This window comes from Mugil cephalus, chromosome 4 (genome assembly GCF_022458985.1).
Source record: "Mugil cephalus isolate CIBA_MC_2020 chromosome 4, CIBA_Mcephalus_1.1, whole genome shotgun sequence".
In the NCBI taxonomy this organism is placed as follows: Eukaryota; Metazoa; Chordata; class Actinopteri; order Mugiliformes; family Mugilidae; genus Mugil; species Mugil cephalus.
In genome coordinates this window covers 25,041,881-25,095,675 of record NC_061773.1, presented here as the reverse complement: position 1 = coordinate 25,095,675, position 53,795 = coordinate 25,041,881, and the positions used below count along the sequence as shown (strand labels likewise).

Sequence of the window (53,795 nt, the reverse complement as noted above, 5' to 3'; positions counted from 1 at the left end):
CAGGGGAGGGCACCTCAGAGGGGAGTGGTGGCCAGTCTGAATCAAGGGACTCATCAAAGGAGGACTGCTCACGGACCCATGAGGCGGTGCGGCCATCATCCCAGTTGTCAACACCTGAGAGGGAACCAGCAATGGATGGCTCACCTGTTGCAGCTGCAGTTTCCAATCCAGACATCCCAGCCTTGTCAGATGTAGGAGGGGCATTGGTCACGCTAGAGGCAGGCATGGTCACAGGAGCAGCTTTACCATCCAAGGCTACATCCAGGGGCAGGAAGTTGACCTGGAGCAGCAGGTTCCGGTGAACAACACGTTCATTTCCCTCCTGATCCCTGATCCTGTAGATATGCAGTGCAGGTTTCGAGGCCACCACGGTGTAAACAACAGGCACCCACTTGTCGGAAAGCTTACATTTTCCCCTGACACCTTTGTTTGCCAGCAGCACCTGGTCACCGAGAGACAGCGCCTGACCTTTGACCCGTTTGTTGTACTGGTCACGCTGATGTCTTTGCTCAGCTGTGCAGTTCTTCTGAGCCAGTTCCATGGCACAATGCAGGTCTTCCATAAGAGATTTCACGTAGGCATCGTAGTCACACACAGTCACATCATGTAGCACGTTCTTGAAGAGAAGGTCAACCGGCAGTCTAGGGACCCTCCCAAACATCAGATAGAAAGGTGCGAACCCGGTGGTCTCATGAACAGTGCAGTTGTATACGAAGGTCATAGTCTGGATCATCTGTGGCCATTTCTGTTTGGATCGAAGGGGCAGAGATCTCAACATGTTGCCTAGGGTGTGGTTAAATCTCTCTGTACCTCCATTACCCATAGGACGATATGGCGAGGTGTGGGATTTGTCAACTCCTGAAAGCTTCAAGAGCTCAGCAATCAGCTCACTTTCAAAGTTTGCCCCCTGGTCGGAATGGAGGCGCTGAGGGAAGCCATAAATACAGAAAAAGCTGTCCCACTGCTTCTTGGCTACCCTCTTGGCAGTCTGGTCTTGACAGGGAAAAGCATGTGCCAGCTTTATGAAGTGATCAGTGATCACAAGAACATTCACAGACTTGTTGTTACTGTCTTCAGCTGACCAGAAGTCTACACACACAAGTTCCAGAGGAGCGGAGGTCTTAATGCTCTCCAGTGGGGCTCTTGCAGAAGGCTCAGGAGTCTTGCTGAGGACACATCTGTGGCAGCTCTTTACATGATTGCGGACATCCTTCTCCATATCATACCAGAAGAAACGCTGCGGGGCTGACCTCAATGACCAGCCTGATCATGAACACCAGACAATGCATCTGCCTTTAAGGTCTCAGGTACAACAAACTGAAACCTCTTCTGCTTGGTCAAGGGGTCCTTTGTGACTCTATAGAGGATGTTGTTCAGGAGTGTCAGTTTATCCCATTGCTTAAGGAATCTCAGAGTTGGCTGACTCTCATTGCAGCGTTCACGTCTGGAGGGCCTGCGTTTCCTGTCGACATAGTGAGCAACTCTTGAGATGACTGGGTCCTGTTGCTGGTGTAACTGAAGGTCAGTGAGAGACAGGGAAGGCAACATGTCCTGGCCAGGAGGTTCCAAGGTGGTGAGGTGGTCAGCAAGAGAGGTTGCACGCTGCCTAGGAGGAGAGTCCCACTCATCCAGAGAGGAGAGAAGAGAGGAGACATCATCTTCAGAGAGGGAACAATCAATTGCAGCAGAGGTAGAGGGACCTCCCAGTGACTGTGGCTGGCAGGTGAGGCGGAAGGTGTCCTGCACAGATCCATCATTGACATTAGAGGCCTGGTTCAGCAGCCCAGAGTAAGGTTCACACAGCAACCGCTCCCTCAAAGGCCTCACAAAGGGGTCCCTACTGAGAGCATCCGCCACCACATTCAATCTGCCGGGAATGTGTTTGATCTCGAAGGAATATGGAGCCAGTTTAGAGACCCAACGCTGCTCACAGGCATCAAGCTTCGGCTTGGTCAAGATGTACGTGAGAGGATTGTTGTCTGACCAGACAGTGAATTTGTGGCCCTTGAGCCAGTGGCTGAATTTATCACAAACTGCCCACTTAAGAGCCAAGAACTCTAGCCTGTGAGCGGGATAGTTGGCTTGACTGCGACTGAGAGATTTGCTTGCGAAAGCGATGGGTCTTGCTTTCTCCTCACCAGCCGGCACCTGGGACAGCACAGCACTCAGACCATCAAGGGAAGCATCAGTGGAGAGGATGAAAGGCCTATCAAAGTCTGGATGTGCCAGCACCACACTATTGAGGAGTGCGCTTTTCAGATCTTCAAACGCTTTCTCACAGGCAGGAGTACAATCCTGAGGAGTCAGTTCTCGGAAGGTGCCAGCTCTCCGCCGACCAAAAGAGCCTTTAGCTCTCCTCTTCTGTCCTGCTGTCAAGGTGTAGAGCGGCTTTGAAGAGCAGCCAGGAATGAAATGTTGATAATACAACACCATGCCAAGGAAAGATTTGACCTTCCGCTGAGATGGAGTGCAGTCGTCATTATTCATGAGGTCCCCCTTGCTGAAAGCTGAGATGACCTTCACTTTCTCCTGGTCAACTGCGACACCGCTGCTGACCACCATGTGGCCAAGAAACCTCACAGACTTTCGAAGAAAGTGGCACTTCTTCTGTGCCAACTTCAGGTTGTTGGTTCTGAGACGTGAGAAGACTGTCTCCAGTCGTTTCAGGTGTTCCTCTTCAGATGGAGCAAAGACAAGTAGGTCATCCAGATAACAGAGGAGACTGGAGAAGTTCAAGTCGCCGAAAACACTCATCATCATCCGCATAAAGGATGCGGGACTGTTGCACAGGCCTTGGGGAAGCCTGTTGTACTCGTACAGGCCTAAGGGTGTGGTAAAGGCCGTGTACCGCCTGTCAGACTCATGGAGGGGGATGTTATAGAACCCAGATGTGAGATCCATGGTGCTGAAAAAGGCGTTTCCACCAAGGGCGGCAAGGCAGTCGGCTTGGTGGGGCAGCGGGTGGGCATCCTTGACAGTCTTGGCATTAAGCCAGCGAAAGTCAGTGCAGATCCTCAGGTCTCCTGACTTCTTCCAGACCAGGACCAGCGGCGAAGCATATTCACAGACTGACTTACTGATGATACCTTTCAACTCCATCTCAGACAGCACCTCTCTTAGTTTATGGTAGTGAGCTGGAGGGACACGTCGATAGGGTAACCGGAAGGGGCGATCATCAGTAAGGTGAATACGATGGACAAACTCCTTTGCCTCCCCACAGTCCAGTTTGTCCTTGGAGAAGACATCCTGATAGGTGATCCCAAGATCAGCCAGCCGCTGTTTCCAGTCATCGGACACCTCACAGCCTTCAAGGTTGATATCTGCCAATCCACAGTCCTTAAGCCGTTGAGAGGGGGCAGAGGAGGGATCCGAGTTGGGGATAGGGTCAGCTGCCTGATCAGCTTGTGGCCTGCTCACACCCTGAGAGATGGGAAGATCCTCCACAGCAACACAAGGAAAGACATCTGCCACTATTGCATTGCGGCGCAGTGTCACAGGTCTCTTAGTTGGGTTGAGGATCTTCATAGGGACCCAACGATCTCCCCACATGGGTGCCACAACCCGTCCGACAATGATGTTTTTGGGGGCGGAACGGGAAGAGGTAGGCTCTACGATGATAGCGCTCCCAGGTGACACAGGAGAACTACTTGGCAGCTTCCCCCACACCAGATACTCCTGCTGTGGTGCAAGGGTGACAGCCTGACGTAGCCTAACAGTGCCAACCTTGTCAGGTAGGTCAGGACCAGACCAACGGGTTATGCAACTGAGCAGCTGGAGAAACTGCTCACACTCGGGGTCAGAAGTGTTGGAACAGATGAGTTCCCAATATTTCTCATCAGACTTCATCCTCTGTATCATGGGCCTGATAACATTGCTTCCAATGATAAGCTCATCTCTCTGCCCTGGAACAAGGAAAGTCGGTACAATGAATTTGGATCCATAAACTGAGGTCATAGATACATCTGGGTTGTGTCGTAAGGCCACCACAGCCAACAAGGACTACCCTCTCGGGCACAGGCTGAGGACTCGGGAGAACGCCAGCGGCTTTAAGCTTGGACTCCGCCTCCACACTGAGCATGCATGACATGCTCCCTGAATCAAGCATCCCTTTCAATGTAGACTGGCTCCCAATGGATACTGGAACATAAAACAGGTCATTAGCTCCTGCTACTCTCCGTGAACCAACAACAATCACTGTTTTGTCATCAGGAAGATTATCACAGCAGTTCACATAGGTTGACTGCAAATCCTGTTCTTCACTGAGGGTTTCACCAGTAGTGCCCATGTTACCCCTCTCACTACATGGGCAGGCTAGTTTAAATCAGCATTGGAGGGAGAAGGGGGTGGCATGGCTGAGGAACGGGAGGCCTGCGGACACTCATGTCTTATATGACCAGGACTGAAACAGTTGAGGCACAATCTATAGAGTCTACAGTGTGCATGGGTTGAGTGGTCCCTGGAACCACAAACTCTGCATGTAGTGGGCTCAGAACCCTGCTGGTGGCGGGGCCGGCCAGCTTGACGGTGGACTGGCTGGTGGTTGAATGGCTGACGGTTCCCTGGACTTTGACTGGTCGCAAGGGAAGCGTTGCACAGGGACAGAACTTTGTCAAACATAGCCACGATCTGTTGAACACCAGGGTCTGTAGCTGGTGGGTCAGTGGCAGCAGGAGCTGCATCAGAGACTGCAGGAGGAGGTAGGGACGAGGAAGCAGGCATGTGTGAACCCACCAACACGTTATCTGGCCGAGGGTGACTGCAGGCCAGGGAAGGAGCAGGCAGAGAGGCATGAAAGGACTTTGGCTGGCATGCTACTGAGGCAGCTTGAGACACACCGGAATTGAAAGGTTGAAAGGAATCAGTCACAGGGCTCTGACTGTAAGCTGAAAAACCCACCGTGTGTCGGGACTGGGCTGCTGTCTTTCTCACAGTTCTCATGTGACTATCCAGACGCTATTGAACCTCGGCTGTGGTCCACCGCTCAGGTGCCTTCAACTGGAATGACATGGCAAGACTGGGATCGGGGCAGTGATTAATGAACATCATGACCACCTCAGCACTGGGGTCCTCTACAGACCTGCCTCGCCTCCGGAGGCAGTCATCAGCAGCATCGATGGACTTGTTAAGGCGAATCCAGTAGTCCAACATATGCGCGCACACACACACACACACAACATTTAACACCTCATGTTTTTTATTCTCCATTATAATGAGCTGCAGCCTCATTTGATGGACTGGAAACTAAATAAATTATGTCAGTTCTGGTAAATAAAATAAAATAAAATAAAATAAAATAAAATAAAATAAAATAAAATAAAATAATGTATAGTGACTTCTACTGAAAGAACCCCTGTGTGCTTGATAAACAGCAGCGGAGGGGTATAAAGCTGTTTTACTGTATTAAATAATACGTCCTTTGCGTGTCTGTCTGTTTCCATATTCGTGTTGCATGTCTTGACCTTGACTATCCTATCACTGTGGGACTGCTCCTCTAAAGCATGGAAGGAGAAACATTGTTTCCAAGCCCGGAGGTCTTCACCTGGTTACCAACATGCCTCCACATGTCCGTGAAACTGGCCTCACGTGACGAGCGTCGTTTTGTATATCTTCAGGACAACTTGTGTGCACTTCAGATTTGTTTGTCTTGTGGAAGTGCAGCATTAACCTCGGAGTATGTGTAACCGGCTAGTTTTTACCTCTGCGTTGTGTGAGGATTAATGGCCCAGACCAGGATTTCTTTGGAGGAGGCAGTCTCCGTTTATTCTCTGACGAAGTATAAATGAAAACAAAATCCTCCCATCAGTCACAAACAACATGAGCTCCTCTCCAGAGCACAACAGGAAAAGGGCGGATAATACATTAAAACACAGAAAAGCATACCTGACGAAAGTAGAAATGAAAACAAAATCCTCCCATCAGTCACAAACAACATGAGCTCCTACACACATTAAAGGACAGAAATATGTTAGCTTTAAGCTAGCGAGCGAACTTTAACAGTATAGCTTTAGCACATAGCTAAAACACAAATCTCTGGGACTACTGTGTCGCTTTACCTCTCCAGAGCACAACAGGAAAAGGGGAGAGGTAAAGGTGGGAGACACATTTATAGGGGAGGGGGGGACCCCGAAAATAAACGTAGGGGTACAGTAGCTCAGTTTTAAAGGTTCCACATAACAACTTAGGAGGACAAACATGTCAGGTAAGAACAATTTAAAGTGAAACAGATTTTGTGTAATTATACTACTGTATACTGTACAGTACTGTATATTTGACCCTGTTACATATGCTTCTGCCGACTGAAAAAAAAAAAAAAAAAAAAAACCCACACACACACACACCTTTCCAAAAGTTAAAAGGCCCAGGTGAGTCACTGGCGAATGCCGCAGTTCAACCATATCAAGATTAGTTCTGGAAACCAAAACAAAGACAAAACAATATTCCAAGTTCCCCCGTGTGAGCTCATGTGAGCTCATGTGAGTTCAGGTGAGTTCAGGTGACTCACCCACTAGCCACTACATTAAGGAGCGTTATGCACATGGTGAAGAATAGGTGACTGGTCTTTCACCGGAGACACTCTTGTGGCCTCCACAAAGAGAACCCACATTCTTGAGTCATAATTACCCCAGCAAATCCCCGGCTTCCTGGGCATTTCTTTTAGATGGTGAACCTGAGGACGTATTTGTTATGATATTTGCTTTCTTGCAGATGAGAAGAATCACATCAGTGCATTGACTGCGGCAACTTGACCCCCGGAAGTGTATACGGGAATATATGTAAATGCCGTAAAACAATGGAAAAAGTCACCAGATCCAAATTATCTTCTAATTATTCATCCCATAGCTGAGATGCTCCAACACGCAGAGTGTTTTCATTTCAATTCCTTGAATGTCTTATTAGCTCTCTGTTGATTGACAAATTGTTTTGGTACTGGTTCCAATGTGCTAAATTACATCATAACGCCACAGTTAAGTGCAGCACTAGAGTGTGATCATTGGGAAATTGGCGTGGTGAGGTCTCGTCATGCCCAGGTGAGCGAACTCTAGAAGCTGTCTTTGTTTTGGCTGTCAGGTGAGTGATGGGTTGTGAGGTCAGGGTGGGGAAAGGTATTTCCGCTGGGAGTTGCTCAGATTCCAGGAATAAAATCACATACAATTTCCACGGAAAAATATACATGAGAAAACAAAGGGGTGTCGTTTTTCTTTACTTCACTTTTTTTTCTTTTTTCTTTTCTTTTTTTTTTTCTGGTTGCTGTCACACTGGCAAGTGAGTCAGATCCACTTAACGATTCATTCTGGTAAATGTGCAACCCGAACCCCCCCGTGATTCATTCACTTTGGTTCGCCCTGACAAGTGCCACAAAATGCCTCAAGATTATATAATTTACCTCAAAAACTTGTTTGAAGCTGAAATTACTCAGTAGTCCGTCTCACTGTTTATCGTTTCGTTTAGACTGATATTTGATCCACTGATCAAACAGACGTAACTGCCTGGCATAGCCTACTTAACTGTAAGCACCTTTTAGTGGCCCACATTCAAACACACGCATGCGGTGAGTGTGCACGTAAAAGGGTGGAGCCGGTGCTTTGGAACTTCTTCTTCCTTACCGGAGGGATCAGACCGTTCCAGGGAATTACGCAGCATCAAACCAGCATCCGACTTGCGTTTTGGCCTCATTTTGGTTTTAAAGCTTACCAGACGCTCATTTCCACATTCTGATTTAATTTTTTTGTATCCTCTAGAAAAACGCGTTTATTTTATGTGTAGCCATGGAACGCACCGCTCTGGCACTGCACCGCTTGCAGCCCTTACCTCGAGCAGCGCGTAAAAGCGAGTGGCTCCGCAGTGCTCTAGCCCACCATCACTTCCCAGATCCTGGCGCGGAAAACGAAATCGTCGTCCTGGCCACGGGAATAGACCAATACCTGCAGGAGGTCTTCCACCACCTGGCCTACCCGAACCGGGACGACACTGTATCTGCGCAGGACTTCACCGCGCTCTGCGCCGTCCTGGGGCTCACCGGAGACAAGAAAGGAAAGAGGACGGTGAAGGGAAACGAAGGAGCAGGGGAAGGCGAAAAGGACTTGGAAGATGAAGAGTTTAGAGATGTGTGTTCTGGACTACCCAGTCAGTTGTCTTTCAGAGACTTTCACTCGCGGCTCTGCGGGTATTTCCGTGTGCGCACTGCGCGTAGAAGCGCCGGGGAGTGCGCGTGGCGCCTGCCCGTTACCGAGGATACAGAGCTGGTGGAGAGACAGATCCGGGTCCGGTGGCCGCGGATGAGGCGGAGAAAGGTTGTGAGTTTTGACCTCACGAGAAACCAGAGTGGACCAGCGAGCCGATCCATGAAAGGTCGAACCCCTGAAGGCCGTGAGCCAGGTACTGTAACAGGATACAGTTCTAAAGACCTCGTGTGCACGTTAATTACAGTATACAGTGGATTACTCAGTCACCTTCTAATTAAGTGCACCTATACTGCCTCAGGTACTGATTATTTAGCTACTGGATACAGAAACACAGGGCCTGAGCGAAGAGAGGAGGAGGAGGAAAGTCGATCATAAAGTACCAGCTGCCTGACGTTATTGTCTCACTTACTTCCGTTCTCCACGCTGTTTACTCTCAATCTCGTTCATTTTACTCTTTACCTAAAATGTAAAACTACTTTCATACATTCATCATTATCAGATACGTGCAGCTAAGTGTGTTTTGCAGAGAGCTGCCTCCTGTCAGTGGCATTATTACACTGTTCTTACTGATGGATGCTTTCAACCACTCTCCAAACCTGTTTAATCCCACTGGCAACAAAAGTTGCGGCAAGTGTTAGTTTGACTTTGGGTAGCTAATTAAAGTTTTAAAATGAAAGAATACGGTGTCTCCTATAACTTATATCAATATCATGTAACTAGTGTTAATGGTCACATCACTAGGCCTCTTTACTTGCGACATGCACCTATTTTGCAGGGAAAAAAATGTGATTAAATGTTAACCTGAGATGATAACATACCTTTATAGTTTTGGATGTCCTGTGATCAGTGTCTTTTGTGGGAAATTTGAATAATCTGGACTTCAAAACTCTCAATTGAATTAAAGAGAGGAGGTTACTGCACCTGTTAACACTTCCAAGCACATGAATCATGACAAGTAATCTCAACCAAATACTGGCTTGTGCAAAGGGCCATTGCCTCCTGATTACGTGGTTTAATCAGCACTAAGTACATTATGTCACATATTTGTCAAAAGAATGGGACGATAAAGTAGCACTGTAAGTGAAGCGGGTAACATAGTTGCTGAAACAATATGTCATAGATTGATTGGTTTCCTCTATAATATAATAAGGTATCAGTATAAAGTACACATTCTCTCTCTCTAAGTCTTTTTTAATGTCTTTAAATAAGAAATTGTGGTCCATGCACATTTGAAATGAGCAATAACTCGTTCTGTCCTGTCTCCCAGATGAGGTGGAAGCTCTGAGGGAGCTGGTGGAGGACCTCCGCTCAGCGCTGCAGGGGAGTGACGCTCGCTGCCTGGCCCTGGAGGTGGCGCTCCAACGGGAGAGAAGCAGCGCCCTCCCTTATCCATCGCACCACAACTCCACCGTTTCAACTCCCACGTCTTCCATCACCGTCCGACAGGGGAAACTGGTGCCGACGCTCAGGATTAAAGGGCAGCTGGGCGCCGCCGATGGAGACGGAGGGAGGAGGGCGGCGAGGAAACGGGACATTAGAGACCCCCTTCTAAGGGAGCTTAAGATGATCCGCACGTCACGTGACGGGCAGCTGGAAGAGGCCATCAAATACAACGAGCACCTGGAGGAGGAGTTGCACTGGGCGTACCAGGAGGTGCGCAAGCTGCAGAGGGTGGAGTCTGCGCTGAGGAAGGAGAACGCTCAGATCAGGTTGGAGTCACTGACGTAGTCTTCCTTCTATTTTCATAACTGGCTGGGGGATGGTTATCTGGATGTATGGCAGTGATGGTGCGATGATCATTGCTGATCTCCATCAGGAGGCGGGCAGAGGAGGCCAGGGAGGCTCTGAGCTTGGGGCTGCAGAGGGTCCGGCTGATCCAGGAGCAGGCCCAGTCTGTGCCGCAGCTCCAGTCCAGGATCACCCAGCTGGAGAGTGAACTGCACCAGTACAGGTACACAAACACCAAAGACCAGTGTGTGGTCTTGATTGAGCTAAACGGCTCAGTGCATGGGTGTGTCGCTGCAATCAATTTACACATCATTTGCCTCAGGTTAAGTTGCATGCAAGTTGCAGTCGATCTGAATTTAAGAGTTGCGGTAAAGGAGGTCAGTTTCAACAGAGGCCACTGCAATAATTCTGAAACTGTCTCAAACTACAGACAAAGCGAGTAACTGCCACGAAAAGGGAGTGAATCATTTAGCAGCTGGACGCCACTGACTGTATATAAAGACTGATGATATCTGTGTACTTCCACCCAGCTCAGAAATGATGAAGAGATGGACCTTGAGTGGAGCTGAGGGTGACATATAGTCAGACTAACGTTTTCCATATGTCTGACCTTGATATCATTTAAATGTGTGACAAATGGGGGAATTAGCGCTGGAGTTTTTCTTTCTCCAGACTGTGACTGCAAACCTGAGGATTTTAATCTTGCTAGTTGATTCACTTTTGGAGTCTGTATCAGGTGATTTATCGTAGAATCTCCAGTTCTTTGGAACTGGAGCTGACGTCATTGTTCAGACCCGGGTTTTGGTTCGAGGTTTGGACCAAAGCAGAGCCACAATGATAAAGAATACTGAACATCTATTACTCAGTTATCTGGAAACGTCTCCTCATATGAGGACTCATGTTGCTCCATATGTCCCGAAATTGAACACAAACCACTTTTTAGTGATTACGTAACTAGCTAGAGCCACAGTGCAGAGCATACATAGACCCTAACGCCATCCAAGTGAAGCAAGAAGTAGAAATAAAAATGAAATGGCTCACACTGGAATAGGCTATATATGCTAGCCTAAAAGAGCCTTAAGGCAATCAACTGACCCTAGTGAGGATAAGCGGTAGTAGGAGATGAAATGAGTCTCAAGACATTTACCTCTGGACACCACAGAGTAGAGGAGGCCACTGGCAGCGACAGTCTGGTAGAACATGTCCATCAGCTTCAGATAATAACAGACCATATCCTCCTGAGGAAGCAGAAACAGCTCTGACCTTTTTTGTAGACTGAGTCTATGTTAGCCAACCAGTCCAGTTTGTGATCCAGCTGTAGAACCAGGTACCTATATGTCTGAACCACCTCTACACACTCCTTGTTTATGGTTACAGGCTACAGGTGGGACCTGGACTTCCATAAATCCACTACCATCTCCTTAGTTTTTGCCGTATTGATGAGAGGGTGGTTCCCTCCGCACCATGAGATGAAGTTGTTCACCAGATCCTTCTACTCCTGCTCCTGTCCATCCCATTTATACACCCCACAGCTGTAGTGTCAGAACTTCTGCAGGTGTCATGATCCTGTGTTGTGCTTTAACACCGAGGTGTACACAATTCCTTCTCATCTAGATATAAGAACCAGATTAGCTCATCGTGGTACTAATCTGGATCTGATATTGAGGCAATCCAGAAAGACATAGCAAGTAGCAAGTAGAAAAGCAAGTAGAAAGACAGGTCATTCAGTACATTTGCATTTAAAGTATGTTCTCTACCTGTGCCACCGTCAGAACCCGCTGCACCTGTGTCCCTGACCCTACAAGTCAGCAAAGTCACCCTGAGGACACCTGTAGCAAAACAGGTGAGTCACTGGAAAAGTTTTCTGGGCCTCCTTACATACCTTTCCAATTTTTGGAGTTGAACAAAAATGCCAGAACTTTATTCGTTCAACACTGCTTTGCACACGGGAGCAACTCACGCAGTTGTTCATGTGCACAAGGGTGCATTTGTGCAGTAAAACATGCAGCTTCTCTGTCTGCAGACGCTGAGTGTCTGCAGAGGGCGGTGGAGGGAAGAGCCGCTTCCGATGAAGAGGAGGAGGACAGGAGAGTAAACGAGGAGGGACAGTGCTGCCTGGCGGAGGTGAAGAGGCGCGACGGCCGACTGCATGGCTGCAGCAAAGGGTCAGCTAACATCTAACACTCACAAATGGTGTTTGTTTCGCCTGCTCACGTCAACGTGTACAATGAAGAATGAAAAAGATGGCTCGAAAACCTATATTACCTCAGACCTATATTACCGATATTTGCCTCGGTCATTTCAGTTTTTATTGCATTTTAAAGAAACAAGCACAGATTGAAGAAACAAGTTGCAGGTCCTCTGACAAGTCGCAAAGAGAGAAACAAATGTAACACATATTGGGAATCCACATAATTAGAGGCCCAACCACAACATAAAAGATTCTAAAAGGTGCTGGATTTAGTCCGTGGTCTGCTTTGTTTAACAAAAAAGATCCTAAAACAAGAGCTCGTCCATTCAGCTTCCATCTTGCCTTTCAATCTACAGAGCATAGCTTCAAATTATGGCGTCTCCACTGTTGCATCCAACCACTCCCTCGAGATTAGGAGACACAGCCACTGTCTTAAAGCCACCCTGGAAGCTGTAATCAGGCCCACCACGGTAACACAAAATTTGGTAATTGAGACCCTTGTAGACACATAGCGGGAGTCGGAGTGTTGAGACAGACCATTCACTCAGGAAAAACAGAGCCACTAATGTACGCTCCCATACACAGAGCAAAAAAAGTTCCCAACGCTCACTGTCATTCAGCAGTTTCATTATGTGTAATCTCACAGGCGTTTGGTAATATACGTGAATAATCTTGTATTGCGTCGGATTATCATAGTTATATATTATTATTGTGGGTGATTTTGTTCTCTTTTTTTCCTTTTTTGTGTTCCTTATATTTTAATAAGCTTATATTTATGCAAAGCCATCTCATTTTTGGACTACAATTTATTATAAAATTTAAGCCCAGTCTTGCAGGAAATGATAAATTTAATGAATCTATTAATTCATTTTGAAAATGTCGTATTGAATTGGCAGTATATTTCATGCTTGCACCACCATATTTGAAACTGTACATTTTATTTATTTAGTTAGTTAGAACATATATGAACAAGACATAAGAATAAGAATAAAAATAAAATAAAATAAGAATGAGGTAAAAGTAAAAAATTACAAAAATGCACTGTCCACTTTTTTTGAGATATACAGACATTTTTGCTTAAGTGTTTCAGTCTAAGAACTAATAATGACACAAAATGAAAAAAAAATAAATAAAGTGGTGGAAGCTTAACCTCAGTCTTAACATGGGACTTTACTGATCATCAATCTTTACGTAGTGATTAAGATTATGATGCAAAAAATGTCCTCACTACATTGGAAGTAAACGGATCTTCAGAAAGATAATACAGACCTCATACATGTGGCCTCTTTGGTTTCTTGACTTCACAAAACTTCACAGTGTGTGCAGGCCTTCACTTTTTTTACCTGTCTTCTTCCAGGTGTCAGAACCACGTGGTCCCTCATCTTTTCTCCCAGATTCCTGCGTGTGACAAAAACCTCATGAGTTCATCTCAGGACAGCAGGGGGCGCTGCAGCTGCAAGGAGCCGAACCAAGAGCCTCCAAATGGAAGAAGAAGCTCAGACAAGGAGAAGGTGAGGGGGAAGGTGATAGCTTTTCATCACATCACATGGGATATTTTTATTAATCCCATGTGAAACAGAATGCATGGATTTCATATCAGTTTAGCTGGAGTTTAACATAGAAAAAAAAGCCCCCGGTGCAGAATTGTGTCCAAACAACTGACCTCAACTGATGTTAACTCCTGAGCAAAGAGAATCCTAATGAAGGCTATAATGGCTGTAATGGAAAGGTTCTGCTTAGTATTTCCTGTACGTGGTTAAATGAAGTGAAATTGACTCTCTCTCTCTCTTCCTTCCCCTGGTTCCCAGAGGAATGAGGAAGAGGAGCACAGGCCGAGGCTGCCGGAGGAAGAAAAGAAACATCTTTCTCTGTTGGAAGACAAACTCACAGATTCCCTCACGCTGCTGCTGCAGCTACGAAACAAGGTATTCACACACATGATCACACGCACCAGTTCAGGGCCGTCCGACGCTTGGTCCATTAGGCCACCACCTGCTGTACGTCAACCAACCAATCAACCAACCAATCAATCAATCAATCAATCAATCAATCAATCAATCAACCAGACTTTATTTGTAAAACACAAAAAGTAGCACAAAGAGCTGTATAGAATAAATCCCACCTGTTCAATACAGACACACACCCATATACGACTTAAAAATTCATTATGTAGAACAAATAAAACTGTGGAAGAGTATTAGGGCCACGGATGAGAAAATAACTAGAGGAGGTGGATCTTTTTTTTTCCCATTATGCACTTTGAGAAAAAAGTAGGAATTTCTAGAAAAAGTAGAAAGTAGTAAAAAGTAGTAGAAATACATTGTCAAGAATAACATAGACCTTATATTTCCTCACCTTTTTTTCTCAAAATTTCCACTTTTTTCTTGAAATTTCCACTTTTTTCTTAAAGTGCAAAAACAAAGACAGATTTCCTGTACCCCACTGCTAACTTTTTCCATGCCTTAAATTACCTTACCTATAGGGTAGAGTTCTTCACAGTGCATGCACTTTGAGAAACAAATGGAAATTTCAAGAAAAAAGTTGAAATTTCAAGAAAAAAGACAAATCAAAGGCCTACAATGTTCATTAGAACATGAGCAGGAACTGTTCTAATGTTAGTAGGTGAAGAAACACCAGAGGCTGGATAATAACGATTTGTATTTTAACGAACCCTTAAAATAGTATATAGACCTAAGAGCATAAAATGAGATAAATAAATAAAGAAAAATCAAACTTAAAGTCATAAAAAACACTATAAAATGCTAACTACTGAGGCAGTAAAAGAGATAAAAAAAAAATTAAATAGTAAATGAGTAAATAAATGGATAGTGAAGATTCAATGAAAAGCCAAACTACAAAGGTCTTGGCTTTTAAAATATCAACACTGTCCACAGCCCTCAGGTCTTCAGGCTGGTCCACAGACATGGTCTGGGATGGTAAAGGTGCTGCCTCGCTTTGGGTTTTTGTTCTAACTCTGGACATTATTAAAAGACCTGAGGTCTCTACGAGGTTCATATGATAAAAGGAAATCTGATAAATAACTTGGACTAAGACCATTAAGTGCTTTATAAACCAATAAAAGGATATAAATACTTGTGTATGTATGTCTATAATGATAAACATGTCCATATTTACTCTATATATAAATGATGGGACACTAGTGATGTAACAACGACTCTGTCCTGTCCTCCAGAATGTGTCCCGCAGGGTCTTGGGGAAGATAGTGATGGACTCTCTGGACGTGTGCAGTAAGGCTGGAGAGGGTACGTTTGCTCTCTGCTGCCTTTTCGGCTCCAGTTTTCCGAGTAGGTATCGCTTACCTTTATTTAATTTAATTTTGTTCAACCCAAACAGGTCCACCCCAGATCTTGCAGATGGCCGACGCCCTCTGTGTCCACCTGGAGTCCTCCAGCGACCTCCTCAGAGACCGAGGAGAGGACAAAGAGGGAGGAGGAGGAGGGGGAGAGAGTGGTGAAAAGCTCCTGCTGTCAACCTCAGGTCGTCAAACCAGCAGCACCAACCCTCTGCTCATCTCCTGTTGAACCCCCCCCCCCCCTAGTATTTAAAGATTAATATATTTACTATCATCTGTCTGTTAGTGTTTCACTTCCTGCCTATTTAAGCTGAATTATTTTTGTATTGCACCCAATTGATCTGTAGTTTTCTTTTAATTGAAGCCAATTAAAACATCAATTACCGTGAATGTAAATTCTTTCCTCTAAGTCTGAGGTCTTCAACGTTTTTCAGGCCAAGAACCCCCCAAACTGAGGGAGAGATTAAGTAGGGACCCCCTACCTACTATATGAGTTATATATTAAACTCGGCCTAGTGAAAATTATAAATGAACATTATCATTTAATTAAGTTAAAACGTCTTCAGTCAAAAGCTGAAATCTCCCAAGTTTCCTTCAAGGACGTTTTGGTATCCGGTTGCTGCTGAGAGACGTCTCTGCTGCCACCACATTCACTGATGATGCCTGGTGTGTACAGCTCCATATTTTCAGTTTGAGTCCTTTGAGTGTAGTTTTGCAGATTCTAATGAAGCCACAGATGCCTGCAGATATGAACTGCTGCACCTTTCTGAACCTTAGGACTTCTGAAGCAACCACTCTGACTGCTCTCACCTCCCTCTCCAATCCTTATCTGGCTGTCTCACTCATTCTTTTTCGGTTCTCTGCATTAACTTGTGCATTCGTCCACCCAGTCCTGAGCACACTTGAAGCAATGGGCTGCATGTGGATGCATGAGGCGAGCATGTAGAAATACGTACCAGTGAGTCAGCAAATCTTCTTCTCTTGGCCAACCAGGAGTTCTGTATTCAGGGAATGTTCAGAGCTTCAGAATGAGATGGATTTGTTTCACAGATGTCTACGCAGCATTTTCTCACACATGGTGGGAAACAGCAGTAATGATGGGGAACAGCCCCAGTTCAGGACCAAGGTTGAATTTGGGGTAATACACTATAATGATGAATCTCTGATGAATATCTATATGAAATTGTAGAAATAATTATATAATATGGGACCTTTAAACTGCAATAATTTACCCTGCTGTGACTGTAAAAATAAAGATAACCCGTGTGTCTTTACAAAAACAAAACAACAACACCAAGACAGAGGGATGGTATGAAATAATATAGTCCTTTATTTCCAGCAATGTACAAAGTCCTGCAGGGAGAAAGCCTTCCTCCTGCCTCACAGAAGGAGGGCTTTTACAAGAAGAACACACAGAGGATGCAAAGACCTCAGACCCGGTGAGACATGTGTGGTACACGTGTTTTTACGTCCACTCTTCCTTTAAAGGCGTCAGAGCTGACAAGAGACCGTTGTTGGGGGCGTTTTTAGAGTCCAGGGCTTGATCTTGACGTGGATGTTGTCAGCCTGAGGGTCAGCGTGGTTCCCTGTGAGTTCAGGGGGCTCGAGGATTTGAAGCTCTGAGGTTAACGAGGCCGTGGGCGGGCGACAGGGTTTTCAAAGGCTGGCTATGTTTGTTAGATGCAGAGCGGGAGCATCTGGAATCTTTTTTTATTTCTTTTTTTTTTTTAGGTTTTCTGGTGTATTTGTGGGTTTGCATACTATTTCTAACATGATTCCAGACTCCACAGATGCCCTGTGAAGCAGCCTGAAGTGAAGTTTCCAGCTTTCAAATCCTCATAATTGCAGAATCGTGTGAACCGAAGCTTGTTACTGACGCTGCAAGCCGTCGTCCCCACCGTCATGTCACATAAAGTCACTATCACGTTACACATCGTAATCAACAAACTGCACATTTTTTCTTTTTTTAATTATTAATCAAAGCTAATTAAAGAGAGCTACTCTGTGGCGAGCCCGGCTCCTGATTGGTTACTCTGAGTCGAGCTCGGCTCTGATAGGTTAAGGCCTTTTTCTATGTCTTATACAGTAAGTGTGCTTTGCCTCGCGCGAGACGGCAGCACACTGTATGTGTGAGGTGTGTGAAGACTGGTATTAGGCACTGTGCTAGTCATTAGCCTCGCCACCATTTCATCGTGGAGAGCGCCAAAAAGCTTTACTGGCCTTTTGCAAAAAGAAAAAGGAAAAAACAAAAAAAAAAAAAAAAGGAGAGAGAGAAGAGGAAACTGACAACAACATGGTGACAAAGAAACAGAGCCAAAATGAAATGACAAAATAAACAACCTTATATATAGAATAAATATAGTATGTACAATTTGCTCTGTGTGCTTCTAAAAATAAATAGACAAAGCATTTCTTGCCCCCTTGTAGAAGTATTCACAACTTTCCATTGACGTAGAGGCAGAACGCTGGCACCTGGTCAGTTAGAGAAGAGAGGATACAGAGTGGGAGTGGACGGATGGATGCTTTGTTTTTGTTTTTTAACAATAAACAGCATAGAAAAGCAGCCAAGATGACAATGGACACTTGGCGTTTGAGGGCTTGAATTGTGAGGACACACGCAGAGAGGCTGTCCAGTCAAGATCGTCTCTGCGTCGCCCTCTGGTGGCCGTTTTGAGGATTACAGTACTTTGCTTTTTCTTGACCAGCGGAGATGAACCTCTTTAGAGCTTTACAGTGGTTGTTTCATGACACAAAACAATCATAATGAAGCGTTAAAAACATAAGGGGAAAGGAGGAAAGGAATATTGAAGTAGAATCACAATTTTAAATTAATTAAAAAAAAAAAAAAAAAAAAACAAAGTGAGCAAAACAAAAGATTGAAACAGGCAAGAGAAATCAAGTTTTGCACATTCACACTATGTGCCCCGCACATGCACTTTGGCCCCCTTTTGAAACAGACAAGCGCCCATAAGTCACATGCAGTTTTCTCCCAGGCTAACGTCTGCACTTGGTACAGTCTGTCGGAACGGCTCATGACGTACTTTTTCATTCTCCTCCTCATCTGTAAGCCCTCAAAGACAGAGTCAGCTTCACCTGATGGCCGACGTTGGGGGATGTGTGGGCATTTACAACAACGTAGCACTACAAATTCACCCCTTAATTAATCATCCCGTTATTAACTTTCAAAAAGTCATGTTCCTCACTTATTAGATAGATTATTATTAATGTTATTATTATTATTATTATCATTTTTATGTGTGACGAGAGGAAAACAACACACTTTTACAGAATTTAATAAACTAATAAAAAAAAAATCTGCCACAGAGCCCGGTCACAGCAGGAACTGGGACAGCAACATGAATTTGTGTGTGCGCATTTGAGAGTTAAATCAAAGCAATCATATTTGCAATGCTAATAGGTCATCGACTACCGGTTCAGTGGGCGGTCATCGTTGCCAAGATGGTCTGGTTAGCAGTAAAAATTGACGATGATGTCAAAACTCATTACATTTCTACCCACAAGCTCTGAGTGTATGTTAGCAAACTGGATAAAAAGGCTAGCACTAGACACTCACAATAGATACACTCTTGTTTTTCTCCACGCTGTCCCCTTTTTGTCATCGGGACTGAATAACATTTCAGCTAGATAAGAGGTGCTGAAATGCTCTGCAGCTAAAGAGGCATGCTAACCGATAGCTAGCTTTAGCTTAGGCACCCTGTGGCCGCTAGCAGGACACAGATGGGTGCATTTCTGTCTCCTAAAGGTCTACTAACAGTAAACTGTAGCAGTTTACATTTCAACAGAAGGGTTAATTAAAGAGGGAAGCGCCACACAGCTAATAAAAAACAACTGTTGTCTTTATTTTACGCTATCGCTAATCTGGTGCGTACTGGGCCTCCTTTAGTGCTGGTGTGACTGGGCTCTCCGGACACCGTGAAGAACTCTACTGATCTTTTGTTAAATCCTCCTCTACAGATCAGTCCCAACACCTAAAATACACGAAATATGCCTTTGAGCGTCATTGCTATGTTGCTAACGGGGTCTACGCGACATAAACGAATTCAAATATCCACCAGTAGGTCATCTTTTATCTGGTGTTAAGACTTTGCCAGCTGATCCTGAGTGAGCGCATCCTGGCTGAGGCAACTTTCAGTTGGCTAAGCTCTGTCGCTTTGTTCCAGTGTTGAGCCTCTTTTCACTTACTGTAACCCCAGCTTGGGAAACACAACGAACGACAACAACTCGGCTGCTCCGGTAGAGAGTTCGCAGATGGTTTCAGACAAGGGGACTGGTGCCGGAACAGCCCACAAACAAATAAGCCCTCAGCTAACCTCACCGACTGCCTTTTTCCAAACACATTCCACATTTTCCAGTGTTTTATTTATTTATTTATTTTTTTGATGTGCCAGACTTCATCTCGCTCAGTGAAGACTTCTCATGACTGCCGTATTTAGTAGATTTGGCCCAAAACTCTAGTAGTAATTTTGAGCAGAGGGCTCTGAGGCCTGAGTGAACACACAATCCTTATTAACAGGAACTAACGAGGCAATTCTGGCCCACTTACAGAATCAGAGGTTAAGTCCGTTCTTGTAGTGGATGATGAGATAATAATAGAAAAACAATAGTGGGAATTACAGCGTTGAACTTCCTGCCTCTGTGCAGATTCAAATTAAGCCACCTGCTCATGGAAGTGGCACCAGAAAAGATTTTGTTTGTGATCCAGTCCCCTAGTAAACCCTCGCGACCCTGTTTCCTACAAGGCCAAAGCAATCGCCTACGCATTCGACTAAGTCAGAAATTGGCCTTCATGTGATATTTATTCTGTATATATATATATGACAAAGCACTTGGTGATTAAGCATTCTAGGCTCGACTGGATAGATTTTTTTTGCTGTCTTTTGCCATTGTGGTTTCAAGTGTTAAAGTCTGACTTTAAAAAACAGGAGGGCTATGGTCCCCATTGAAAATAATGAGGACTGGCCGTGCACATAGAACAGATATAGATTCATATCAAATGCATTATTTTCCGACAATCATAATAAAGTAGCAGGATTCGGTTACGAAGCAAAGTATAGGAGGAGGAGTAGTAGAGTCTGTGGTGCTGAAACCATGACAGCTTGGAGGTTTGTTGGGTGGTTGAGGTGGAGATACGTAGGTTTCCATTGCTCCGTAGGTGAAACAAAGATACAGTCTGGATTTCTGGGCTGCTGCTGTGTCATCGGCGCAACAGTGTCCTGATATCCTGCAGACAAAACGCTACGTACTCTAAACCACCAATCGGAACTCTACAGGAGATTAGCCCTTTTTATTCTAGGTGTCCACTTTCAGATAGTGTCCCGGCGTACAGGTGATATTCGTCACTGTCCGTGCGTGCGAGCGTACAGTATGTGGAAGTTTTTTTGTTTTGTTTGTTTTGTTTTGTGCGTGTTGTCTGTGAGTGCGTTTAGTTGCCCAAGTTACTGTCTCTGTCTCCGATGAACCAGCGCATGTGGAAGCAGAGGGCGAGGAAGCCGGTCCCCAGCAGGTCACCCAGGGCAGTCAGGTAGGGGATGGAGAAGTTGTCGGGGTCCATGCCTCGACCCCACATCCAGTGGACCATCCAGTCTGCCAGGTACAGGAGGATGATGACCTGGAGGAAGCAGAAAGAAACTTGGTTTACAACAAGGTTTCTGAACATTTCATACAATTAACCCTGGAGTTCAACACTAATTCAACTATTCTCACATTTGAACGAAAAAACTGTTTTAACAAATGAGAAGTTAAATGCATAAGCAGTAAACAATAAGATAGCTTGACTGATTGAACCATAGCTAATGCAAATTATGTTGTATATTGTGGTACATGCTGTGTCACTACATTTCTTTTATGTCTTTTAACCCTTTGGTTTTAGTTTAGTTTGCATTGAAATACTTGGAAATTCTAAATTCTAAACCTACAATGTTATTGTAGATCACAAGAAGACTTTTTTATTTTTGTGAAATTTTTCTAATTTTATCATTTTCATGGAGAAAATCGAGATGAATTAATTAACCATATATATATATAGTTCCTTGCCTTTGTTTACAGTTGTAAACAAATGTGAACATATATTTAAAGCATTAGAGCTCTAGTTCTGACTCAGGCATTTGCTAACATACACATTACCACATTATCCCATTAGACAACATTAGGCCAGTTCTTCATGGTACAGTAATAGACCACATTAGACACACTGACTGTATATACTATGGACAAACCCATCGTGACATCACCCATTACATTCCTAACCTCAAAAATCAAGCATGAAGTGGCCAATGCGTGAACTCGAAGTAGGTAAGACCTTGTACTCTGATAATCTTGTGTTATCTAGTTGACCTCTGTCCTCCGTTTCCTCTGAAGGCATTAAAAAATTCAGACGAACCCTAAAACTTTTTATTTATTAACTGTGTGTCAACTTTGATTCCTCAAGAACAAAACCACTTCGAGTGATTCTGTTGTGATAGAAACTTCAGAGTCTTAGCTTTCAGAAAATACCAAGAGCATGAATAAGCGCCAAACTGTTCATGGACAGCATTCAATTTACTTTGGTTATGTCCTGAATAGGTGTTTTTCTGAAAAAAGGCTGGAATGTTAAGGTCGTACACGGCTTAGCGAGAAGCACTAGAGTTATAGACTGAGTACAGGGGGAAAAAGCTGAGCTCTACTTAGAGAATTGCTTTATTCTAATATTATACTTATATTACTTGATCATTTTCTTTTCTTTAACTGCACCAAACGTGACAAACGGGATGAGGGTGCATGTACCTGCAGTAGTGCAGCAGCCAGGTAGAAGCTAATGAAGATGGGTGTCAGGGTGGTGTGCCCCCCCCTCAGGGAGTTGATGGTGTAGAGGAAGACGAGGTGACCCGGGGCGACCAGGAGGAAGAGCACACGGGCTGAACGAGAGTTCACAGCTGGAAGAGAAGGAGATGGGGATCAACAAGATGAGATGTGTTGGTTGTAGGTCCTGTTGTGTTTCTGAGATTGTTTTGTGTTTCTTTGTGGTTCTCTGTAGTTGTTTTTGTCTATTCAAAGTTGTTTTTGGACTCGGTAGTTCTTTTGCATGTGTTGGAATCATTTTTTCCTAGTTGTGTTTGTGCCACTTTGTCTGGCTAACGTTGTTGTTGTTGAATCTCTCTGTGGTTGTTTTGTGTCTCTTTGTGGCTTTTTTTTTTTTTTTTTTTGTCTCCAAACCCCCGGACACCTGGACAGAGCTGTTTTTATGGAATAAGGCGTGGACAGAAACAGTGGAAAATTCCACGGCCACCCGGCGACTTACTGGAGCTTAAGAAGGAGGTGCAGGGTGTGGGGCACTTCCTGGGGGTGGGGTTGGGGTCCCCCATGGGTAGACCGTTCATGTGGAGATAGGTGGAGATTCGACTGGCCTGAACTGCCACCAGGTTGCCTCCCACGCCTGGTGTGCACATAGAGGGGTTGAAAACATGGAAAACATGAACACAAGTTTCACCTTCTGGTGTTTTTGAGCCGCATGATCACTTTGCACAGACACTACCACAAATCTAACTAAGTTTGACTAAACACCAGCACAGATTTGTTGTATTAGATTATCAGTAATCAATATACTAATCAATATCCCCATTACCCATGTACATTTTCTTTCTCTAGCTCACACTGTGTCACACATTTCTCCACATTTCTATCAATGTCCTAGCTCTATACCGTTTAGTTTTATGACTCCTCACCGTTGATAACTGGTGTGAAGACGGCCATTCCGGCAAAGTTGGGGTCGGTGACAGTCTTGTCGAGGATCAGACCTCCAACACTGAAAGACAGAGGAGAGAAAAACTTGTAATTCAATAAAACCGGACATAAATGTGAGAAGAGGAGATGCCCATCCCTCCATTCTATCCATCGTCTGTCAAAACACTGTTACCAGGTGGAAAGACATTATTGAATCTGTTAAAAGCAACTGGCCAAAAATACCAATGTGTGATCCATAAATTGCACCTGCACAGGTGCTAACAACATAATCTCAAGTGCAGTATTCCTGATATATGTCTGAAACCACACTCTGTTCTCGGAAGGATGATTGCACCAGCTGGTCAAACCCTAGATACAAATATAGCCTTGATAAATGCTATTACTGTACTTCCTGCATAGTATCGTACATGTTCCTAGTGCTGCACTCTTCTGGCGAGAGATCTCAGATGTTGTTCCTAGAAGCCATTCTGTCGTTTTGGGAGGATGGCTTCTAGGAAGTCTACAAAACTGATCATCAGAAAGCAGCCATTTCAACCGTGGCAGTCTGTATCGGAAAGTCCCACATGATCTAGGCTTCCACCACTTTCAGACTTACCCCCCCATTTTGACTCTGGCATTGGGTTGTTCCATTTATGCCCTGGCTGTTATCATCTGGATTATCCCAGTGTGATCTTAGTTGGGAGTGTTAGACCCAAGAGTTCCTGTGTTCCTAGCTCTCATTATTTGTCATGACCTAGGAAAGCAGGGCAAAGTCGGTGGTCTTAATGACTGACTTGAGAAATCTAAAGTCATCCCATTGAACAGTTTTGTCATGTTCCTGAAAACACGGAAATATCCACTGTCATCAGAGAATACCACTGCCATGAAGGACAATCAGGCAACTGGACAATTACCCCAGACATTCCCAGCTGCAGTAATTATCCGATCTGTTGACTTGCACGCGTCAGTCTGGAACATGGAAATTCCTGCATATTACTATTGTTCCTTCAGGTCTCAACTGCAGAGTTTTGCAGATTTGTAAAAAGTATTTAAGTTTTAAGTCTTTAAGTGCCTTGCTTCTTGGCATCTAATGGTTTTGCTCCATCAGAATTTCATTGTACTTGTACATTGACAATAACAATAGCGAGCTAATGGGGTCTACGTGTTGTGTTTTAAAGTCCACATGAATGCTAGGACCCAAGGTTTTCCAGCAGAATATTGTCCAGAGCATCAAACCCATATTACATTGTGGAAAATGAAGAATGAAAGAAAACCTGAGTCCTTCAGAGCAGGCCGCATTCTTCAATTTGTCAATGGTCCAATTCTGACTCTCATATGTGTTTTCTATTCACTTTCAGATATCCACGGGGGTCAAGTTAGCCGTGTCTGAAAACAGTGGGTTTTTAGCAGTTTGTGCAACACTAGCTCTTACGTGAGATCCGACCACATGGGCTAGTTTTTCGCACCTCACCTCCCTCAGCGAGCCTTGTGCAGACCGGGATGCAGCCTTGTCTGAGCGGATTTAATTAAGATCCCTAACGCTGACGGCCAAAGCAACGATCACAATGACCCCTACCTGCTGATGGCCATAGCAATGATGACTGGCTCCCACCCGGAGTAGAGGACTTCTCTGGTGGATGGGATCTTCCTGGCTATGAGCACCCATAGGGGGCATATCGCCACAAACACTGCGCACACCAGCGGGTTGGCGTAGTCGTTGTAATCTGAATGGGACGAAACACAAGAAGAGAAAAAAAAATTGATTTAATCACCGAGCACATTCAGGCAGATAATGATGCTCTTCTGAGAAATCTATGCATGATTTTCCACACCGGAGTTAAAAAGTCACGTGAGGCTTTCAGACTGGTAAACTCCATGATTCAGCATCGAACTCCATCATATGCTGCCACGCTCTGCAGAAAGTGGTTGCTCTGGTTTTATCTGCTCTGAAATCCACTGCATTACACTATTTATTGATTTACTGAGTATATGGGATTTATTGAGTGTTTTAATTTTGTGTACATTACTTTTATCACTGTTTTTTTATTCTTAGATCTGCTTATATATAAGACTTGAGGACTCGTTTTCATGTGTAAGCAAACACAGTAACGTTATTTTATCTTATTTTATCACTGACTATAATGAGGATTTAACTGCTGTACAGTCACTTTTTTCCTTATAATTTCCTGAATTGGATTTTATGTTGTATGTCATGGTGCCCACAAATTTAAATACACATTAACATGAATCCAACATATTTTAGTAAAGGGATAAGGGATAGCTCAATATTGAATGCAAAACGATAATAATAATGTATATTTATAAATAGCACTAGACTGAGTTTAATATAGAACACATATAGTAGGTGAAAAATGCTCAGGATCCTTGTTTTATGTTATTATTTAAAGCAATTTGCAATGAGTTTATCACAGACAAAACAACAGAATCGTTCTGCGTAGCACTAATCTTCCAAATCTATTACATTTTGAATGTAATAGGAGCTTGCTATAGAGCTAGAGCTGACATTACAGCCACCTTTTTCATACAAAAAAAGAAGTGACTTAAACATGAAGTTACCCAGTAGAACAAAGTATTGTCACAAGTTGGTCAATGTTACTTCTCCTGTCAATGGTTTTAATGTTGTGGCTGATCAGTGAATATGAGCCTAAAGCTTTTGAGGGCTGCCTATGAGTTCCCTTGTTTATCCTGCGGGAGGCAGCGTTACAGCTCATCCGACGCCGCTGGAGACTTCAACCCACCACAAACACAACATATAAGGAGAGTGACCACTTACAAGACCCACACACCAGCTGTGTTTGTGTGCGTCCCAGTCAAAATATCCCAAACGGGTTCGATATAGCGCCCCGACTGCGGCGTTCAAAGTGAGTCAGAGAGTGAAGCTCACAGACTCTGACGGGATTACAACACACACCGAGGAGGGTGACAGTGTTTGTCTGTCTCTCTCAGTCTGTGGTGTGGACGTGATGGAACAGTGGGGAGCCTGGTGGAGCTGGGTGTGTCGCTGGTGAAGATACCATCACAGAACTAACAATAGAGCCAAATAGCTGCGGAGCTTCTCGCCCTAAAACGCAGCGAGGTCAGGCGTGGGAGGCTTTCATCCTTATTTACTGCGCACAGGCGGACGCTGAGCTGCATTTTACACATGCTGCTCCCTTTTATAACTTCAAAGGTAATAAAGGCCTCGGGAGCCTCGATGATGGCTCTATTATGAATTATCGCTCCACAAATAATGTTGGAAAGACATCTGGGAGTTAACTGAAGTTACTATTTAGAGGAATACTTTAAGATTGTTGTGGAGGACTGCTCAGTCCTCCATCAGGGACGACTTGCAGCAAACCAGTCAGCAAAATGGTCATTTTAGGAGTAATTTAAGTTCCTGGTCAGACCTGACGTTCAGATCTGATCTGGGCTATTAAAACACGTAAATGCCGGGAACACTCCCATTGTGTTCACATTTGAGTAAGGATGTAACCAGGGCTTGACATTAACACCTGCCAACAGGCCAAATACGGGTGAATCAAGGAAGTGAAGACTCGGACGCTACAACTCCGATGAGAACTGGTCCATTCGTGACCGACGTCAACCATGTTCTCTGGGGAGAACATGGTTGTGAAGCGGTGGAGTGACAATGTGGCGGCATGTTGAAGGTGTCCGAAAACCCGAGGAGGAGACAAAGAAAAAGAAAAGCCTGTGTAACAAAAATTAGAACGTAGCTCTCTTGAATACTCGATTCTGATTGGTCAATTACCAATGGCAACGAGATAGACACCTGTGACCTGTAGTGTTAAATGTGATATGTGTGTACAAGAGTCTTCTTACTGTTTTTCTTTTTTTTAACGATATTTTTTGGGGGGATTTTGCATCTGTATTAGATAGGGACAGCTGAAGACAGACAGGAATCAAGTCCGGAGTTAGCCTGACTGAGCGATACGGCAGCCCAAATCTAGCTCTAGTAAACGCCGCAGTCAGCTTTAATCACATTAAACATAATTTCCCAACAACAAAATTGCAGCTAGTGAAAATACTGAGTGGCTTTGGAAAAAAATTAGCCACAGTGGCTGGTGACCAAAAAAGTTAATGTCAAGCCCTGGATGTAACGAAACACTCAACTCACGATTCAATTTCTGATACTGGCTTAACTGTAAAAGATTCCTTTAATTATTCTTAGTAGTGTGTTTTGCAATCAATGCATATTTAAAAAAACATGTATATTTAGATATATAAAAACTATTATATTTTCTCTTTAACAACTTAAGAGAATCCCTTTTTTTATGTAGTGACAAATGACGTCGATCAAGTGAACTCAAACCTAGATGTCGCCCTCTGCAATTCATTTTTCATCTCAGCTGATTTTTAACCGTCTCACGATGCATTGTAACATCCCTACATCTGAGAGATCCGATCTCTGACCACAAAAGACCAGAGGTTACCAAAGACATGACAACTGGCACATGTGTGGCCACTACTAAGCCGACGATGAAATGAATCTGTTGCGTGACTCGTGGTACCTAGCTCCTTGTAGAGTCCTGTTGAGATGCCTGCCAGCAGGGAGAGGGTAATCAGGTCTCCCAGGCTAGCAGCGATCGGCGTGGCCACGTTGTCAGGGTTGATGCCGACCTTTCTGGAAGCGACAATCACGCCGATCATGATGAGACCTGGGGGATGTCAGGACAGAGGTGTCACAGCTCGATACACATTCAAAGTAAATCTGCCGCCATCTGCCAGTGCACGTTGTTGTAGTTTATTGAAATAAAGCTATATTCTCAAGCCGATGGACAGACAGTAAAATATATTCGGAAGGGAGATTTGTGGCACCTACAGAAGAATCCATTTTAGGTGAAATATTGCATCATTTATTGGCTTGGTTTCCATGCAGTTGACAAAAAAGTGATTCTCGGGATGAACTCTTTATTATGACAGATATCCAATCACTCTCATATGTACTTGGGGTTTAGTTATTAATAGCATGCAAGATATTAGCATGAAAATGCTAATGTTGCAATGATGGACATTACTGCTGCTTTATATCACCATGTGAGAACATTTGTATTAGCCTCAGTTCATATCAGAATATAGAGTCTGGTAGATTTAATTATGGGCCGTGCTTCAACTTACACAGAGACATAAATACATCTGCAAGGAACTGAACAGTCCTACGAGCACATGATCGAGAAGTGTCTATGGTTAGAGTGAAGGTCAGTGTTATGTGACCATCACCGTATAAAGAGCTTTGCCAGAGCATAATCAGTTCCTGACAGAGCAACTATAGACCAACAAAAAATCTGTGGGTGGGGAAACATCCCGTCTAGATTTTCACGCAAATACAGTGCACCTCCTAGGCCCATTACTAATCAGCTGCTAATAACCAGATCAATAGCTGGGTGTCAGAGTAGAAGAAGGGAAGCAAGTTAGAACGTAACTGAAAAATCCCTAGTGAGGGTAAAAAAGTAATTAATTAAACTTTCTATTAGTTCTGAATGGTTACTGTTGGGGATGGATAAGATTTTATTGAGAGTGATGCCGCTATCGATTCCCTTATCAATTTCTTTAATAAGAGCTTGTGTAAGTAGACAAATAGGATCCTCACTAGCAATGCTCTGCTGAGACTTAGCGGCAGCTGCACTCATTGACCAGAGACAGTCCAACACGTGGCACTCTTGGTATTTAATGCCATGCGTCTTTGACAAATGCTTCAGCTTGTTGGTGGTGTTGCCGCCTTTGCTTGAAATTGCATAAGTTGCAGGTTGCGTCGTTACAGTCCCTTCAGGAGAAGTGAAGTTTCAGTCTCTACGCCATCACATCTTCCTTGTCGTCACGTAAAGAATCGATTAGCATGAATGCTAATCATGTTGATGAACTGAACCAGTTGGGTTTCCCATTCCTACTCATCGCTTTACATGGAAATTATTTTTCCATTCCATTAATTTTTTTTTTTTTTTTTACAGGTATTTGCCAAAGAAAAGAGAAGTAAATGGATCTCTGCATTAGAAGAAACAACTGGAATCCAGACACAGAAACCTGGTGCTGTTGTTCACATTTAGTGTCAGGTAATATTAATTTAAGATGTATTTTTGATACTTCTTAAGTAATGTTCTGGAGGGCTGTCAGATAAGTTTGTGGATGTTGTTGTTTTGGTGTAGTTACGGCCGACAGTAACTATTTCAGTTCCAACAATAAATAACAAAAAAATAATAAACTGAATATTTGTGATCACTCCTCGTCGTCCTTTTAACGCTACAGTATTGTATGTCTAACTCTACTTCAAAGTAAAGCTATTAGCATTAGCCTCTTTTATTTAGCTACATTTATCAGAACTGAAATTACCTAAAACTAACTGAAAATGAGGCTTATCCACTTTTCCAAATCCATAATAGTTCCTATGGATCATTGTCGAGTTCAATTCTCCTTAATTTGATCTGTTAATCCACATTTTTCACTGCATTTACTGATGCATTTCACCATGTTTCAACTCCACGTCAGCGAGACAACTGCACGTTGTGTTGAACCTCACGACCACGTCGCTTGCCTTACCGTTCTGATTATGTAATTTATCTGGCCGAATGCCATTCAGTGGAGCCAACCTAGAAGCTTAAAAGGCGCTCCGATGAAATACGAGCTTTGGAGAGATGTAACTCGGGATAGCCGGTGGGCTAACTTTAGCCCCCCGGCGAACGAGAGTTACATTAAACCCTGGCATGACTGATGGATGAATAGCTGTTTACACTCGGAATATCCCTTACTTCCCCTTTGGTGGCTTTACCTAGCAGCAGAGAAGCGATGAAGGCGGTGGCTACGCTGGAGGCGCACAGCAGCACCGCGTGGCCCAGCCTGAAGTGACCCTCTGGGATCCAGCCAAAGATCACCGCAGCTATGGAGGCAAGGAACCCTACCACCGTGGCCTGGACCTGAACACGCACACACACACACACACATATAAATACACATTAAAATGGTTTGTGCAGCTCGATTACACCGAACACGTTGACCTCAGAAGTATGAAACTCTGCCGTTACATCCGAGCATGTACTTCACATATACAGACAGTAAACCCTATGCACTTTACATTATGTTGTTCCAAAATACACGGTGCCAGTAGTTTGTCACGACTACCCACAACAAATGATAAGTTTACCACATCAGCTGCTTGAAATGTCTTTGTGCAGCACCCACGTGACCCAGCGTGAGTGCATGCTGACCCTATTTAGGGGCGAGCACCCGGCCAGCACCGGTTTAAAGTGTTCCAGGAACCACAGACTCACAAAACATTACATAACCGCGAGCCCACATCAAATGACAGCCCATCAGGAGAGCTGACTGACTCACCACGGCCAACGTCTCAATCCGGACAGCTTCTTTATACCCGTGGGTACTCTATGTACATGTAAAACAAATCAGTAGCACGGGAGAGTGCAAGTACATTAAGGGTTCACTATGTCTCTGCTTTTGGCTCACAAGGGATTTTCAGCCTCGACCGACATCCCAGTGACCTCTGAAGGTCTGAGCACCCTGTACATGTGTTATGGCTATATGACCGCTCTCTTTGTTTACTGTACACACCTCACAGTGCACTTGGAACCGTCTCAAGGTCTGACAGTAACTCGATTCCAGAACTGTCAAATAAACGTCACACTTTTCTTTTATCGAGTCAACACAATTAAGAAAGCTACTGTTTTCCCAAACAACAAAGACTGAGACTATGCTGTTGAGGCTGAGTCAACGAAAGGAAACGTCATGAAATTCAGCAAATGCATTGGTCATAGAAACGTGACCTAGACAGTAATTACTGTAAGCCAATTTGCTGATTAAACTGTACAGTTTGGAGAAACCTGCAACCCTCTAGTGCTACTCCACTGGACAGTAGACACCGATCAGCCTTAACATTATGACCACTGACAGGAGAAGTAAATAACACTGACCAACTTGGGACAATCCAGTGTTCTGCTGGGAAACTTTTGGACCTGGGATTCATTCATGGTGGATGTTACTTAGACATGCACCACCCACCTAGACTAGACCAGGTACCCCCACCCCATAGCAATACCATCCCCCAATAGAAAGCAGCCTGACACAGATGCAAAACTAGTTTAGGAACAACTAAAAAAACATGAAGAACGGCACAAGGTGTTGACCTGGCCTCCAAATTTCCTAGATCCCAAACTGATCAAGTATCTGTGGGATGATCCACAGAGGCCCCTCCCCTCAACCCATAGGACCCAGAGACCCCCGACAATACAGATCTATAGCACTGGAAGAGGTTTGACCCCTCCAGTTGGGAATCAGTGGGCAACAAAACACAATTCGGTACAAATTATGATGATTTAGTGGAAAAAAGGGGAAGGCGGGGCTGAGGTTTTTCCATTTTCCATTCAACTCAAACACAACTTGGCAACCCAATCTCTTTCTGATCTTTAACCTCCTGAGACCTGAGCCTTTATTTGCTATGCATTGTTAATTTCTCCATTTCTCTTTATTTGGGATTCTTAGAACCTAAGAAAGTATAAAAACTAAGCATCGTCTTTGTCCTCATGTGTGGACATGGGGATTATTTCACTCAATATTATAACAAAGTCAAAATATAAAACTGATAATTTTCACATCTGAACTAATTATCGTTATACCTTATATTACAACTCATTACGACTGATGGAATTTGCGTGTAATATTAAACTAGAAAAGTCAATAATCAAAAATAAACAAGTTTGAACCGTAAAATTTGATGAGGTTTTGTACCTTGTCCACTTTTGTTATGTGATGCTACAGACTGAATCCGCTGAAATGAACGCAATCGTGTCTTTACACCAACTAGTATCTAGTTAAGACGATAAAAGTTAAATGCAGCAGAATCTGAAGCTGCCACAAACCTCAAACTTAATGTCCCCATATGAGGACGCAGGGTCTCAGGAGGATAAAGTGTACTGCAGCACTGCTCCTTTAAATACATGTGACTGATAAAATGTAAAGTATGTTCTTTACTTTAGGGACATTTTTAGTCAAGTGGCAAGCAGGGCTTTCACTTCCAGTATGATACTGTCGGAGTATTTCCTCCACCACGTATCTGACTTCTAAATAAAGGCAGATAAACTCATTATCGGGTTGTTTATTGGATTTATTGGATGTAAATGTCAAAGCTGCTCCGTGACACCGGAGCTGAGCACATCGTTGTGTTTCATTTACCTGGATGAGGGCCAAGTTCCCCATGATCATCTTCCACATGTCCTTGGTTGTGTCCATTTGACCAATATTAGCCTGAAAGAGACAACACACAGCTTATTATCATTTCTGTGTGTGTGGCTGTATGGGACACACACACATACACTGTTGCCCCTTGGTTCCATCAGAACAATGGGATATCAGTTTTCTGGACAAAGACACTCTGATCTGATCCCCCACCCTGCGGCCGACTCCACTTATCTCATCTCTCCTCTTTCACACACAAACACACACACACAAACACACACACACACACACACACACACATGGCCGGTCTCAAGAGTCAAGTGGTTGTGGCTACAGTGGGCTACTGTGTGTCCGGCGCAATGATCCTAATGCCCATTCAGTGTGAGAGGACACGAACAGACAATCTCCTCTTCCTTTTGTGACCTCTGTCATTTACATATGCAGAGGGATGGGAGACATCTGGACACATGAAAACTGCTAGTGAGAATATCCGCCTCATGCATGGGTTTAATTAACCAGTTTAAGGAGAATTAGTGCATAAGACACCAGGCGGTTGCACAGTGATGCATTTGGTGCAACTTGGAGTATTAAGATGAAGATGATGGAAGTGAAATAAGTTTAACCTCTTGTCATTCCAGCCTTTTCGCAGAAAAGAAACACCTATTGAGGATGTACCCAAGGTAAATTGAAAGCTGTTCATGAACATTTCGGAGCTCATTCAGGGTCTTGATCTCTTTTGAAAGCCAAGACTCTGAAATTTCCCTCACAAAATAAATCAGAATCATTCTATGTGGTATTGTTCTTGAGTAATCAAAGTTGTGAGACAGTTAAAAATAAGATGTTGTTGGATTCGCCTGCGTTGGTTGAATCTTATAATGACTTTTATCAATGAAAGAAAGAAGAAAATGACATATTGGATGCAGCATTTAATCAAACACAACTCAGGTACAGAGCTCTGATTGGTTCAAAAAAACTACTGTACAGCTCCTTAGTTACTTAAATCCACATATATTGTTTTAATAATGTACATTTCATTCATAATATTCTAATATTTTCCCATAATTTTCATTGTATTCATGATGTTTTGATGTGGGTGTCATAGTTAGAGCTGCGTAATGGAAACTGACACACCTCTTCGCAATTGAAGACATGCTAGAGACCAAAATAGAGTTAAAAGCTGAGTAAATGTTTGACTTGGTCATATAAACGACTACCAGTGAATTGGAAAGGTGAGGCAGCCTCTCTGTGCCTCGTGCATGTGCAGGCAAACGTTAATCCAGCAGCTACATCAGCTCATGGCTGCACATGCATTAACAAATGTCTTTATTATTATCATTACAGCTGTTGTGCTACTGAATAGTGTGCATCCTGAAACGGTATGTAAGTGTTTTACTGATGAAGTGTTTCAAAGTGTAAAAAGTCTACAGAGCTTAATGATAAAGAGGAGTCACAGCGGCGTCGATGTCTTCCCCTTCCTCACACATTTCACTTTAATCTAACACCATCTGATACATCTGGCAGCGCGTCAGGCCTGACTGAAGCGGCGGTCGTGTGTGCAGGCCCGTGCCTCGGCGAGAGTTGCGCGTCTGCCAGACGCTCGTAAATACGACCGGGGGAACCTGCTCCGTTCACGAGCTGGAGCGCCGACGTCTGCTGCGACGACAGTGACGCTCAGACGGGTCTGCCACAAATACTGATAAGAGGGCTTCAAGCTCACAGATAAGAGAAAGTCAAACATCTGCGGAGAGAGCTTGAGCAACCGCAAACTCCCTGCGCAATGGGAGACAAATAACTGATTTTAGACGCATGTTTTATCCTTAAATTTTTGAAGCTCCTTCTCAAGACATTTTTCCTTTATTTACAACTGACCTTAACGCCTATGGTGTTCCCTGGGGTATTAATATGAGCCCCCTTCAAGTCATGGGCTCTGTATTTATAATACTCAACGTCCCTTTTTTATCCAAACTTTATTCTCTATTGATCCACTCTATCACACAGCAATTATCAATCTGCAGAATTTAGGAAAACAATTTAGGCGCATTGAGTATTAACTGGTCTAGAGTATGGTCCAATATACAACTCTCCTCCAGGAATCCTGACCATCAAATGACTCAATATAATTTTGTCACTGTGAACAAAAACTAGCAAAATTCGCTGATGATGTGGGAATGTACATCTCTTGGCACTATGAAATGCACCTTTCTCACTTGCTGTAAATGATGATTCCTTTTGTGATCTTCCAATCCCCTATTGCCGTATTCTAGTAGCTGGCAGCACTGCTGCTAAGAAACATGGCACAGTTGTATTTGGAGAGCTCTATAGCTAAAACACATGGTGCCAAACAGGATAGCTTAAATTTGTTAGAGGAAATGAGAGGAAAAATAAAAAAAATAAATCTGGTTTAATCTGTAGGTAGAGGGGTAATTCTATAATTATATAACATGCATTGACACTGGCAACACATAAACTCATGGACTAAACCGATGAGTGTCAAATATTCGCAAAACCACAGCTCTGAGTCTTATGATGATCTGTGATGATGCTTGTTTGCAGATTTGTGTGTGTTTGCATGTGTTTGTGTGTGGGCGGCTGGATAAGTGATGTTTGGATCCTCACAGGGACGTTGTGAACGTGATTTATAGATGGCACAAGATGCACGAGAGGCTGAAATGCCTCCAGACTCGTGTTTTTTTCAGCTGAATAATGCCAGCCTTCACTTTCAGCCATAAACTGTGGAGAAACTCTGCTTTTCAAAACGCTGGTGTATGTTTATCTAAATAAACATGTATTGACTTCTTGTCATCTCTGATTTCAGTGTGTCTCACTGCGAAGTTCCAGTTATCGACCAACTATGATGATTCAATTAGAAAAAAAAAAACCTAATAGGCTCAATAACAAGAAAAGGCACGAGATAGAACCGAGAAAGTCATTCGACGTCTCAGTACAATTTCCAAAGAGGTTCAAAAAGGGTAAAAATCCAAAAGAAAACACAGTCATGTGAACTGAAACCTCCTACAGCCAGCCAGTACTAGGGATTACATGATTTTTTTCCGTAATAAGCGCATTAGGAAATTTACAGTGGTTCTAATCTGCTCATAATTAGCAGTGGCGTGGAAAGAAACGTGGTCCCGCTGGGGCCAGCCAGCAGAGAGCTAACAGTAATGTCTCAGGATAAGCACCAGACTCTGGCCTACGTTGTGATGATTGATGTGATGAACATTTAACAGCGATAAAAATATTTACTGAAAATGTCTTAAAGTCATGTATGTTGTTGCTGATTGATCGAAGGACTATCTGATTACACAGAGGGTTTTTTTCTCCAGGATATTCTAACTAAGTACATTTCATTAAGTCTTTTTTATTTATAATATTCTACCAGTTTCTTTTTCTTTTCTTTTTTTAAACCTGGAACCTGAATGTACGTGGCTGGCTGTTGAAACACGCATCAAACGAGCATGTGTAGACTTCTGTAGCTGCTCTAATCTAAATTTCAGTGTGGTCTACTGCCAAGTTCCAGTAATCCCACCAAAAAACAGCATCATGATCCAAACAACAATCAATTAGGCTCAATAACACGAAAATGGATGGAGCTGAGGAAACAGTCGCTTATTTCACGTCATTCAACATCTCAATTTGTGCAAGTTTTTAAAGACAAGGAAGTTAAAAAATCTGACAGGAAATATCATATCGTGTGAACTGAAACTACAGCCAAACAGCAGTAGGGATTACATGATTTTTTTTGCCCAAAATTGGGGAATTTTACAGCATTTCTAACAAATATTGACTTAAGGAACAAACCAGTGTTAAAGTGTCGATAAAATACTGTTGAATCAACTTCCTGATCTGACATTGATTCACCGTCACACCGTGCACTTCACATTCAAAGTTAAACAAATCATTACACAGACATTTGGGAAGTAAAACCAAAAATGTGACAAACTTCAGTGGTGTCACATAAATAATTAACTTTTCCAGTCCAACTGGATTTGTTGTCTACGAGCTTTGGTGGGACGCATTCACGAGACCAACGGAAGAATTTAGTTGACGATATGTGCGATATAACACAAAGTCGTCTTCTCTGTGCGGAGTTCACCTGTTTTCCCTGTGTCTGCGTGGGTTCTCTCCGGGTACATCCTCCCACCATTCAAAGACATGCTCGTTAGGTTAATTAGTGATTCTAAATTGACCTTAGGTCAATTAAGTGCTGGTGTGAGTGTGAGGAAGAATGGTTGTTTGTCTCCCTGTGTTAGCCCTGCGATAGACTGGCGACCTGTCCACGATGTCCCAAAATGACAGGTGGGATATGCTCCTGCCATCACGTAACCCTCTTGTGGTCAAGCAGTTGTGGAAAATGAGTAAATGAATGAACGCAACATAACAACTCACCAACTAATAACATAACATTCATTGCACCATTTGGCTAAAACCAACAGAATTCGGAAATTTGGTTCTTGCTTACAGAAATTTCCCGGGACAAATTGCGAACATGTGCACGAACGGCGCATGTATTCGCTCGGTTCCAGATTTGAAAACTCTTAAACTAATACTCTAGAGAAGCCGCGGTGGTAACAAACGGCGCTCTACGTGCTGGGTGGGCCCGGGCTTGCAGTGCTAATCAGCTTCTTCGTCGACCTGTTTCCCAGAGGCCAGTGGAAAGAATGTGAGGATCGGTGCGCTTAAGAGCAATACTGGGATAAATCTCTTTTATGTTAATAACTGTGGTGCTGTCAGGTTATTGACCCCCACTGGGGTTTACAATGGACAATGGTGGAGCTAGTTAACAGAGAGGCATTATAACCGAGAGGTCAATGGAGCGTCAAGTAGAAATCGTTAGAATCTATGTTTTAAAAACTTCTTTTTAGCCAATAATCAATTTCATAGTTGTTCAACTCAACCAGCTCTCGAGATTCCCTAACCCTTAACCCTAACCCTAATCCTAACCCCATACCCGAACGCTAATTAGGGTAATCCTAATCATGTACCACATAATCACAATTTAGTGTCACATCTAGAGGTCCCAGGATATGGAATTAACTTCCTCCTTAACTGATTAAAATTTCTCCAACGTCATTGAAAAATTTTGTTTTGGGGAACCCTCCTTCAAGCTCCCTAAGGGTTTTTTTGGGGTTTTCCTGGCCTGCAAGATAAATAAAGAAATAATAAAAACAAAATGCTTATTATTATCGTACTTCCATTATTGTTGTTGTGCTTTAATGCATCTTAAGGGGTGCGAAATAAAATATAATGGAAAAAAAATGGAATTCTACTACTGGTAGTTTATTCTATGTGCTGTATACAGTGCATTCTCATATTATCTGCCCACTGCATCAATGCTATCATTGATTGGGCTAAAGCAGCACATAGGAATTAGCATGATCACTATTTTAGTCACACTTTAGTCCACATGTACTGGTTCGCGGTATCTTCCGTTAAAGTCAACTTGTTCACTCTAAGTTATAAAACCTCCGTCCTTGGACTTGAGCAGCCCACTAACCTGCGCGCTCAGGTAAACAGGTTGACCAGTGGAAATATGAGAGGAATGAGGAATGTTGCAATCAGTTTGCCTGAAACCTGCATCATGCAGGCAACATGACCCCCGACCCCAAGAACAAGCAGCTTTAACGAGCCGGACAATGAGACAGATTGGGTAACCTTTGAAGGTGAAAGAATGTTAGTTAAAGTCAACAAAAAGTCCTAAAGTGAGACCCCCCCCACCCCCCACCACAAAGGCAATCCCACCCAATCTGCCAATCTTACCGCTGTAGAAAGTCTGGAGGCCAGCGTCATCTCCAAGTTGCCCTTCAGCCCTAGCAGCGCTGGAACCAGGATGAACACCTCAGACACCTCCGTAAACACCGTCCAGTGCTGCAATGAACACAAGGTAATATCAGCAACACAACACCAACACAGTAAGGGGGGGGCAATGAAACTCAATTCACTTCAGGACACCTACAGGTCCTTCTGACTCTCTGTGACCTTGTTCGTTAATATTGATTCAGGCCTGTATGATGGAGAAGATAGCCCGTCTCAATAGACCTCTCACACTATCTATCATGCCAGCTGTTCTTCTAACAGGCAACGGGTCAGTGGGTTTCAATGCTGAAATGATTTATTACCCTCCTCCTCTTTTGGCTTCCAGTCCCCTTACATTTGCCCTTTTTCACCTCCGTCCACTGCACATTAAACACAAGGGGACTAAATCTTAGTGATGAACTGCTCACTGCTGGTTGCAATAATAATTCTTTACTTGAAATCTTCCTATTAACGTCCTGTATTCCTAACCCTAACCCTGTATGTTACTGTATACTGCATGGTATTCCAGAACAAAAGAAGGTCTGTCTTCTCTGTAGTGGGAGGTTGTGTAAGTAATGTCATCCCGTATTGTGTCTAAGGTCCTAATCCGGTCAGGGTTTGATTTGTTCTGCAAATCAGAGGTCTGTTTTGGAGCACACAAATTCATCTTTCCACATCCAGTTACAGTGAGATTAAGAAGAATGACACAAACATCATTTTCCCAACTATCTTGTTACGCAATGGAAATGGCACCAGGAGAAATCATTTTTAAAAGACAAAAAAAAAAAAATAAAATGAATGGGATCCTTGGAACTATATATTTAATTGCAGGGTCAATTAAAGGCTAAAACCCTAAACCTAACCCTCCCCACATGAACATTTATCTGGCTGAACTAATGAGGTGAAATGGAATAAAACAGAACAACAGTATAAAGACCACACGGATCCCAGTGTGTCGTGTACCATTGTGTAAGTAATGACCAATAAATCCAGTACAGTGTTTATTCAGTTTATTGCTTAGAACCGGTTCAATACTTCTGCCTCAGAGTGATTCAGCATCTGGGCAGTCATTCCGCTGAGCAGCCTCGCTTGCCCAGCCTCTACCTCAACATAAAAAAGATTGAGTTTGCTGAGACAAAGTCAGCCCTGAGCTAGCCTAGCTAAATCTAAAGAACGGCTCTGGATGGCGGTGGGCCTCCTTTAGAGAATCACAAATCATGTTTAGACCGTGCAAGAGAATACGACTACATATATTTATATATATGCATACATATCCAGTATTTGTCCTTTAATGAAACGTATGCCCGGTGATATTAGGCCTCATCCTCAGTGCTGGCTGGAGGCCAGTCCTTGAAGAGGTGGGTTCCCCCTGACCCCCTGCTCTTGTCACCGTGGCGAAGTGCTGCCTCCATTGCACTTCATGCACTGATGGCAGGTTTGTGGCGTAGTCGGCCTATTGCTGAGGCCCGAGGCCATCGATCTATCTCCAGTAAAAGTGCTTATCTTTGGAGCCGATCCCATAGGCACCCGGCACTTACAGTCCGGTCTGCCACAACGGCCGAATCAATATTCACAGAGGCTGACGCAGAAAAGAAACAGTATGTACACACAAATGCTGCAGGGCTACAATTTCACTGAGTTTCTCCCACCAGATGTTCACGACTGATAGGGAGTCTGCACTTGAGTGTGTGTCATATCACTAGGCGTGTCACCAAATTTCCAGTGTGGTTGGAACTGGTTTTATCGTCCCTTTAGCGGTCATCGGTCCAATAGAGCTCCTTTTCCAACGGCCAGCCAGTCCCTCAGCTTGGCTCGCTGCCCTCTGCCAACCCAGCAGCCTTGTGAGCACCTCCATGAGCACTCCTCTCTTCTTTCACAGCCGCATGTTTTCAAGCTCGCTCTCCCTCTTTCTATTCCTACTTCTGTCTCGCTCGCCTATCTCCCTCTTTGCCTCCCCCGTGGTGATATATGTTGTTGTCTCCATGGAACACTGGCTCCGAGCCAAACAAGCCCTCCCTCCTCGCGGCCACCTCCTCGGTTCTAGGAACTCCACTGGACAACCCCAGTACCTCTGTGTACAGACCTATAGGAGCTCTGGTATGCAAGCCCCACAAGGGTCAGGTTGCCCCATATTATTTGGGATCACTGTACTTGCTGTACCGAGTGGGGAGGCCGACCCTGATGGCGTGCGACACGAACACAACTCCAGCAGCGTCACAGAATCTACATCGAGGGGTGTCTGTTTCATTTTCCTGGTGCTGCAGCGTGGATGGTATAGCTAGGGTCCATCGTCTTATGCAATGATTACTTATGATGATTACTTTGCTACAAGGATCTGACTTAACAAAGCTTTGGTTAAAGTTAAGGAGCCTGAAAGATGAACATCAGCAGCACAACATAGCAAAATAGAATAAGTAGATTTTGGTGATTTTTAGTCTCAGGGGGTTAAAGATTAAAAAAAAAAAAAAGGAAGAAAAATGTATGCAAATAGTGTGATCAAGTTTTAAACTAAGTCCTAATCCTGGACTAGATTAAAATAGACGGAGGGTGAAGCTCCAACTATCTGACCAAGCGGAGAGCAAACAAGCAACTTGGGACTTTCCAAGGATTCCTGAGGATCCCCGACAGAGTAAAAGATTAGCAAGAGTTTGGAGAAACACAAAAGCACTCTAACCTAACAATCCTTTCAGTCTCTATCACTCACAACCTAACCACACTACTTGTCTGGGATGTTGTGAGGTTCTAATACCTGTGAGCCGATATGTTGTTAATGATTAATCAGGAAAATAGCATCGTGAGCGGAAACAACAAAAATCGGACGGACTGACAAAAGAATCATTCAGTCTGTGTCGCAAAAGCGTCGTTTAAAACTTGTCCAGCGGAGTCGCGGTGCGAAGCCAGGAGTTCAAAAGATGATTTAGTTTGAGGGAATTAAGCCCACGCTCTGGTTCCACAGCGGCTGCTCAGTGAAAACCAGGCGAGTGGATGTGGTTGGACCGAAATGGTGTCTGGTGGGCAGCGAGGGCTTGGCTGGTGTTAAAACTCTTCGTCGACAATAACTTCCTGTTTACTGGTGCCTATATTTTTAGACTGTTTTTGAGGCCGAAGCTCCGTTCTGGTTCTTTTCTTTTGTTTTTGGGGTTTAAGTCTACATCAGTCGACACCACAGCGCAGGACCGCCGGCTAGACACTGAGGCGGACGCGCGCACGCGGATAAAAATCACCGTTTACTGTGAAAGCCTTTTGCATGGATGACCAAAACATTTTGCACTGCAAGGGTTTTTGCGACTGAAAGTTACTCATTTGGCCTTTTGAATCTGGCATTCCAAAGAAGCCCTAGATGACCTTTACAAACCACATGTAACCTTCAGTCCAACTGAGCCGCTCACCCTCACAGTCCCAAGAGTCTGGCTCTGGCAGCGAGGGACTGACAGTTTTAGGTCATTCTGCTGCCAAGTCACAAAACAGAACCACTGCTGCAGACGGCTCACTCCTCTATACCAGCCTATGAGCCAGCCTTGTGTAGGAACAAGGCCAGATGCTCTGTGTGTGTGTGTGTGTGCTGTAAGGGCTCGAAGTGGCCAACATTACAGATGTCACGTTAGCAAAGACCAAAAAAAAAAAAAAAAAAAGCCAAGTCACACAAGCCTAGATGGACGCATTAGCTGAAGTTTCTGACATGCTACAGGGTCCTTATTCACTTTAAGCAAAGCGAGTGGCGCCGTCTGAACAAACTAGTGTGTGTGTGTGAGAGAAGCGATGGAGGGGGAGGCTGAGATAGAGTTAGACAATTACCTTCCCGCAAGGACAGGGGGGATTAGCTGAGTTAGCGTTTCACGGTGTCACGGAGGGGGAATTAGGCAGCGAGATGACCTGCTAGATGCTCAGCCGGACTCAAGCCTCGCCTCCCATCTCTGTGGAAGCGTTTCTTTGCAGGTTTGCCCACAGGCGCATGTGTGGCGGACCAGAAGGGGGACGCTAAGGGCCCCGTACCTCCTCCTATGCGTGTTCTTTCCCAGTCTCACCTCTGAAAGAATGGCGCACGGAGTGTTTTGGAAATTAGAGAAACTGCAGCAGCATGGTGCCTAAGTAGAGGCAGCATGAAAACTTTTTGACCTTAAACCTCTGCATTCCTGGTTAAGTGAGAATACCTAACCACACGGTAATGGAGGCCTTGATGCCGCGTCGCGCGTTGTTTTGGTCTTGCTCAGCCGTAGTGAGCTGCCATTTGAGGTGCTCAAAAGAAAGTAAACTTATTCCCCTGCCTCTCCCCCCCTCCCCCGTGTGCCGACTTTCTGGGGTCCACCATGTTGGCATCGGTATCCGTGTACAGAATGTGCCTGGACTGGTCTCCTGGCAGTCTGACACCTCTAGCTTTATCTGCACTACAGGTCGACTTTAAAGAAATACACGACCTGTCAGCATTTCTACAGTGCACTATGTTCAGAGCAGTGAGTCAACGGGAAAACCGAATACACTCGGTCATTTTCTTTCGTGGGAGGTAAAGTGAATCCAGAAGCTCCCTGGCTACTGCACTACAACAAACAGCTGCCACATTCACCCATTCCCAAATTCAGATGGGCAACCAGAAAGACCAGCACCACAATAACTGACACATGAGCAGGGAAAACAGGCCTCAGTAAACTGGTCCATTCAACTGGGGCAAGAATGACCAGAAACACCAGTTGTTGAATGAACTGTAGATGTTGTCATGGATTGCAGATACCATCGTCCATAACACGCAAAACCTTTTGCATTTCTGCATGTGTTCAACAGCAGAACGCCATTTGGTGCCAAGATCATTTCAAGAAAGTGCATTAACAGCTTTGTTACCTTCATTCTGACTTGAGAATTCACCCTCATCAAAAAAATGCTGCATATTTTTTGGATTAGGATTAGGATCACTCACCTGGACGATGTCTAGCACCATCCCCGCTGCCACTGTCCCGAACCCGGCCAGCAGGAAGGGGAAAACCACCTGCAGACCAATGGAAAAGGAGGTCTCCTTGAGGGGCACGGGTGGCTCGGGGCTCTGGTCAGTGCTGGTGTCGTCGCTCTCGTTGCTCTGGCTCGCGTTCTCTAGGAGAGCGTCCTCTTCCCGCTGACCTTTGGCATTGGCGCGGCAGTCCAGTGCCACCACGATCTCCGACCTCTCCTCATCCTCCGCAGTCTCGCCGGGCCTCTCTGTCAATGACGTGACCTCGGTGAGCTCGAACTCACCGCCGGTCCCCGGGCTCTCCTCCTCAGGGCCCTTGGTGAGGATGACCGGGTGGATGGAACAGTTGGAGTTGAGGAAGGCCGGGGTCAGGGGACCTCCCTCCTTCTTCACCTCAATGGCCCCAGAGGACATGTCGATGTCGGGGAGTTTATCTTGTTCTTTCGACCAAAGTACCATGCGGAAGCCTTTAGAAGACAGTGGGCTTGACAAGAAAAAGTCAGCGTGCCTTGGCCTAACAAATTCGGGGAAGTCTGAATGGAATTGACCACCTGATCTGGTTTTGAACCTGATCAGTCCAATTGATTTATCCCATTAAAGAGGCTGACGGGGAGTGTGGGTCGCTATTGAAGACCACGAGAAGACTGCCCTGTAGGAAAAAACCTGCGGCAAGGCACATGCAGCTGTGCGTCTGCAGAGCCCGTGTTCCTGTCGGTGCTTTGGGAGCTGGACCAGTATGTTCTCCATTCACTTCAAGGTGCTCAGGGTAGGCCGGCAAAAAAAAGAAGGCATACTGATTCAAAACAGAAGAGAAAGGAAGAAAAAAAAAAAGCAAGGTGGGGGGACTCACCACAGAAATCCCATTCAGAGTTCAAAACGAGTTAAAGAAAAGCGAACTGCATCAGAGGGTCTGCAACAGCCAGATTGAAGCACGCGCTGGTCGTACTCAGTCCACTGATCATATCAGACTGGTCAGTGCACGGGGGCTTGGAATGTCTCACCTTACACCACGTGTCTGCTGGGAGGTTTTTCAAAGGAGATATTTAAAGGTCTGCAGTATGAGGATTGAATTACCAACTGCGGAAAAGTACCTCCAACCAGAGTGGACAGTCACCTGGGAAAAGAACGAAGTCATTAATTATTTACTCACACGTGTCTCACATGAAAAGACATAGACAAGTATCATTTGATACCAACTATGATGACATTAGCCGTACATAAAAAAACTAATAATAACAAGAGATGCAAATGTAACCTTTCCATCCACAACTGCTTACTGGATAGAAACATTTATGAGAAAAGCTTGGTTCAGTGTTCAGGCTTTTTTCTGCTTTTAAAAGACATTTTAACTTGGAATTATTATTATTTATTAGAATTATTATTTTTTAAAATCCCTACTTAACTAGAAGTCTATTCACAAAATAGCAACAAAAAACAATCATAAAAAAATAAATAAAATTTAATTGAGAAAAAAAAAAATTAAGGTAGACTTACTTTTAATAGGCCTACTAATTTCACACTACCTCCTACACCCTATAAGTCCCTGCAAAAGACTGTGACAGCGTTCAACGCCAGCGGACAGCCCTCTCCGCTGACATGATGGCAGCCTCGAGGAGAGCAGCGAGTTTAAAAAACAATTTCATCCAGCGCCAAATTTCCTCCCGGTGGCTAAAAATATTCACCATTAACAGAAGTGCTGCGTACATCCTCTGGAAGTGGACGGTCACTCTAGTGTCAAGTCCACGGCGACGCTGCAGCAAATGTTCCTGCCGCTTCTTACAAAATAAACACCGTGACCGTGTTCTACGTGTAGCTTTAGTGTTCAAATCCACTCGATGAAATCATAGAAGGTACAACAGAGCCTTTATTCGCAAGTTAGTTAAGAAGCTAATTGTAGAATCTGGTCCTTAATGGTCTAGGTCCCTAGACTTAATTAGGAATTAGTATTTAATTAATAATAATTTGCAAGATTGTTGTTAAGAGGAGACAGATTCGCATGAAGGTCCAAAATTACCCACTTCTAAAACAAAATTAAGACACAAATGAGGAGAAAGTGGCTGAAGTTGAAGGACAGAATCTGCATAGTCACTGAGTGTGTGCACTTCTAAAAGACTTTTCTTTTCTTCCTTTCTTCTTTAATATATTAAGAAAGAAAAGAACGCTTGGATACCCTGTGATATAAAAAGATAAAACGGAATCAAAGTTGAAGTTTCGCCTCAAATTCCAAGTAAAACTGAATAGCAGCTGTTATTTTGAAGGTACGCGTATTGGCTTCCGGCGTCATTGCCGCTAAATTGCCGCATCTTTCCTCCGGCTGCGTGTTGCGACATCCGCACAGACTTTGGCTTTCCCCGCTGAAACAATCTTCTGTTTAGTAGTCAGGACCAATACCACCCGAACCCAACATGGCAAAGGCGTAAATTAGTGCTCCCCTGGTCAGGGCTGAATAGACGAGCCCTCCTATTCTATTCTGCTGCTCATTTAAACAGGGGCAGAGGGCTGATCCCTGTTCCAACGCCGGGCTGGAGCCCATGTCACTGCCACTATCACCACGAGCATTCAATTCATAAAACTCCGTGAGATCCATAACTCTTAACCACATTTTCATTTCGCGAAGTTGATGTTTTTTCCCTCCAGTCGGAGTCACCGAATGACAAATTCCGTCAGATAAAGGAGCAACGTGACTGTCTCTCATAAATGTTTAATTAAACCTTAAATGTTAAGCAAGTAGGATGGATAAAAAAACAGATCACACGGGGTTGTTACCTGTCAGTGTCAGCGCTCCAGAGGGAAACAAGTGCAGTGATGATCAGTGGGAGCACAAGTGACTCCGTGTGGATGTCTCACTGTATCCTCCACCTCCTGGCAACGCGCTCAAGGCTGAGGCGTGGACGCCGGTGCGCACGCCTTTATGTGTAGGGTACCGGCTCGGCTCTGCACAGCTCCCTTAATGGTTAATGGTGGTTAATGGTTAAACCCTCCCTCCCGCGTGGTAGAGGCTGCGTCCCAATTTCTCCCGACCCCCGTCACATTGCGCCCGTCCAGTGGCCCCCGCCGCCCGGCTGCTTGGATGCGCATCGATAATACACCCGTGCGGTGCAAGGGGGCAAGGAAGCCACAAGGCGGGCCCTCCCTCCACACTCTAGAGCTGACGATAGGGACGCCCTCCAGCCCTCCCCCTCCTCCTCCGCCCTCCTCCTCCTCCTCCCCTCCCTCTATCCCAGCGAGTGTGGAAATTTGTGCAAGCGTGGTGCCAGTCTCCTCCACAAGCCTACTAATTTACTACCAGAGGGTCGAGAAAGAAGTTTTAATTTAACAATAGGAACAGATTCCTGAATGAATGTGCACCCACGCATGTCTGTACAGTCTAACTAAGCTCGCGGGGATTTTGGTTACTGATCCACGTGGAGGATAAATAAGTGTTACATAAAGGAAAAAAGGAAGGTTTTGAAATATCACCTGCGTGACCCGAGCAGCAGGGATGAAATTTAAATATACTCACAGGCAAAAATAAGCAAATAAATAAATAAATAATAATAATAATAAAAATATTTGTTTTAGGGACCCATGATGAATCCCTATATTTGTCATTTGGCTGCTAAAATAGATTTAAAACAAACACTGGAGTTCCCCAAGGTTCAGTCCTTGGGCCACTTTTGTCTAACACCAACGTGCCCAAATTAGGAAATAAATAACTAAAAATAAATACGCCCACATCTGCTTTATTTGGTTATGTTACAACATCTGCATTGAACAAGGCCTTGAATTTAAAGGGTCTGAAGTGGTTTCATTTAAACACAGACAAAAGTAATATAGCAGCATACAATTACCACTCATGTCCAATATTCATCTTACTTTCGGTTCTAGTTTTTTTTTCCATTGCATTGTCAAAAGTAGCTATTAAACACGTAGAGTGCAGAGAGGCGGTTAGATTCCTCGTCGCTTGCTGCGGTTGCTGATGACAGCTATGACACTGAGGTGGAAATCATTACACTGAGTACATCCTGTGATACCATCTAACCATCATCCGTGCATGCCGGTTATATAACAATACCAAAGCTCCTCTTCAAGGACATGCAAAGTGTGCACGTTTCATGTGTTACCTTCCTCAGCCTTCCTATGCTGTTCCTGGGGGAGCGAGCCCTCTAACAACGTCCCCAGAGGAGCTGCAGCTTTGTTGTGCTGTTCGCCTGTTGCTATACAGCAGCCACTCAGCTTAGCACCGACAGCCCCGACATAACCCACTGGGCGAAAGCTAGAAGCCGTCCACCCTCCTGCCCGACTGAGCCGAGCCTGTTTGCACACAGCGCAAGCATCCAGTTAGAGATGGAGGAATGAGAGTAGGTCAAGCCGCGGGGAAATTATGGCCTGTGGGCAGATGTGTTTTGGTACTTTCACCCAGACAGTGGGTGAAGCAAAAGTTCTGACTTCCTCGGACTCTGTGGCAATATTGCTCAGACTGCAGTTATGCCTGTGGATTGCACAACAAGAGTCGCAGTAAAAGGTCTGGAAGGAGCTGTGTGTTATGAGATACATGAGCTTACTCAAAATTAAATTATAGGCAATAGATTTTTTATGTTGTTACGGCATTTGAGCGGACGGCAATCGAAGAATTTTATTGTCCAGGAAAAAGCGTTTAAACTAAAATGATAATAAAACTCTTTGAATCTTCGATAGTAGTTCAACAGTGATAGAGAGTTTGACGTGTCTTCCGGGCTACATACTAAGTATATCAGTCATCCAACCAGACAAGCTGTCTAGTCTTAGCTCAGCACAAAGACTGGAAACAGGGACAACCCCATCGTCTTTCTTTTATTCCTACCGTGTGAAGGTAACTTCACTTCCCTTTTCAGTTTTCAGTTTTACAGAACAGAATGAAACTTTAAGGAGGGGGTGGCAACGAAAAACTCCCTTTTAACGTAAATAAACCTCAACATCAAAATGCATCTCTATGTTCAACCTAATTTCAGGCACCTTTAATGAGGTCTGTGGTGAAGACCGTAAAGACGATTGTGAATGGAAAACATCCAAACACTGGAATAACCACATGGTTTCAAGCTCTGGGTTTTCTGAGAAAAGGTAATTTTTTAACGTTACAAATGTGGAGAAGTTTCCGTCTTCTAACATTAATCTGTCAGCATCAGTGATGCCAGTAAGGCATAAACTTAGTAACGTCTTACTCTGATCTGACTAATTTGTTCCAGTAACCATTAATAGAACGCGCTACTGTTTCTAAACCAGTGATCAGATTAAAGCTACTGATCCAACTTAATGTGCGTTACTGTTTTTCTCATTTTATATTTTTGCTTTCCTACTTCGTCTCGGAGAGAGTGGGGTCATGTATGCGACAAGTCACGTTTTCAACATCATAAATACATCATAATACAAGATGCCACGTTCAGGTGAACCAAGGTGACCGACCAAAATGACAGAATTTTGTGCTGCTTACGGATGTTCCCATGAAAGAAACACCAAAACCAAGCAACAGGAAATACCATTTCACAAGGGCAAAGATGTTTTATATTATTTAACTGTCATGGACGTGTTGAATTTGATACATCAATTATTAGCTTATATAAGGATGAGAAAACAAAAGATGTTTTTGTTAGTAATACATCAGTACAGAGAGAAGGTCCAGGTTTGAGCCCAGCTCGGGTCTTTCTGGGTGGAGTTTGTATGTTCTCCCTGTGTCTGCGTGGGTTTTCTCCAGGTGCTCCGGTTTCCTCCCACCTCCAAAGTCATGCTCGTTAGGCTGATTGGTGACTCTAAATTGACTCTAAATTGACTCTAAATTGAGTGAGTGTGAGTGTGAGTGGTTGTTTGTCTATGTGTTAGTCCTGTGACAGGCTGGTGTATATAACATTAACATTAACTGCTAACGGAAGTTACGTGTCTAAATTGTAGCTACATAAGCAGAACCGAGCGTTGGTCAGATGAAGTTGTTTGTCCTTTTTAGTATATATATTATCATTATTACTATATTTTTATTCCGTTTTCACAAATACCTAGAAGCTTTTCAATGGTGTTGCACATTGTCTGCATTTGTAAATTTTTATTGTATCATTAATATATGTCTGACATTTATAATAAACTCGATTATTAAAGAGATTGAAAAGAGGTGGGAAACTCAGTGAGTTATGAGGATTTTAATCGTTGATAAACCTCTGCCTCTGTTCATTAATACAGTCAGTGGACACGGCCTCCACCTGAACAAGATGGCGGCCGCGCTGACACATTGTTCCAGTGGACAGAGGCGGCGGCGGCTTCTACATGTATATATGTATGTATGTATATATATTTTAATTTTATTTTCATTTGAGAGTCGGCAGCTACAATGTAACTACTAAAGTAGGTAGGTAATGGTTACTTAGTTACTTTTAAAATCAAGTAATCAGTAAAGCAACTAAGTTAAAGTTAAAGGAGTGAGTCAGTAATCAAAAGACTTTTTCAAGGCAACAGTGGTGACTCTGCTCTCCACTAGTCTTTACTGTGTTGGTTAGTATTCTTTCTATGTTATGTTTATTTTATTTGATATCGACATCACAAATACCATAATAGACCAGATGTTTTGCTTGGCTAAATATAGCAGACATGCTATCCGTAGGTTCCGTAGGTTAACCCCAAATGATGTTGTGCACCCACCACTAGTAGCTGCACTTTGCAGCTGGAAATTTACTTTCTATGAGTTGCAATGTCTGTTACTTTGGCTGAGTGACGTCACATTGGGACACGATCACACACATAAAGCTCACTCAGCTAACATGTTTTACAATCGGATGCCTCACATCATCAGCAGCAGCATCATCACAGACGTCTGTGCTTCCATGGTAGATATCTGAGTTAATGAGGCGCTGCAAGGAAACCTGTAGAGGCTAGAGGAGCAGCTTTGGGACTCTGAGGTCACAGGTTTGTGTCCCACTATGTGTGGCAAACACCCGCCTGTCTGAGCGCTGCTCCGAGGATGCACACTGCAAATGGATTAAACGAGGAGGAAGAATTTCCCATGAGGGATCAATAAAGTAAATGCACGTGGTAATGCTTAGTCACTGCTCGCTCTTCATCTATCCTGAATTTCTCTCTGGGATTTTTCCTGCTTAAGGATCAGGTTTGGATTTATAAACAACCCTCACACACACACACACACACACACACACACACACACACAGAGTCTAAAATGGGTTGATTACATTCAAATGAGGTCGACCGAGTGTTTGTGCCCTCCTCTATATGGTCGCTCTGTTCCTCTACGTGTTTTTTCCACATTAACTTGGTCTAAGTAATTGCCCCGGTGAAGCAGCGTAGACACATAGATACACGGGGACGGAGGGGTGGGGGGCCTGGACTAGTGACACCAGCTTAACCATTCAGGTAAGAGGAGATTAAAAGTACACCACTTTTACCGTTAACAAAAAGAACTCAGTGTCTCGGAGAAGCGATGTGGAAACGACGCTCCAGAATGACGTGACAGAAAAAGGGTGCGTGGAAACACGAGCGAAACAGAGAACGAATCAAAACAGAGCTGCAGCTCTGTTTCGTTCATCTTGCATCTGCACTGTAACCTGTTACACGTCAGCTCTCTAACACACCTGTGCACGCTGGCGTAGCTTTGATGAGGCTCGTAGGGAGAAGACTGAGTGCATCACTGAGGGGATTTCTTTTAATGAATCGACGGTAGTGGACGTAAGGGCTACGGACAGAAAGCACACGATAAATGCTGGAAATAAAAGCTGCAGACGACCCCCACCTGCAGTGAGCTCTTTTGCACATTAATCGACACTAAAAAAACACAGAGCTGCTCAGGACAGTCAGTAGCTGAGTTTGGAACTTTGTCGTCTTCTGTCTAAACTAATGCAAACTTGAAAAAAAACAAAAAACAAATCAGGTTGTAGCATCCAGTGTTTCATTCAGACTGAATGTGCTGCAGCACAAAAGGGTAAAAAGAAACGTAAATAAAGCCCTAGTCTCAGATAATTACTGAGTCAACATGCAAGACATTGGTGACGAAATATTCTGATTCTGTGCTCGAGTAAAAATGCCTCAAAAATGTGTTTAAACAAAAAAAAAGGTCAAAATACAGAATAATTACCAGCAAACTGGAGCAGGATAGATAGATAGATAGATAGATAGATAGATAGATAGATAGATAGATAGATAGATAGATAGATAGATAGATAGATCACCAAAACAAAAATATCAGAAAAAAAAGAAAAAATAACAAATAAATAATCACCAATATAACAGAAAAAATACAATAAAGATAAAGATGACACTGCACTCAGCACACCAAACGTGGACAAAGTTCTACATGGATCAAATACATGATGATGACATAACATGTTTTCCAACAACTGGATAGATAGAAAGTCAGGCATTGTCCAAAAGTAGCAAAAAATTCCTGAAAATCACAAACTGACACATCTCATTTGTGTAACTAACACAAACTGAGGTTGGAAATTAAATGTTTTTTGTTTTTTCTCCAAACCACATAGTAAAATAAAAGGGTTATAAAAAGAATCCCACTTTGGAAACAATACAACAAAACCATAAACCATATATAATATTAGAAATGTTCAAAATACAACACACTATTTTTTCCTGTCCTAAAAACAAAAGAAAGAAATAAACTGTCCTGAATGTCTGACGACTGGGTTGAGTAACAGTTTCTCTCTCGACTTCTCCCAAACTATTTTTGCCTCCATTCTGCAGTTTTCCATCTCTCCGGGATGCCATGAGCATGTCTGTTTTGTTTAATGGGTGAACCATGAGCTGCCTGCGGGAGGTTACTCTTCACCCACCCACACACGCACGCACACACCCGGTACATCCGCGCCGTTACACAAGATGATTAATGGGTACAGCTGCCTGTCACTCTCTAACGAGTTTCTCCCATTTACACCGAGCCTCACTGCAGCAGCGCTTCCGTCTCACTAACTTCTTTAATCATCACACCGTTCCCTCTATGTTTGACATTAATATTTTCCGAGGCACAAACACTGGTTTTGTGTTGTACTCCACTGCTGGATCAGACGAGACTCAGGTCAGGACGGACGACCTCCATCTGTATCCTGTGATCTTCATTTGAGCTGAGTGTTTTAGGAGTGATGGTTACAAGACGTATTAGCAGTAGTGGCATTAGCTGTTGTGGTACCCAGCGTGTGGTTTTAACCCACAGCTTTCATTTTAAATGCCTCAAAACATAGGTGTTCAGCAGGGGGTCGGGACCCCTAGGGGGTCCACACAGGTACTGCAGGGGAGTCGCAAAATCTTTGGTTGATTAGATATTTCTTTAATATATATATATATATATATATATATATATATAATATATATTATATATATATATATATATATATATATATATATATATATATGTGTGTATATTTTGTTTGTTTTTTTTGTTTTTTGTTTCAATTTTCCCTCACAAATTAAAATTTCTTCTAACATATTTTAGTGAAGGGATAAATGGAGCAATGAATGCAAATGGAGGCAATAGAACTAAAAAAAAAAAAAAGGTGGACGACCCAACCACACTTCCTCCAGACTCACTCGTATTTTAATTAATACAACGCTCTGCTCTGCCTCCATCAGTTACAAGGACATGTTGGATTGTACTCCTCTATGTATCTTTAAATATTTTATTTTTTACAACTCTTATGGTTCCACGGGACTGCTTTACGAAGTGGTTGGCATGGCAACTGGTAGTTGCCATTATGCACCTCACATCCTGTTTCTGTAGCATCAAATAAGTAACTAAAACAAAACGTTTTTTTTTTTTAAAAAAAAAGACACTTAAAATGACAGAAACCATCCTTTAAAAACTGTTTAATGTCTTAGTTACTGTTTTAGTCCCATCCACTAACATGGAGGAGGTGGAGCTTATGACCTATACTGCAGACAGACACCAGGGGGAGCTCTACTTGCTTTGGCTTCACTTTTGAGAGGCAGTTGCCTTTTGTTTTTATGATCTCACTGACACAATAGTATCTCATAGAATGTACACTACCAGACAAAACTTCACTCCAATATTTCTTTCTTTTTCTTTATTTAAGTGTATGCAGTTTAACGTCTCATTTTACTTTTAAACTGAAAAGGTTTCCAGACAGCAGACATGCTAGCAGCGTAGCATGCTAATGGCAGCGCCAACAGAAAGCTTGGAGGATATTTGTGTTGTTTCATAGGGGTTTTTTCTATATTTTTGTTCTTCCTGGCATCTTTTAAGCGATTTTGATTTGTTGTTGCCAGCGTTTCATGGGACTGAACGAAATAATATCAGTGACATCATTCTCGCCGCTGGACGAGAGGAACACCGACTCGACCGTGCCGCAGTTTGCTGCGTGTTCTCAGTGTGCAGAGAAGGAAGGCTGGAGGGTATGGCAGAGAGTGAGTGGGACAACCATTCATCCTGAGCTAAGGGAAGGTTTCCAAATACCCCCCCACCCCCCCTTCCCTCCCCCTCCTCACCCCCCCCACCCCTGACATTCTTGTGGGCTCAAAGAAGCCCGGGGACCGAAGTGGCCCAAAACTGGCACAGACCGCCTCGGTGTTGCCAAGGGCTGCCACTCCGCTGAGGACGTTGCTGGGCCCCAGCGCTGTTTTGTCTTTGGTTCTCACCTCACTTCCTGGTTTGAAAGGAAAGAGGAGGAGGCGGAGGACGGAGGATCATTAACCACCAGAGGCAAACCGCATAACGCACTGTACGTCCACACGTAACCAGACCTACACGTCCTCAGTCAC

The 53,795-nt window shown here is 43.8% G+C and overlaps 3 protein-coding genes across 4 annotated transcripts; 1 reads left to right on the top strand and 2 right to left on the bottom strand.

Moving 5' to 3' along the window:
- Positions 1-1,251: 1,251 nt before the first annotated feature.
- LOC125006352 lies at positions 1,252-5,148 on the bottom strand. The gene is made up of 3 exons (XM_047582309.1): positions 4,963-5,148; positions 4,418-4,685; positions 1,252-3,902 (listed from the first exon to the last, which is right to left on the bottom strand). The coding sequence occupies exons 1-3, from the start codon at positions 5,146-5,148 to the stop codon at positions 1,252-1,254; spliced, it is 3,105 nt and encodes a 1,034-aa protein (XP_047438265.1).
- Positions 5,149-7,116: 1,968 nt separating this feature from the next.
- si:ch211-112f3.4 (EF-hand and coiled-coil domain-containing protein 1) lies at positions 7,117-15,805 on the top strand. The gene is made up of 9 exons (XM_047583479.1): positions 7,117-8,376; positions 9,451-9,892; positions 10,000-10,134; positions 11,684-11,754; positions 11,935-12,076; positions 13,460-13,613; positions 13,911-14,027; positions 15,296-15,365; positions 15,457-15,805. Exons 1-9 carry the CDS (start codon positions 7,767-7,769, stop codon positions 15,642-15,644), a joined length of 1,929 nt encoding a protein of 642 aa, XP_047439435.1. The 5' UTR covers positions 7,117-7,766; the 3' UTR covers positions 15,645-15,805.
- Positions 15,806-16,720: 915 nt separating this feature from the next.
- On the bottom strand, positions 16,721-46,156 carry slc41a1 (solute carrier family 41 member 1). Of its 2 annotated transcripts, none has more exons than XM_047582834.1 (11): positions 45,828-46,156; positions 43,035-44,175; positions 38,090-38,197; positions 32,330-32,401; positions 29,916-30,060; positions 27,664-27,810; positions 24,711-24,858; positions 23,137-23,216; positions 22,713-22,847; positions 22,199-22,347; positions 16,721-21,044 (listed from the first exon to the last, which is right to left on the bottom strand). In XM_047582834.1, the coding sequence occupies exons 2-11, from the start codon at positions 43,518-43,520 to the stop codon at positions 20,859-20,861; spliced, it is 1,656 nt and encodes a 551-aa protein (XP_047438790.1). In that variant the 5' UTR covers positions 43,521-44,175; positions 45,828-46,156; the 3' UTR covers positions 16,721-20,858. The 2 variants fall into 2 exon arrangements, with proteins under 2 accessions (XP_047438790.1, XP_047438791.1); XM_047582835.1 differs by lacking the exon at positions 45,828-46,156 and adding an exon at positions 44,556-44,828.
- Positions 46,157-53,795: the final 7,639 nt, after the last annotated feature.

Coding starts and splice junctions, on each gene's coding strand:
- slc41a1 (XM_047582834.1), bottom strand. CDS start 43,520: ATGGTACTTTGGTCGAAAGAACAAGATAAACTCCCCGACATCGACATG. Junction 24,859..27,663: donor AGGACTCTACAAGGAGCTAG/GTACCACGAGTC, acceptor CGTCCCATTCAG/ATTACAACGACTACGCCAAC. Junction 21,045..22,198: donor TGGCTGCTGCACTACTGCAG/GTACATGCACCC, acceptor TGCTTCCTCCAG/GTCATCATCCTCCTGTACCT.
- LOC125006352 (XM_047582309.1), bottom strand. CDS start 5,148: ATGTTGGACTACTGGATTCGCCTTAACAAGTCCATCGATGCTGCTGAT. Junction 4,686..4,962: donor AGCGGTGGACCACAGCCGAG/GTTCAATAGCGT, acceptor CTCCTCCTGCAG/TCTCTGATGCAGCTCCTGCT. Junction 3,903..4,417: donor CACTGTAGACTCTATAGATT/GTGCCTCAACTG, acceptor TCCTTGTTCCAG/GGCAGAGAGATGAGCTTATC.
- si:ch211-112f3.4 (XM_047583479.1), top strand. CDS start 7,767: ATGGAACGCACCGCTCTGGCACTGCACCGCTTGCAGCCCTTACCTCGA. Junction 13,614..13,910: donor GAAGCTCAGACAAGGAGAAG/GTGAGGGGGAAG, acceptor CCTGGTTCCCAG/AGGAATGAGGAAGAGGAGCA. Junction 14,028..15,295: donor TGCTGCAGCTACGAAACAAG/GTATTCACACAC, acceptor CCTGTCCTCCAG/AATGTGTCCCGCAGGGTCTT.